Source organism: Rhincodon typus, chromosome 10, assembly GCF_021869965.1.
Source record: "Rhincodon typus isolate 14 chromosome 10, sRhiTyp1.1, whole genome shotgun sequence".
Classification (NCBI taxonomy): domain Eukaryota; kingdom Metazoa; phylum Chordata; class Chondrichthyes; order Orectolobiformes; family Rhincodontidae; genus Rhincodon; species Rhincodon typus.
Genome location: NC_063341.1, coordinates 15,306,306 through 15,378,394, shown reverse-complemented (window position 1 = coordinate 15,378,394; position 72,089 = coordinate 15,306,306). Strand labels below are relative to the sequence as shown.

Here is a 72,089-nt window from a genome sequence, read left to right as displayed (position 1 = left end):
TAAAGTTGGAACAATAGAAGCAGCCTGAGTGGGTGTAGTCAAGTTCCCACCCACAGAACCGGTTTAGCTTTCAACAGTTGTTTCTGGGGTCTCAGTAGGTTTGGAAGGCAGTGAATCTTTCCCAGCTGGTACACTCTCTCTCTCTGAGTTTTCTCTGGATGTTTTTCCACCTGGGTTACCGGAGCCACATGGTGGTCAATTCTGTTTTTGCTTTTTGCCAAGAGTGTGCTTCTGTGATTTTACTATATTGGAACAGTTATGGTTTAGTAGTAAAATAATCTATTATTTTGTTAAGTTTTCCAATAGAGTTAATTTATTTCAAGCTCCTCTTTCTTTTACTGTATTTTAACCGTAGTGTTATAATAAGTTGTGATTTGCTTAACGTTCAGTCGTTTGACCAGTCGAATTGCATCTGGAACTTAGTACCTCACATTTACCTTTAAAGTTGGAACATATTAGGGTCTAGGCTACCTTAATGTATTTTGGTCTGGTACATAATAATAACATATGGAATGATCCCCCAGCTTCAGGAGTGACTACAAAGAGTTCCATTTCTTTGGAAAAGGGAAAGTGCTTTCTACATAGCACAAAAGGCTTTCATCAACACTGAGGTCTAGGGGAAAATTCACTGAGCTCTGAGGCATATAATGGGATCATCCATCAAAGGCTTGAATTCTGGAGGTTTGGTGTATAATAAAAGAGATGGTCAGAAAGACTGAATAGGTCTGAGGTTGGTGATAGGGTGTGACAGGAAGACTGTAGTTATCTCACCATGACAACTCACACATCGTTTTCACCAAAGGCCTTCATGGGATGAGAACACACACCCAAAAGCTGGTTCAATCTTAACACCTCAGAGATACCTCAGCGACACACATAATTGAACCCTTCCTTTGTTTTTCACTTATTTTAACTCTTTGATGACATAAGACACCTTCAAGGAGTAGGCTGTGAGTTTGGCAGGACAGCAGGGAGACCATGCCTATGCTAGAGAGGAGATTGAATCTGTGCACCATCTAGTGTGGAAGCCTCCAATCTTCTACTTTCAGCAACATCTAAAGCAGCAATATATTCAAAAATTCTTGGGTGACGGTGCCTGCTCCCAACCGTGACAAAAAAATGTCAAATCCTATCCCCCGTGCCCATCTCTAGCACCACCTCAAACCACAGCTCTGAGAAGGAAGAGTCGGGACTCCTAGAGGATACACTATCAAGGCTTTCCCACCCTTCACAAGCACAGAACCATTCACTTCAGTGGGCAATCCATCTAGAGTAGACTCATGGTTTTCATTCTGATTAGCACAGCACTAAACACAGGCCCGCAGCAAGAGGAGGAAGAAACAACCGAGAACTGGAGGAATGCAGGGGCACAGGCTCCTACTGAGCCCAGTACAGACAGTGGGCCCCTTGGCTCTGCCATAATTGAGTTGATGAAGATGTTGGAAAGGCAAGCACGGGAACATCTGGCGGAGATCTCATGTAGAGACTGGAGTCAATAGAAGAATAGCCTGCCCAAGTTCTGACTGATAACAATGGCTCCAGAATGTGAGCTGCCTTTTCAGACCAAGTTGCAGCTATGACAGAGAGCCAGGTCCTGCAGAAGAATCAGTATTTGCCGGATACATGCAGGCAACCTCACTCCATATCTTGTGCCATGGACGCCTTCACTCACTGGCACCTTGGCCGCCCTCCTGATGCTCAATCCCCCTAAAGGGTGAGGTTGGTGCCATTGCACAGTCGCAGGAAGGAGAAGAGACAGCCAGGCACCCAGGGATTATCATGTCAGGACACTCCAGAGATGCTCTGCCCCTTCACTTACCCTCTGTCAAGGACGTAACAATCTCTGCTGGCACAGATCAAGCAGGTTGGACCTCTACTTGCGTCAGAGATTCCCAAGAGGCCAGAGCCCTCTAGATCCCTGACCAGCAGAGGAAACCCCGCCAATGTCAGCTGAGGCAACGAGACAAAGCATTTAAAAGGTTCTCTCAAGCTCAGCCAGTTCTCCCTAACTGTGTTTCATGCTGTTGTTTGAAGATCTCTTCACATCCACAGGTGGAACATTCTGCAGAAACATCTCTCCAGACAGTCGCTTAATTTATTTCTGCAGACATTTTGTTTTTGGCTGTGTCAGCCTTCTTTTTAAAAAAAGAAACACATTTTGGCATTCCAAATCAAAAATTTCCCCAGTACTTTGAGGTACTGACCCATGGGTCGTGACACTTGCAATGCCAACATCTGTTGTACCCATTCCTTCATGGCAATCTTTCAACTATTCAGAGTTACACATTCTTCAGTTATTTTTCATTTCTCCCCACAGTGGATTTATTTTTCTACACTCCAGAAGTGACAGGACAAGGAAAGTGAAATTTTATGAGTCGAATCGACATTAATAGTGACACAAATAGTAGTTAATCTGACAAGGCGCTTGGTTAAAAATGGTTGGGCGTGAACACAGTGTGGTCCTATAGCAGAGCTGCCGCGAGCTGAAGTAATGAGTACATCTTTTACAGTGAATTCCTTTCAAGGGAAATGGCCACCCCAAAGAAACAAATCTGATTACAAAATATGCTTGGAATCGTTCAAGATACCGCACACAAGAGAATGCAGAAAACAAAAAAAAAAGTTGAAGAACCGTGAACGCTGAAAATCAGAAACAAAAACAGAAGATGCTGGGAAAACTCAGCAGGTCTGGTAGCATCTGAACAGAAAAGAACAGAAGTAATGCCTCAGGTCTAGTGACCCTTCTTCAGAACTGAATGCAGGTATAACACGAGATTTGGAAGAAGAAACGTAGAGGAGAGAAGGTTAAGGAAGATCCAATTGCTTTCAACATTTGAGGTTGGTTTTAGAGGGTGAGCAGTGATAGGCTACTTCCGCTGCATTTTCACATCTCCATGTTGACTGCCATTTCTTCTGTCCAACTCTATTGGAAAGCCTGAATTGTTTGGCAGAAAGGAACAGGTCTTTGAGAAGTGGGTGGTCATTATAAGAAATAGTGCCCTACCATCTGGTGTGTGCATTGAAGGGTTCCTATTAGGGTTTGGGGAAGTTTAGCTAGATCAGAGCAGCCAAGACCCAAGGTTTTCTTATGGAACAGTCCTGCCTCTCCTGGCCCTCAAAGGAAAAGAAACTGGTGAAAATAATCAACTTCTTGCGTCTTATCTGGCTCCACACCCACCCGTCATGAGAAGCGAATGCCACAATGACTTTTCAAGTCCTCATACCAAAGTCTCTGTGATCTCCTCCAGCACTGCATCCCAATCCAAACACTTTAACACTGTTTAGAGCTGTCTCATTAAAACTCCCTTAAAATACTGCCTGTCTCTCCCCATTATTTTTGTCTGTCTTTTTCTGCCATCCTTCCAAGTTCCGCTATTATGACTTGGATTCCACAGTTGTGCTAGGGTCCTTTCTACAGACTGTTCTGCATACTGAAACGTTAATTCTGCTCTCTCTCCACAGATGCCAACAGACCTGCTGAGTTTTTCCAACAGGATCTATAAACACAGGTTAAAGTTGTTGGTTTCAGACTAAAAGTCCTAAGTCAACCATATTAAATAGACAGAAGTTGTGAGTTGTAGCCCAGTGATCTCTGGCTTTGCTGTGTACGGTGTACTAGAAAATTCTTGCAGGCCAAGAAATGGCCTCACAAGCCCAATCTTTCTGGCGCTGGTAGGAAGAGATGACAGAGCAATGAAAGTCTATCCTGTTGAGAGGAAGGAAAATCAGAGGCACCAACCCTGTACTCCATGCTTGAAAAAGCAATGTTTGATTGTGCTGGTGGCACTGACCATACAAAAGATTCAATGCTCGCCTCCTCAAAGTGTGAACACTAAAGCTATTACAAAAGCAGGAAATCACTGAACAAAAGTTCTTTGCAGTCTTGCAGAGAATAAACCCACCGCACAGAATTTTTACTTGACTGAATATGATGTTAGCAAGACTGATGAACAATGTTTATTGAAGTTGGAATTTATAACGAGAATATGAGGCCAAATGATGATTTGTAATTCAATAGGCATTTCTGCCTTCTGCTTGCTGAATGAGTTCCAGCTGTCTTTACTGCTGACTGGGTCAATGGACAATACTTCTGTTCTGAGCAAGATCCAGCACTTCCATTTGTCTTTCCTCAGGGTTACCCCACCAACTGGCCCACGTAAGAACTGATGAAACTCCTCCACTGTATTGTGGAAATGTGAAGGAAATTTCTTAAATGTAAGCATCATGTTGACTGGAGGTCTCTAAAAAATTACGGTTCTGGACACATTCGGTCAATAACACCACTTGCTGGATACTTGGACATTTGTTCTTCCTCATTTCCAAATGCATCCAGTTTTGTTTCCCTTCTCACCACTCATTTTACTTCTTTCTTTTCAGTCAAACCCCTCCTTTCCTCTCACCCTTAATACTGCTTTTCTGTAGCCTCTCCATTGTTTTCGGAGAACACTGCAGTAACCATGCCTTGCAGCTAAGATTGTGTTTCTCCTACAGTCTAATGGGGACTACTTGTCCCTTCAGAGATTTGAGACTCTCTTAGTTCTCTTGAGATTCTTCTGACTTGTTTCCCTGTAGATGATGGGCAAGCATCAGGGAGTTAGAAGGTCAACTAGTCAAAACAGAATTTCCAGCCTCTGCTCTTGTAGCAACAATATTTACATGGTTGCTTCAGTTATTGGTGACACTCATGAAGCTGATGTTAGAGTGAGGCCATGAATTTACAGATTTACAGATTTACAGATAGTGGTTGGACACGATGCTGCCGCTGCTGTTACTATGGCCTACTGTGCCTCATAGATGCTCTGATTTAAACTGTTAGATCTGTTTTGAATCTTCAGTATCCCATTTAATATGATGGTGAAATTACACAGCAGGAGAGACGGTGTCTTTGTGTCGACGGGAATCCATCTCCTTAAATACTGCACAGTTAAAGTTCTGATCAATTCTATCATGGACAGATACACTGATGAGGATGGCATCAAGTAGGATCTTCCCTCTTGTTGATTAGAATCATTGAATTCCTACAATGTGGAAGAAGGCCATTCAGCTCATCGAGTCTACACCGATCCTCTAAAGATCATCCCGCCCAGACCCACCCCTCCATCCTATCCTATCCCCATAACCCTGCATTTCCCATGGCTAATCTACCTAGCCTGCACAACCCTGGACACCAAGGGACAATTTAGCATGGCCAATCCACTCTAATCTGCACATCTTGGGACTGTGGGAGGAAACCGGAGCACCTGGGGGAAACTCATGCAGACACAGGGAGAACGTGCAAACTCCACAGAGACAGTCACCTGAGGATGGCATTGAACCTGGCTCCCTGGCGCTGTGAGGCAGTAGTGGCAACCAATGAGCCACCATGTTGCCCCATTTCCCTATCTATCACCTAGTCTGGAAGATAGATCTTTTGGGGGATCCAGCTGTCTTGGTGAGTAGTGGTGGCATTCCTGAGCCACTCTTGGTGATGGGCATTGAAGTCCCCTACCCAGTACACAGTCTGTATGTTCCCTCAGTTCTCCTTCGAAATGACGTTCAACATGGGGGAATACCGAATCATGGGTGATGGGTAGCAATCAGCAGGAGGTTTCCCTGCCCAGATTCGACCTGATGTCATGAAACTTCATGGGATTTGGAGTTAAAGATCCCAGATGCATTGCAATGAGTTCTTGAATTTTTATTTCAAAAGATGTCAATCTACAAATGTGAAAGCTTTGCTTTTAGAAAAGGAAGGGATACATTTTTCACACTGGCACTTGTCAAAAAAAAAACAGCTTGTTTGGCATCTTGCCCACCCTTTCTGTCCCAACAACAGCAGGATTCAAGATGAGCTGGTTATGCTTCCAAGTTACTTTATTTTGCATAAATGAATCTATTAAAAAGAGGAGTGTCACATCTTGCAGTGCCTGGAGCGATACACGCTCTTGTGTTACAAAAGATTCAACTAACACATTCAGCCGCAGTGCGAGTGTTTCTTTGTATTGCACACCAACCACTGTGATCAAATGGCGTTCAATTTATGCCTTTGTTAAATTACTTCTCCACCAGCGTTTCTCCTTTCTGATCTAACAACTCCTTCCGAGCACAAGCTCCAAAGGTATTAGCCGCTCTCTTGCACCTCATCTAAAATAGCCACTGCAGGAATTCCTGGCAGGGCCAGGCTGCCTTTTAGGGGCATGGAAATCACAGTCAGGCTCAATCCTGGAAGCTCCTGGCACTCATCCGAATGCACTTCCAGCATAGTTAGGTTGGGACAGCGCCATGAAGTGATTTAATCACAAGGATGAGATTTTCCACTCTGATGCAAAATCTTGCAGGATTTCCCCTCTCAAATACAAATGGAGTGCGGGTGAGATATGGCATCATTGCCATTACCCCAGTTGAGAGCAGTTAAGTCAGCAGAGGCTGGGTTATCAAACTTGGGGCATTTTTAAACTTGAAACTTCCTTGTCCATTTCTGACCATGCACCCCCATTGCTGGTGCTCTTGTCGACCTGTGTTTGCTCTTGATTTAGCCAATGTAAATACCTATCCTTTAATGGCAAAAGAAAAACAAAAGCCATGCATTTAAATTGCACCTTTTACTGCCTCAGGACATCTAAAAGATTACTGCCCAGCATTTGTGAAGTGCTACAATGTAGGAAACACAGCAGCCTATTTGTGAACAAAAGGACTGATGAACTGCACTGCCATAACAAAAACAAAGTTGCTGGAAAAGCTCAGCAGGTCTGGCAGCATTTGTGAAGGAAAAAACAGAGTTAACGTTTCGGGCCCGGTGACCCTTTCCTCAGAACCCGAAACGTTAACTCTGTTTTTTCCAGGGCCCGAAACGTTAACTCTGTTTTTTCCTTCTCAGATGCTGCCAGACCTGCTGAACTTTTTCAGCAACTTTGTTTTTGTTCCTGATTTACAGCATCCACAGTTCTTTCAGTTTTTAACTGCACTGCAATAATGACCAGATAGGTTTGTTTTCAAGCAATCCTGATTGATAAATATTAGCAAGGGGACCAGGGACACGTTTATGTTCTCCTTATAAATAGTGCCATGGGTTCTTTTTTGCTCACCTTACAAAGTGATGGAGCCTTGGCTTAATGCCTCATGTATCAATTGGCTCTGTCAACAGTGCAACACTCCCTCAGGACTGCACTGGAATGTCAACTTCTATGTTTGTGCTCAAATCCGTAGCTAGGCAACTAAATCTAGTGTTATAAGCCTCTGAGTATCGACTTTCACCACCTCACTCTCATAAATTTGGATGAAAGATTTGAAATGCAGAGTGACTGGAAGAGATGCCCATGACATAGATTAGCAAAGGTTCATATTAGGCACCAGGTATGATTTCCTTTGCAACAAGATGCTGATGGAATGTGTAAAGTTTGCTTCAATCCTTTGACAAAGGAATTTGACAAATTCCTAAGAGAGAAGAAAGTATGTATTAGGTTGCGTGGGCCACTTAAATGGCTGAGTAATGTGCCACGGAAATTGTTTGATTGCCTTATGGAGCCATGAAGGAATTTCCCGGAGTGGTCCTTGAAATGAGCCAGGGGTGGGGCACGGAATGCATGAAATTTTTTTTCATCCTTTTATTCACATCCTCATGTTGTGAATGCACTTCTTCTCCAGAGCCAGCAGTTGCCATTCTACCATTCACTCTCTTCCCTCACAGACTGAGACTAAAATAATCACACAATTACACTGTTTTGACTTCTGTTCCCTCCGAGATACAATGCAAGTCAAAAGTGAAAGTAACCACTTAGTTTTCAGCCACTGCTTAAATTATTTAGAGTTAGTTTTGTTCCAGCCATCATTTGATCTCAATATTTCTGGAGCCTGCTTATAAAATCTTACTTGTTAATGAACAAAGCGATCCCACAGCCAATGGATCAAATCAAAACCCTGCAAGGTTTCAACTGTTAACAATGGTGAACAATTAAATAATATCAAAGAAAGAGGCTCTGAAAATATCTCTATTCCTATTCATAGACGAGCCCTACATATCAGTGCACACGATAAAGCTTTTTTCATCATTCATGTGATCTGGGTATTACCGGCAGATCAGCATTTATTGCCCATCCATATTTGCCCTTCAGAAGGCGGTAGTCAGCAGCCTTCTTGAACCGTCCCGTAGCCCATTTGGTTTAGGTAGACCCACAATGCCGTTAGGGAGGGAATTCAAGGATTTTGAACCAATGAGACTGAAGGAACAGGGCGATATATTGCCAAGTCAGGATGGTGAGTTGCTTGGAGGAGAACTAGCAGGTGGTGGTGTTCCCATGTATCTGCTGCCCTGTCCTTGTAGACGGAAGTGATTGTAGATTTGACACGTACTGTCTAAGGATGCTTGGTGAATTTCCACAGTGCAGCTGTTACTGAGCATCAGTGGTAGAGGACGTGGATATCTGTGAATGTGTTGCCAACTCATTCAAGCAAGTGGGGTGCTTTCCATCACACTCTGGACTTGTGCCTTGTAGATGGTGGACAACTTTGTGGAGTCAGATGTGAATTACTCACTACAAGTAACTTAGTGGAGGCTGTGATGTAGTAGTAATATCAGTGGACGAGTAATCCAAAACTCCCACATTAACATTCTGCAGACGTGGGTTTGAACGCCAAGATGGCAGACAGTGAAGTTTGAATTCAATCAAAAAAATTGGAATAAAGAGTTGACTCAATGGTGGGTGACATGTAACCAGTGTCAATTGAGATAAGAATCAATCTGGATCACTAATATCCTCTACGGAAAGAAATGTGCCATCTTACCTGGTCTGGCCTACAAGTGACTCCAGACCCGGGTAAGATGGCAGATTTACTTTCATAGAGTATATTAGTGATCCGGATTGATTCTTATTTCACACAGCAATGTGGTTGACCCTTAAATGTGCTGAGTAATTGTGCTTGGGAAAAAAATGCTGGTCTAGTCAGTAACACCTACGTCCTGTGAATGAATAAAACAAAAGTCTTAGCCTTTGATTTGCTCTTGTATCCACAGTCCTAATATGACATAGTGCAGTGCAGTGCCTGGTCAATGGTAACCCCCAGGATGTTGATAGTGAGGGATTCAGTGATGGTGATACCATTTACCATCAAGTTGGTGATGGTTAGAGTGTCTTATTGGTGACAGTCATTGCCTGGTATTTGTGTGGCATGAATATTACTTGCCACATTTCAGCCTAAGCCTGGATATTGTCCAGATCTAGTCGCATTTGAACATGGACTACTTCAGTATCTGAGGATTCATATATGGTATTGAATGTTGTATTATCTTTGGTGAACATCCCGCCTTCTGATCTTATAATGGAGGGGAGGTCATGGATGAAGCAGCTGAAGATGATTGGGCCCTAAGGAACTCCTGCTGAGATGTCCTGGAGCTGAGATGATTGACCTCCAACAACCACGACCATCTTCTTACGTACCTGGTATAACTCCAACCAGTGGAGAGCTTTGCCCAACTCCTACTAACTCCAGTTTTGCTAGGGGCCTGATGCCAGATTTGGTTAGATAGTAGTGGCTACAATTTTGAAAGACATTAATGGCCTTGGTGATATGTTGCAGCACACTTTGTAGATAGTACACATTGCTACAACTGTGTCAGTAGTAGAGGCAGTAAATGTTGAAGGTGTTGGATGTGACGCCAATAAAGTGGACTGCTTTGGCCTGGATAATGTTGAGGCATTTTGAGTAATATTAGAGCTGCATTTGTCCAGGCTAGTGGAGAATATTCCAATGCATTACTTGTGCCTTCTAGATGGTGGAGGAGCTTTGGGATTCAAGAAGTGAGCTAGTCACCACTGGATTTTTAATCTCTGACGTGCTGTTGTAGCCATTATATTTATGCAGCTGGTCCAGTTCAATTTCCATTCAATGCAGTAGTAATGTCAAGAGCCAATGTTTAGGTTCTCTTTTGTTGGATGTGGTTGTGTGGTATGAACATTATTTGCCACTTGTCCAAGTCTTGCTGCATTTGGACATGGACTACTTCAGTATCTGAGGAGTCATAAACAGTGCTGAACATTGTGCAATCATCAGTGAACATCCCCACTTCTGACCTAATGATGGAAGGGAGGTCATTGAAGAAGTAGCTAAAGTTGGTTGGGCCTAGGATCCTACCCAGCGAGTGGTCATTGAGGTGTACGTTGTGAATATTTTATGGGTCTTATCAGCCCTCCAACAGCATCTATTTCATGGATTCATGTATTCCACACTGTAGGTTAAGGTCTTGACTAGGTGGGGTCTGTTTGAACTCAGTACTATGTTGTAATGACCCAGGTATCTGGGTATCTCTTGTACACAGCAATGCTGATTCACTTTCTCCAACCAGCAATAACTGGGTCTGTTAGAAATGGAGCCTGATCTTCACATCTGGGTCCTGTCTGCCATTTTGGAATCTCTGAAGAACCTCCACAATTCCACAGAAATCCAGACCAATGTGTTCATTGCACAAATTCATTTTCTGTCATATCAGCATTATTCCCACTTTAATGTGGTTGAGGCTGGTGCGTGCATACCTATGTATTTATGTATATGTGTGTGTGTGCATGTGAATGTGTGTGCATGTGTACATGAACATGTGTATGTATCTGTGTGCGTATGTGCGTGCATATAGATGTGTGTGTATTGTGTACACACACGTGTAGCATGTACATAATGTGTGCATGCTTTTATGTATGTGTGTGCGTGTGTACATGTGTGTTTAGTAAGTGTGTGTGTACATATGTGTGTGTAGTGTGTGTTTATGCAAGGTTCGTGCTGTACGTATCCAGTGACAGCCAACATAGATGTTATAATTGTTATTACAGCAGCTAAGTCAATGGAATTATAATGTCACATGTCAAATATGATACAAAGAAAAGGAAGCTATTTATGCATGTCTAACAGCAATGCTTTAATGTAATTTTCCATTTGAATCAGAAGTGAGAAATAGTTTCTATTAGCTCAGAGTTCAGTTTGAAGAATTGTATGAATTTTCCCCCTCCATTATATCTTATAAAATCATCACTTGTAAGGTATTGTATGGAGTGATAACAATTGAGCAAATTTTCCATTCACAACACCAATCTAAATTGGATTTCTGATGCTGTTCTGATCTGTGTAAAGTCACTTTCAGGATGTGTGTGTCATTGGTGAGATCTGTATTTATTATTCATCTTTAACTAGGTCACTCCAGAGGGGTGATTCAAATGTATTCCTTTGGTGCAGGAATGGAGTCACAAGTGAGTCAGACAAGGCAAGGCCAGTAGTAGCTTTTTTTTTAATGCAATAAGCCAACTACTTCACTAATATTAGATCATTTCCAAATTCTTCCAATTTTTGTGGGATTATAAATGCATTGTGTTCTGTACAAATTTACAGTGCAAAAGGGACCATTTGGCTCCGTGCATCTGTCTCACCCGTTTGTTAGAACATTTTAAAATGAATTCACTACTTTACAGTCTCCCAACAGCCCTGTATTTACCTCTGTTGCAATTAGTTATCCATCTCTCCCTTAAAAATGCAAGGTCTTTGCTTTATTGACACCACAAGCTAAAACTTTGTTTTGCTAAAGAAAATGTACCCTTACCTCAGAACACATGCTTTTTATTAACTGCCAGTGCTAATTTCCCTTTTTTTCTCAGAGAGGGCCTGCTGTCAGTGTTGAAAAGAAGCATTTTTCTGCCTTTTGCACTTATTGTCATTATCAAGCCACTCCAAAGCAGAACAGATCTGACATGGATGAAATCAGTTTCATGTTAGGAGAGCTGGATGCTGATTATGATCAGAAAAATCTTCTACTTTACTGGAGCAATTGGCCAGAACCTGCTGTCTTAATAATGGTGACAACAATGGAGAACGCACTTATTTGTGTGTAACATCAGGTGAGATGTGGATGCACAGTTAAACATCTGAGATGCATTCACTGATGTCAGCATCATAGAAATCATCATTCTTTGTCTGCTCCCCATTGAAATGCGTCATGTACCCACTTTTGTGGGTAAATAGGAACTAACCACTCTAAGCCAAACACCATCCTAACTTGGAACTACATCACTGTTCCCTCACTGTTGCTGGGTCCAAATCCTGAAACTCCTGTCTGAACTGCATTGCAAGAAGGCAGCTCATCATTATCAACGGCAGTTGAGATTGGGCAATATACCATTTTGCCAGTGACAGTCACACTGCAGAAACTCATGCAAAAAATATCAATCACAGTAGACTCACTATTTACCACGTTAGTTACTCTTCTCACCTCTTGGAGCAAAATTGACAAATCGTATTCAAAAATACAATATTCAGAATAGTGTACAGGGATGTGCAGGCTAGGTGAATGCAGGATTACAGGGATAGGGCAGGGGTTGGGTCTAGGTGGGATGCTCTTCGGAGAGGCAGTGTGAACTCGATGGAATGAATGGCCTGTTTCCACACTGCAGGGATTCTATGATTCTTTGAAATAGGTCCTCATATCCACCTAAAACTGAGATAATTTATCCAGTTTCCCAGTAGCATATTAACATCAAGGTAGCAGTCAGTAATTCACCACTTGATTGATGTTGGTGTGTGCCTCTGGTGCAGCATTTTTAAGTACAGAGGAAAATCTTTGGAACTCGTGAAGTGAGCTAAATATGAAGGCTCAGGAGGAATAAATAGCTGTATTTCTATTTACATGATGACACAGAAACAAACTGGATTGATTCGGTAAAACTTTACTCCTGTTTGAACACTTAGATTTACTCTTAAAGCAAATGATGATCCAATCAAACGTACGTAGAGCAGGCAGTTGTCATATTGACAACTGTTGGTCAGTGCAAGCTTAAATCAAGATTTCTTTAACTTGCACTTTTTTTAAAAAATTGCATGAAGGGAACAATCATACTTACCACAGCTCTGAAGAAATCTCCGAAAACTGTTTTGTTTCTTAACCTCAGTCCTGAATGTATTCTCCTTTCCCCCTTCCTTCAAATTCTGAGAGCTCAATATAACTGTTGAAAACGTGGTTCTGTGCAGACCTTGGAAGTCAAGTTATCAAGGGCGTCTTTAAAATATATTTATCTATAATTGTTTTTCTGTGTAAATGATCTAAGGAGTTGGTACAAACACTTGAACATAAACATGGAGCAGAAGTAGAACATACAGCCCCTTGAGAAAGTAAAACACTTTAGATCCTCATCCTCAAGTTTTACTTTAATAATTTCAAACTAGATTGGAGCTGGCAGATATGAAATTACTTTTTATAAATATACTTTTTCAAAGTTGTGGAAGGTATTTCAAAGAGTTTAATACTCCTTTGCAACGAGATACTAGGAAAATGCCGATTTGATTTGGGGTTACCAGTCGAGTTATTTACTTTTTTTGTTGACTGTAGGTGTAGATAACGGACATAGGTGTCTCTCAGTAATGGATTAGAGACTGAATAATGGCCTAAGAAATTTATCAATTGAAACAAATTGGGTCCAGCAGTGAATGCAGCAAAGGCAGTGAAAATGGGTATTTTGGATATGGTGCAAAACTGTTGCTGCTGTTCTTAAAGCTGCATAGTCTTTTCTCCATGGGGACATGGCTGCACACTAAAGATAGATGTGCTTAAGACAGAACACAGCAAAGATGACTATTTTAGCTTGGGAAGATAAACATTATCTGTCTTGTAAGTTGGCATGGACATGACTATTCTCACACACATGGGGTAGTTGAATGCTCTACCTTTTACATCCATATTAAAATGACTGAATTTAACTGCAACATTTATAGCAGGTGATAAAATGTCAACATGTTAGATTATTCTGCATCAATATGCTATTCAAAATGCCTCTCACTTTGTTCAACTCCAGTGAAGCTGTGGTGTGGAAATGTAACGTGGAAGCATAGAAAGTAAGAGCAAAACTTAGCCATTTGATCCCTTCAACTTACTCCACCTTCAATATGGTCAAGGCTGATCTTCTATCTCAATGCCATACTCAGTGACTTGACCTGCTCTGCTTTTTGTGATAGAGAATTCCACAGGTCTACCACACTCTGATAAAAAAGAAATTTTCCCCATTCCAGATCTAACTGGTTGGCCATATCCCGAGATCATGAGCCCTTGTTCTAGACTGGCCAACCATGGGCAGCATTATCCTTGCATCCAACCTGTCCAGCTATTTTATACATGTCAATTCAATCCCTTCTCAATCTTCGAAACCCAACCTCTCATCATATGACAATCCTGTCCTCGTGCACCAGTCACTGGCATTAAATGTAGAGGTGCAGCAGCCAAAAAGCAAGTAAACTGTATGTTGGTCTTCATAGTGAGAGGATTCAAGTAGAGGAGCAAAGATGTCTTGCTACAATTATACTGGGCATTGGTGCGGACACAGCCGTAATTTTCTGATTTGGTCTTCTTATCTGAGGAAGGATGTCCTTGCTACAGGGGGAGTGCAGTGAAGGTTTGCTAAATTGATTCCTAAAAGGCAGGACTGATGTATGAGGGGAGATTGAGTTGGTTAGGATTATATTCTGTAGAGGTTAGAAGAATGAGGGGGGAATCTTACAGAAACCTATAAAATTTTCACAGGGTTAAACAGTTTAGATGTAGGAAGGATGATCCCAGTAGTGGGGGAGTCCAGAACCAGGGGTCATAGTTTAAGAAGAAGGAGCAAACTTTTTAGGACTGAGATGTGGGAAAATCAATTCACCAAGAGAGTGGTGAGCCTGTGGAATTCATTATCGCAGAGAGTGGCTGCGGCCAAAACATGTGTGGTGTTCAAGAAGGAGGTATTATAGTTCTTGTGGCTAAAGGGGTCAAAGGTTATGGGGCAGGATGGGAATAGGCTATTGAGCTAGATAATCAGCCATGATCATTTTGAATGGCCTACTCCTGCTCCTATCTTCTATGTGTCTATGTTTCTATGTTTCTGTTTGGAATTTATTTTCTTTGGAGAAAGGGAAATGTTACGCATGTGTCACAGCAGATATACTGATGATGTCATCACCGTTTGATAGCGTGTGACCTAGCGATATGAAGCTTTCAGTCTCCACCGTACTGAGCTCTGTCCTCTTACAGCATGACATACTGAGAGAAGCATGCTCCAGTACATCTGAAATGCTTAGCTTGAGCCCAGGTAGGCAAGTGGTTATGATTGTAATGTACAAATGTATTTACCATGTGCTGGAGTAAATGTTTGTTGTATTCTTAAGTACTATATGACCCACTTCTTGTCCTTATGTGACAGGAACTGAGTATCACAACGTAATAGTGACAGGTGATCAATACATCAGCTGCTACATCACCTGACAGTGGCATATCACATGAATACTACTGGTGTAGACTCACCCATGCAGCTGCGGTAAGACATCCATGTTCCATACTCAAATCCTCTTATAGTCAAAGCCAATGTGTCATTTGCCTGCTTAAATGCTTTGGCTTGCTGAATTTAGGAAGGAGTAGCGTAAGCGTTGTACCACCATAAGAGTACAGCTCCTCCGGACTGATTTTATTCATTTAGATTTCACAGGATTGTGAAACATGGATGTGAATTTTGGCTTTTTTTGGGAATGTTTGATTTAGTAGGCATTGTCCCCTGTTCCTGAATGATGAGATCCAAAGCACCTCTTTAATATGGGACCATGGTCCTCATTTCCAACAAACCAGCAAGCTGTAAACTGTAACAGGCAGCTTGCAAGGGAAGTGTGCCCGAAGAACAGGTGACTCTGATACCAGTAACAAGATCTTGGATATGTGGCGGAAGGAGTCAGTTGGAAAATGGGGAGATTCATTGTGAAGAGGTAGTGAATATGGGAGGTAGCAACGGCCAAAGTGGATGGGGAGGAGTGGTACTGGGGGCTGTGGAGTTGGTTTTTACAGGTTGCAGGTGTTAAGTTCTGGTAATGTGTTTCAGAGAGTACTTCAGCAAATGTCTTGCCCAAGGAAGGGGTTTTGACAGTATTGAACTCTGAAAGGTTCTAAAGATGGGGAGGTGATAGCCTATTAATCTGAAGACCCAAGTAATGTTCTGGGCACCAGATTCAAATGCTGCCATGGTGGAATTTTAATTTTATTGAAAGTAAATTTGGAATTAAGAGTCTAATGATGACCTTGAAAACATTGTTGTTTGTTGGAAAAATTCTACGTCATTCACTAACATCTTTAAGGAAGGAAACTGCCATCCTTACCTAGCTGACCCACATGTGAATCCAGACCCACAGCAATTTTTTTGGCTCTTAACTGCTCTCTGGACAATTAGGGATGGGAAATAAATTCTCGCCTAGGCAGTGATTTGAACATCCCGTGAATGAGTGAGGCACAGTGGCCTCACAGTGCCAGGCACCAATGTTCGATTCCAGCCTCAGGCGAATGTCCGAATTTGCATATTCTCCCCATGTATGCCTGAGTTTCCCCCAGGTACTCCGGTTTCCTGCCACAGTCCAAAGATGAGCAGGTTAGGTGGATTGGACACGCTAAATTATCCCGTAGGGCGAGGTGGCTTAGCCATGATAAATATGGGCCTACAGGGGTGGGGGGGGGGGGGTGTGGGGGCAGGGTCTTCAGAGTGTCAGTATAGACTCGAAGGGCTGAATGGCCTCTATCTGCACTGTAGGGGTTCTATGATTGTCAGGAGACACAATTAACATCTGATTAACCAAGGTTACTTCTTGCAGAAAAAAGTTGGCCAATAATTTGAATTAAGCAATCATATTGAAAAGTAAAAAGTTACAACTGAAAAGTAAAAACCGAAAGAACTGCAGATGCTGAAAATCAGAAACAAAAACAGAAATTGCTCAAGAAGCTCAGCAAGTCTGGCAGCATCTGTGGGGAGAAATCAGAGTTAACGTTTCGGGTCCAGTGAGGTTCTGAGGAAGGGTTACTGGACCCGAAACATTAACTCTGATTTCTCTCTGCAGATGTTGCCGGACCTGTTGAGCCTTTCCAGCAATTTCTATTTTAGACGGAAGTTGCTTTTTGAATTAAGTGGAATAGAATATTGGCAAACCCATCAATTCTGGTAGTTATGTTTGGGCAGCAAGGTGAGAAGTTCATAACTGAGATGTTGAATGTAGGGTATCTGTAGCATTCTATACATAAGATTTTTTGCTGTTTCAGGATCTGTAATAGTTTGCTCAGTGCTAAATGTTCATTGCTGAACCTAGCAGGTTTGTAATAATCTTTTTGCAACAATATCTTCTAAAGCTAATAACTCAACCCCTTACTAACTGAGAGGTCGGATTAATAAATGTTGATGAATTATTTTTTAAGGGTGATGACCCATGCATGCTTTAAGAAATTGAGGCCTGCAGTTTGCAAAGAAATTCACTTTGCACATCTGTGTAGGTTTCCTTTTACTGCATTACATTACAAAACATTGGATATTGGGGTCAATCGAATGGTTCTGAATCTCAGAATCTTTGGCATAGCCTATGAAGTCAAATTGATCCCTACTGAAGTAAACAGTTTTGTCAGGTTTAAATGCATAACAAACATCAGTGGCATGTCTTTTTGAGTCTTGCCCATCTCTTCCAAATTAACATTCTGAGAAGGCTTCTGATATACTTTTTTTTTAGGTGAATATGGACGGAGAGGAGGCCAAATGGCTAACTGAAGAAAATGGAAGGAAGAGATTGATTTTAATTTATGTAATGCTTTTCATAATCTCAAGATGTTCCAAAGCCATTTACAGCCAAATAATTCAATAATTTCACTTAAATAATAGTGGTTGACTTATAGCAAGAACAACATAGTAAACTCAAGATTGCATCTAACACTTTGCTGTACTGAAGAAGTGCTGCAGTGACAAAGGTGCCATCTTTCAGGGAAAACCTTTGAGTACAGAGTAAAGATGTCTTGGTGCCATTGTGTTAGCAGTCTGGTTGAATCATTCACACTGTGCATTACTCTGTAGATGATAGAGGATTGTCTGGCTCTTGACAATGCTATAGACCTTGAAAAGCTCCTGTAGAATCTTGCTCTTTAAGTTGCACACTGATCACTATAAATCTGGCACAGGACACCAGAACCAATTATGTACTAACACCCTGACTGTAGTTGAAACATGGTGGTCGTGTGTAGGAATGGCCTGCATGAACCTAGTGTATAAGGAACTCAGGGCATAGTTGCAAAGTTTGCAGATGACACAAAGCTAGGTGGAGGGACAGGTAGTGTTGAGGAAATGGGAAGGCTGCAGAAGGATTTGGACAGGTTGGAGCGTGGTCAAAGAAGTGTCAGATATAATATAATGTGGGAAAGTGTGAGGTTATGCACTTTGGTAGGACGAATAGAGGCATAGACTATTTTCTAAATGGGCAAAGGTTTCAGAAATCTGCAGCAGAAAGGGACTTGGGAGTCCTAGTTCAGGATTCTCTTAAGGTTAACATGTAGGTTCACTTGGCGGTTAGGAAGGCAAATGCAACATTAGCATTCATTTCAAGGGGGCTAGAAGTATAGGCAAAGCCAGGGGTGTACTGCTGAGGCTGTATAAGGCTCTGGTCAGACTGCGTTTGAAATATTGTGACCAGGTTTGAACCCCATTTCTAAGGAAGGATGTGCTGGAATTGGATGGGATCCAGAGGAGGTTACAAGAATGATCCTGGGGATGAAGGACTTATCATATGAGGAGCAGTTGAGGATTCTGTGTCAGTATTCAATGGAGTTTAGAAGGATGAGGGGGAATCTTATTGGACCTTACAGCATACTGAGCAGCCTGGATAGCGTCGATGTGAAGAAGATGTTTCCACTAGTCAGAGAGACCAGGACCTGAGGGCACGACCTCAGAGTGAAGTGACAGCCTGTTACAACTGAAATGAGGAGAAATTTCTTCAGCCAGAGGTTGGTTAATCTGCAAAACTCATTGCCACAGAAAATTGTGAAGGCCGAAACATTCAGCGTACTTATGACAGAAATAAATAGGTTCTTGATTAATTGAAGAATCAAAGGTTATGGGGAGGAAGCAGAAGAATTTGGGTTGAGAAACATATCAGCTATGATCAAACGGGCCAAATGACCTGAGTCCACTCCAACATCTTATGGTCATACATCCACGTGTACAAGAACTTGCTCAGTCCCATTACTACTGGGGTCCAGGACAGTGAAACCCCTTGCAAATCCCTCTAGAGGGCTCTTGGTGACCAGAGATTCCATGCTGGGGTGACACTTTTTCTCTACTTTGGCTAAAGAACATCTCTCACAACTGTACCAGTATTTATCAACATCAGTGGCCTTCCCAGGCTTGTGGTACACCTGTCTGGACAGGGCAGTCATCTTATCTGCCACTTGGTATTCTGTTTGACCAAGAGCTACCATCAACACTTGATACTTGATATTGTCAGGCAGGATGAGTTGCTTTACCTCTCTTCATCCCCATCATGAATCACCCAGCAGCACACCCTAACATCCCAGCTCCTCCTCCAGCACCTCAATAGTTTCCATGCTGGTTTGGACCCTCCCCCACCCCACCCCATCAGTTGGTGCTGGGGTTGCCGGATACTGAGCCTTCCAATAATGGTGTAGTCTACTGATGTCCACATCAATCAGCTGAAACTCTCCAAGGTCCACTTTTCAAATGGATGGCATAAGTGAAACTACACCAGGCTCTACCTGGCTGGACCTGGTTTGAATCTCACTCTTAAATGCATCAGCCATAATCTGCAGAATCTTAGTTCAAATGTCATAGCGAATCAGGGTCGGAATGCTGTCTTTGATGTGGGCATTAGCCACAGACTCCCCCTACTAAACACAGGGTGAGCTCCCTCCAGAGGTCAGTCTTTCAACTAAGAAGATCAGCAATTGCATTACTTTTACCTGACTAGGAATCTAAACAGTGTGAGTTCAATGGCCCATTGGGGTCACTGTTGTTCCCAACTTGGCGGATGTTTGAAAATTGTCTGTAAAATTTCAAACCCTGTACCAATTAGAATGTCTCTCAACCTCTGGGAAATAAGCCACCTTAAAGCCAGCAGTTCAAATCTCACACTGGAGTAATTCTCTATGTTCCTCTGATTCAATTTGAGACTCTAATTTGGCGAAACAATAACACTCTTGGTTTGCCCTTGAAACCGTGACAGCATTGCTCCTAGGCCAAGGAAACTGGTGTTCGTTTCCAGGATGGAAGGGAATTGGAAACCTGGGTATCCAAGGACAGATGATCAGACAAGCTTCTGCCTGAAGGTACAATAGGAGACTTCACGTGCTGGAGTCCAGCTCCTTGAGGTGCCGGGTGAAATATCATGCCTTGTACATCCTTTCCCAACCACTCCTGAATCAATCTCTCATTTTCTCGGCACATTTTGGAGTGGGATGGCCAGCTGTACATAGGTTTGCACAGACCTCAGTAGTAACCAGGTAGAGAAAAGGATCCAGACAGTTCTCTCCCCATTTTTGTGGAGTTACTCCACAATGGCTTGGAATTTTTCATTGTCGGGGGCAATTTCTTCTTTGTTATTGAACTTTCCCAAGTATTATACTTTTGTCAGGAAAAGTTGACACATCTCTGCTCTGACTTCCAAGTTGAACCATCGTCACAAAATACTTGGTGGGCCAATGTTGGAGGTAAGCACCCTTTCCTGGCTAATACACTCAAAGTCCATCTTGTTCTCCTTTTCGTCGTGGGATGCGTTCGGAAATAAGGTCGTAAATACACAGACAGTGCAGAAAGAAACCTTCAGGTTCATCCCATGCCCCAGAGAAAATCACAGAATCGCAGATGTTATAGAAATGATTTGGATGTGAATATACTAGAATATAGGAGGTATGGTTAGTAAATTTGCAGATGACCCCAAAACTGGAGGTGTAGTGGACAGCCAAGAAGGTTACCTCGCAGCACAACAGGGCTTGATCAGATGGGCTGATGAGCCATGGAGTGGCAGATGGAGTTTAATCTAGATAAAGGTGAGGTGCTACATTTTGGTAGGACAAATCAGGGCAGGACTTATACACTTAATGGTAAGATCCTGGGGAAGTTACCGAACAAAGAGAGCAGGTTCATAGTTCCTTAAAAGTGGAGTCACAGGTAGAAAGGATGGCGAAGAAGGTATTTGGTACGCTTCCCTTTATTGGTCAGTGCATTGTGTATAGGAGTTGGGAGGTCATGTTGCAACTGTACAGAACATTGGTGAGGCCACTTTTGGAATACTGCATTTAATCCTGGTCTCCCTGCTACAGGAAAGATGTTGTGCAACTTGAAAGGGTTCAGAAAAGATTTACAAGGATGTTGCCAGGGTTGGAGGGTTTGAGCTTTAGGGAGAGGCCGAATAGGCTGGGGCTATCTTCTCTGGAGCATCAGAGGCTAAGGGGTGACCTTAAAGAAGTTTATAAAATCATGAGGGACAATGGATAGGGTGAATAGCCAAGGTCTTTTCCCCAGGATGGTGGAGTCCAAAACTAAAGGGCATAGGTTTAAGGTGGGAGGAGAAAGATTTATAAGAGATCTGAGGGGCAACATCTTCACACAGAGGGTGGTGCGTGTATGGAATGAACTGCCAGAGAAAGTGATGGAGGCTGGTACAATTACACCATTTAAAAGGCATCTGGATGGGTATATGGTTAGGAAGGGTTTAGAGGAATATGGACCAAAGGCTGGCAAATGGTACTAAATTAACTTACAATATCTGGTTGGCATGGATGGGTTGAGTCAAAGGATCTGTTTCAATGCTACACATCTCTATGACTCTATAAGTGTTACAGTGCAGAAGAAGCTATTCAGCTCATTATGTCTACACTAGCTCTCCATAGATTCCCCACCGTGTGGAAGCAGGCCATCGAGTCCACACTGACTCTCCAAAGAGCATCCCACCCAGGCCCCACTCCCACCCTATTCCTGTTACAATGCATTTGCCATGGCCAATCTACCCAACCTACACATCTTTGGACTGTAGAACGAAACAGAACATCCAGAGGAAACGCACACGGAAAAGGGGAGAACATGCAAACTCCACACAGTCACCCGAGGCTGGAATCAAACCCAGGTCCGTAGCACTGTGAGGCAGCAGAGTTAATCACTGAGCCACCGTGCCACCCATGCTTGTCCACATGATCATTTTGTCTTAATACCATTGTCCTGCATTTTTACCAGTAATCTTGCACATTGACTCTATTCAAATAATCATTTAATGCCACCCTGAATGTTTCAATCAAGGCAACCAAGTCAGACTAGAGATTCACAGGCTCAAAATGGGGTATGGAGGAGTACAAATGATAACAACTTACTTATAAAGAGCTTTTTTATTTTTTGACTGTACCCAATCAGCCCATACCTGTGAAACCCACAATGCAGACTCCAATATTACATGTTATTCTGCAATTGGACATTTGCTGAATAATCTCAAGTGTGCAAAGGGTTGCATGGCAACCAATTTAGGATAATCAGTTGGGCTCATGGTTTGGTTTATTTGCATGTACGGGCACTACATATACACAGGTCGCATTGTTTGCAAACAGCAAGGACGTGTCAGCACCGCACCAGTTTCAACTCAACAAAATAGCTAATAGTCATTCACTGATTCATTTCTTGGGAAAATGCCCTGACCAATTAAAGTCAACCTGCCTGATTTAAAATTTAAATAAAGTCTGACAGTTAGCTGTCAATCCTTAATAATAGTGCTTTCTCCATGGCAATGAATTTTCTATTCAGAGACTGCTTGCCAACCAATCAACAGTCTCCTCTGACTCAGTGTAAATGTTGTTTTAGCTCTTAAAATGTATTCTTGAACATTGTCCTGATGAGTGTAAGATGAGTGACTTGAATAAGATGAGACTTTTTGTAGCAATACACAAGTCATTTGTCTTAAGGGCTTCACAGTATCACTAGGTTGCCTAGGTTGCATGATCATGACAACAAACCTCATAAGGAATGTCTGAGAGCTTGATGAAAGAGGTTGATTTTAAGAAGCATCTTAAAAGAGAAAGGTAAAGAGATGGAAAGCTCAGGCAGGGAATTCCAGAGCAAATTCCACCAGCTACCATGTTGGGAATTAAACCTGCATCTCAACAGGCTCAGGCTGGACAGTTGGATTATTACATGATTCCCAGCTAGGACACCATCTCTCCCTTAAACAGAAGGGAGTAAACAGCATAGAAAAGAAAACAATACTATTCAAGTTAAACCATGGTAAGAGATTTGAGGCACATGATGCAACTGGCAAAGAGGCAAATTTAAGCCCAATTAAAGGAACTTATTCTTCACACAATTATCCTGTTGTTATGGCCCTCTTGCCTTTGAGTTAACAGTTGTGGACTGAAGCTACAATTCAATCTTAAAGTACATAATCCAAGTTTGGGCCACAATGTGGTACTGATGATGATAGAAGTTTTGATTACATGTTCAACTGAAGCCTTGCCTACCTGTTAAAGTCCAGAGGAAGATTCCATGACACTATTCAAAATAAAAAGCAGAGTGTACCAGACTCCTGGCCAACATTTAGCCCTCAACACTTAAATTAGTAATTGAGAAACAAAAATGCTGGAAGTCTTATCAGGTCAGGTGACATCAAAGGTGAGAGATAGAGTTAACATTTCTGACCAATAAGCTATCATCAGAATTGGGAAAAGTTAATTGGCTTCAGAAATTGTTGTTTTGTGCGTAAGGTTAGTGTAGCCCATCAAATCTGTACTTTGTGGAGGGTGTTGGATCGGACAGATGAGTCATTTCCAAACTGTTTGACGGAAATGTTAGATTTGTAGATAGTCTCATATATTACATGTTCCCCTGGAGCATTTCCCTGGAGCACTCCCCTGGTTTCAAATCCACCACTGGCATGGAGATGATGGGCTGGAAGATCTCCTTTTGTGTTGTATTCATTCTTTGATTCTACGATTTTTCACTCAGTTTTCAAGACTCAATTGTGAACCAACTGCAATGTAAACATAGTGGGTGGTTTTTGTACCTATTTTCTTTTCGTAGCTAGAAATTGTTTTGCATTATATCAGTTTGGGTGTGTGTTGAGATGCAGGCATGAAGGTGCAAACTTGGTTCTGTCTCCTCATTTATCTAACTATAGTATTGGTGTGAATGCAGCCCATGCAATTGGCTACTTGAGCACTCGACAAGAGCCTGACTAACATTTAGATCTGCATTTCATACCAATGGGTTAAAACTGACCTTGTGCAGTCTTGTGAAGCAACAAAACTGAATCAGTGGCTCACTTTCGTCTCTCCCTTTTTTAAAGTTAAATAAAGCGGCAATAAGTTGGGAGAGATGCAAAATGTGTTCCTAACACACCATTCAGTTTTACACTAGGAATACAATCAATCTTACCATCAAATCCCTCTCTCATTCCACCTGAAATTCCATCATAAGGAGCAGAGGATTTAGAATAGAACTTGAATAGAATATGCCGATGCAAAAACTCACCTTAATAGCATTGTCGCAAACTGTTTAATTATATTCAAATACTATTTAGTTATATTCACATTGGTATAATTTTACATATATAGGAATGCTTAACACTGTTTTAAACTAATAACAATTATAAGTCTCTATTGTACTTTTTGCTTACAAAACAAATTGAAGTTAAACGTATAATCATTAGCTGTAATAAGAACTAGGGATGCCTTCAGTTTTTGAGTTTGAACTTAGCGTACAGTTTACTGTATATGTTAACTATACAACTTACTGCCGCGGTATGATTTATTGTTCAAAATTGTTTTATTTTAACCGAGACAATTACTCGGAAAGCTGGAAGGGCTTGCCAAAATTTTAAGAATATGCAAACTCCCATAAAAGAACTTGTCAATGCATTTCTCAGCAGGAGACTGGGATTTTATCTTCAGAATCAAAATACTAAAGTAAATGTCTTCTCATGTAGACCTTTTCAATCCTTCCCCTTTCTTATCTATCAGCTACAAGCTAAACTACCTTAGCACAAGCAGAAAGCCTCCCTTCCTCCTCCTTCTTCTCCCCTTCCCCCTCCTGTGCCAGATGAATTTTGTATGTATTCTAAGGCTCCGAATGCAGTACTGACTTGAACAAGGACACAGAAGGAGCTTAGTACTGGCTGTGCCCTCAGAGACTGCAGGAGTCAATAATAGCTAGAGCTTGTTAGGATGCAAGACTGGCATACGGACTGCTTCCCCAGTGAGACTTGAGTAGAGACAGAGCAAGCAATCTGGCTTCACAAAATCTGATGTACCAAGAGATACCCGACAGTTTTATTCAAAGCATTCCTGCTCCAGTGCCGACCACCAACTGTAAGAAAAGCCATTTTAGAGCTTCAATTACCTTGTTTGCAAGTGCCAGAAAGGTAAGGGTTATGCATTAATTGCTGCCTTGCAGTCTATCAGTGTGAATTCAAATGCGATATTACTGTAGGAGATTGTCCTTTACTAAGATAATCCTTTATTAATGCAACATAAAGTATAACAACAAACCTTTGACAGATTCCAATTCTCTTGTTACACCTTGCTTGGTAAGAACAATATCGATTTATTTTTCGATCTAACATGGATGAATGTTGGAATGCTGACTTTGCTTATTTCTCTTCTTGGATTTGTTAATGTAAATATAAACCTTAAAAGCAAACTAGCTTGATGCTTGTCGGCATAGTGGATAATGGATCCTAATTAAATAGCTTTCTTTAAGTAATCAAAATAAATATTGTGTATCTCTATATATATTTTTAAAGAATCTTTTGGATTCACTTTACCTCATTCAGTACAATGGCAAAAATGCACTGAAACAGATAACCCCTACTTATTGGCCTTCTGAGAAAATAATGCAATACTGCAATATTGAAGTCAGATTACTACAATCTAAATATCCAGACAGGCATCACTCATCTGTTAACTAGAAATGAACAGCTGGACTGAATTGTGTAATGCTTCCCTACTGTTCTCTGAATGAGCAACAAACAAACTTAGTGTCAGCGTACTGTTTATCAAGACTCAATGAGACTCCCACTCAGAGATGTGTTGTCCAGGTTTGTATCAAATGTGCTTAAAATTTTGAAAAGTGGGCTTGTTTCAGGCAGTGACCAGAACCGATTCTCATTTTTATTAAGCATGCGTACACTACAGACAACGAGCTCCAGCCAAACTTCAGATCCCAGTTACACTTACCCTGTCCACCAGAGACAAATACATATGGATTTCTAGAAAGTAAAGAACTTGAATATATACAATATTTCCTGCAAGCAACTCCTTTTCAACTCTATGCACTGTTCTAACATAGGAAAAATGAAAGTCAATTTGTGAACAGCAGGGTTCTTGAGGTGACAATGCAGCAAATTTCTAGGTAATATTTTTTATTATTGAAATAACATTGACTGGGTAAAATGTATTTACATTACTATGGGGAGGATATCCTACTCTTCTTTAGATATTGGGTCTGTTACATCCAGGAGATGGAGGGAAACGGCCTTGGATTAACTTCTCTTCAAAGAGGCTTTCTCAATATTGCACTGGGGTGTTAGTTTGTATGATGCGTTTTAATTGTCTACAATGAGGCCTGAACTCATGACTTCCCTGACTCACAGGTTCAAACACTGCCAACTGAGCCAAAGCTGACATTCAGAAGGTGAAGGTGTGTAGAACTGAATAAAATACAGGTGCACATCAAAAGTGAAGCACACCTTCACCTAGGATGGCATTTAATCCTCCAGTTGCCAGACCACATCCAACAACAGTTCAGACATTTGTTAACTTCTACATAAATTCCACTGAAGTGCAGAAAGGGCAGAGCTTTGTTTTATGAAGAGTAAATGAACGGTCTTTGGCGACATAATCCTTGCTTTGGTAATGACCAAAGCCATTGGTATTTAATAATAGCACTGCATGGGAAAAATGAGAAAATTCCAACACAGTTACAAACTGTTATTTTTAACCCCCTGCCCCCTACACCAAAAAAAGTTGACAAAGTGAAATTGCTTCACAGCTAAAGCATTGCCACAACACGAGGCAAGATTATGAGGCAGTGATTTGGCAGACCAGCCGCTCTGGAATAAATTCCACCATTATAGATTTAGGGCTTTTAACGTTCTCAACTCTGACTTTCTCAAAAGGAAAACAACTTTTTTTAATTGCAAAAATATACTTTATTCATAGAAGGAAATCTTAATGTACAAACAGCATTAATGAAGTCATTCTGATCCATTGTGTCTTTACTTACAGAGAATAAAATAAACATTGGTACTCACCTTTCTCTATATTTAGAATTAACCTCTTGGCACTTACCTGATGCATCAGCAGGGTCTGGTTACTGAATGGACCCCCTGTCACCCTTTGGCAGAAGGACCTTATACAGTGGGTCTTTCCCCACTGTGCCTTGACATCAGCTGCCCCAAGCTTTATTGTGTCCCTCAGCACATAGTCTGGACCTTGGAATGTACCAGTCTGCAACACTCAGTCAGGGTCAACTCTTTTGACTGGAAGACCAGCAAGTTTTGGGCAGACCAAAAAGTGTCTTTCACCACATTGATGGTCCTCCAGGCACAGCTGATGTTTGTCTTGGTGTGCATCCCAGAGAATTGACCTTAGAGCACAGGGTCCAGCATCACTGAGCTGCTTGGGACAAATCACGACAAAAACCATTGCACTTCTCGCCAGACTTCCTTTGCATAGGCACATTCCAGAAGGAGGTGTGTGACAGTTTTACCCCCTCCGCAGCCACTTCGAGGGCAGCGCACGGTAGCACAGAGAGTCCAGGCATGCACAAAGCATCCCACAGGCAACGCTCTTCTCACCACCAGCCAAGCAATGTCCTGCACTATTATAGCTTTAGGGCTTTTAACATTCTCAGCTCTGGCTTTCTCGAAAGGAAAACAAATGGCTGAGTTTCCGAGTGATGGAGCATATCATCATTGAGACATCTGCAGAGCATTCCATTCCATAGGATTTACAAGACCTTTTTAACCCAACTCTGATTGCATTCATTGCATTTGGTCCACTGCCTGCACAATGTACTAATTCAAAGCAAAAAGGGATGATTTGATTGTGATCAGAGGCCTTCACACAGATCATTTCTGCTACTCTTTCAAGCTGTCTTACTTCTAGCAGAGGTCACTTGCATCCTTCACATGTTTCTCTCCAATGCTTGTCTTTGCTGGCAAGGTTTTCAAACGTGTTAATCTATTAATGCTTTATGCTGAAGCATGACATGGTCAAATGAATTTACTCTAGAACTTTCAACTTGATTTCCCTTTTAACTGCCTCCTCTCCCATCAAAGACCATGCTTTATTCATGATAATTTGCAAAGCCTCGATTGCTGCCTTTCACCAGTGAACTTGGTCTTTGAAACGTACACAACAGTAGCCAACAGGCTCTCTGTGTTTTGCTGTCTTGTATGTGGGAGGTATCCAGTCTCTGCTGTATGCCTCAGCTGGAAGCTGTGACAGGTAGTCACTAATCCTGAATGTCCACTGCATTGCCCAAGGGTGTACTTCATGAGGTGCAAAGCAACGTAGGTCCTCTAGAGTATGTAATACAGGAGATAACAGCATGGTTAAACCTGGACCTTTTGACATGGTGCTTAAGCAAATACATTCTCCATTTCATAAGATTGCATGAAGCCATTATATTGTTCGTTGTTAACATTAAATTTAGCTACTAATGACATCTGCACTGGCTCAGTCACTATCATCAGATGGATAACAGCCATATGTACAAAGCTCTCCTTTAAGGTCAACTGGCTACAGGATCACAGCCTGCTAAGCATCTATACCTTTGCTTCATGGACCATTGCAAGTGAGATATGAAAATACCTTACATTTCACTGACAGCAGGGAGATAGTTGTTGAAGGCTATGGCCTTTGAGGACCAACTATGTAGAAGGGTAATGGAAAAGGAGAGCAGAAACGAAAAGCCCAGCTGATTAAAAAAAGGACCCAGGCAGTGAAATCACAGGCCAGCAGATCACTATCTTCCTACTATCTTCCTCGGCATTGCAGAAATGCCAGAGATGGGCTCCTGAATTACACCAGGTGATGTTCAACACAGAAGTGACGATCATGGGACAAACCATCATCTTACAAGATGGAAACTTACTTTTTGCTTAGATGTGGAGGTGGAGGTGCCGGTGTTGGACTGAAGTAGATAAAATCAGAAGTCACATGACATCTGGTTATAATCTAACAGATTTGTTTGAAATCACAAGCTTTTGGAACGCTTTTCCTTCATTAGGTGAAGTGTTTTTGCTTAGTTAGTTGTTTTGTTGATGGCAAAACTGTCTTACCTGCAAACTAGTTCCCCTCTGGCCTCTAAAGTAGCTCAGCATGACCCTATCCAGCTCCAAAGCATTAATGAAACAGCTTGTGATTATCCCAAGCTTTAAATAAATATCAACTCATCTTGGGACTAAGTACATCACTGGCTCTTTCACTGTTGATGGTCGTCACCCCATCTGAGTGTAGTCACCAAGCATTGTGTACTTGAGTTACATGCATGATTGCATATATCTGAAATTGTTTTGTCCAATATCTTAAATAAGCCAGCCAAATGTCTTAAATGTAAATGCAAGCAGAGGAATTTCAGACAAACAAGTTAGCAAGTGCATTGTTTATATTGCACAATGAGATTTCAAATCAATTTTGTTTGTCAATACAAAAAGGTTAAATGATCCCAATAGTTATCAACTGTACAGCCAATCATGTTAAAACTTGTGGAACAAGAAATGATACAGTCAATGTAACTTCATAAATCTTAAGCATTTGCCTCATTTGCAAGGTGATCTATTCAAATCCTCGTGAGCTTCTCACATCTTTAACTTGCTGAACTTAATGTGCTTCTTCCTGAAAAGATATTGACGCACTATGAATTCATGAACAAATGAACTCATCTTTGTAATATAATGTGATATCTCACGATGTAGCGTCCTCATGTAAGTGTAACTCATTCCACACTTCATTGATGAGCTGCTGAACACCATCAAACGGTAACAACTTTCTTAACAAATCTCTTCGTACAGAATAAAAAGTGCCATACCTGTCAGATAAGCTGTGATTGAATCACATGGCGATTAAGAGACAAAATTAGATGGCTAATTTGTGACTTGTCCAAAAGTAGAAGCATTTCTCTACATCCAGCCTAAGAATTCTTTCATTATCTTAAAGTTAATCCATCAGGCTGCTCTCAGCCTTCTCATTTCCAGAAGAGAGAGACCTCAGTTGTTCTGCCTTTCCTGACAAATGTGTCCTCTTGCTTTTGATATAATTCTTGGAAATTAATTGCACAGTCTCTGGATTTCTATAAGGTAGAATGCACCATACTAGAAATATGTACCTCCCTCTTCTGGATGCACTAGCTTCCATTTCATTAGATTTCCATCGTTTCCTCACCCTTCTGTGCCTTTCTAAGGTGGGTGCTTAGAGATTCAATGAACATAAATTAGTTGCTTTGTTCATAACACCCAAAATACTTTGTTATTGTCTGAAAATGTGAAAGGTGCTGTATAAATATACATTTTCTTTGCCTTCTCTTTAAAAGCTGAACTCGTGCTTGAAGGATAATGTCATCTATCTATTTGACAGCAGGGAGTATCAAAACCCAAGCCCATTCTGTCATCAAGCTGTAGGGATACTAGTTAAGAGTCGCGATCAGAAATGCTAACTGATCTCTCTTCTCCCTGCCCTGGGGGAATTGAAATGCCAATTCTGTTATGGATGGGATCAACCAGCCTAGCACAGGCTATAGTTCAAGTGTTAGCAACCATCTGGAATTGCATCGAAAGCCTTTTATCTTTATCTGTGACCATGGACAGTGAATGTCAGTGGATTATTTAGCAATGAAGGGTATCAGAGTTAAGCTCACTTTTGTTCTCATGCATATGCACACTTGCCAGCAAGAATCACCGAATATTGACCCGAGGCTGAAATCACCCCGACCTAATGTTCAAATTTCAAAGTAACTGTAGAATTTTATACAGTTTTGAAGTAAGTAAAAAGGACTGATTTAATTGCAAAACTGTCAAAAAACTCATGAACTCAAATGACCAAATAAACACTAACTGCAGGAGCAGAATACAGAAGCTTACATCATAACTAGGTCACATTTGCATTCCAAAAGCACCACATTTTTGACACAGTGCTCATGGGACTACACATTACTTGTCATTTCTATTGCTTGTGCATTGTAAAACATTATAGACTCATCCTTCAGTGCACGGCTGAGATCTTAAGACACTGCAAGGCCTCGTGGCATAGCAATAGCATTCTCCAATTGATGTTGGAAGCAGGAGGAGAATGATGAAGAGGAAGGAAACAGAGGGAAAGTGATAACTTATAATGTTTGAGGCATTAGCCAGAATAGCTCCCCCGTTCTTCTTCAAAGTAGCGATGTTGTATCTCTTGCATCCTCAAAAACGGATGGATAAGAGATGGCACCACACCCTCAATGGTTCGAGAAGGCAACTCACAACTATCAGTTCTGAAGAAGGGTCACTGGACCCAAAACACTAACTGTTTTCTCTCCACAGATGCTGCCAGACCTACTGAGTTTCTCCAGCAATTTCTGTTTTTGTTTCACCACCATTTTCTCCAGGCCAGATGGGAAAAGCAATAAACACTGGCCCAGGCAACAACGCTCAAACACCACGAAAAAATAAAAGGAAAAGAATGCAGCACTTCCTTGGCAATATAATGATGTCAGACTTAATTTTTGTACTTGAAGCTAGAATCGTGATTGAACCAATTAAGCCATGGTTAAAAAAAAATTCTTGCGCAACTGTTCTTTTCCCATTCTCGTACTTCCAGCTGGAAAGCAGCCAAATCTATGTAGAACGATATTGCACAGGAGGAGGCTATTCAGCCCATCATGCCTGTGCCTGTTCTCAAAAAGTACTACACAATTTCTCCTACTGTTACACAGTGGAGGAAGAAAGGAATAGATAGTTGTTTTTCTTCTTGAAGTTAAACGTTTAAGTAAATATAATGGTGACAAAGCAAGGTCCTGATAGACGTGAAAAAATAGAAAGAAATTAAATCCTCGCTACTCAGTGAAAGAAATATTTAGATTCACACAAACACGCTGTCAATTTGAATAAAAAAATATAGTTTATATTGTAGCTGTTGAAGCCAGGCTGTCATCTTTTTCACAAGACAGAATGCTTAAGCTGCTTGTTTCTTTTTAAGTAGAATTTAAGGGGACTTAGATAATTGTTGGATGAGTAATGATACCAAAAAGGCTTGCACCATTGTAGACACAGTAATTCGTGACTGAGTGATCCAACCTGCAAATTGCTGCTTCACTCAGACTCAGAGAACACGGAATGATTTATGTTTAGGGAAATTTAATTGTTAACACTCAGAAACAGAGGTGGTCTTTGTGGAAAATTGCTTCAAATCCACATGATGTCAGACCATCCCCTGGCGCACTGTGTCAAAGTGACCTACATCCATCTGATTACCACTGGGGAAGTAGAAGGGAAGTAGAACGTGGGCAGCAATAAAAGATCTTCAGAAGAAGTCTGTCTAAGCAATGCCAGGGGCATCATTAGAACATCAGGGCCTAAAAGTGACTAAGATTATCTGTGCAGTTCATACTTCCAGCATTAGAAGGTCAGCTTTAATTGCTGAGGCCATGACAGTTAACCACCCTTTTTCATATAGAAAATGCAAAAGCAGTACAACTATTTATACACGTCAAAATAAATGCTGCTGTAGTCTATCAAGCTCACTGTGTTTTTCTGGGATGAGTTTGATTGCAGAATGGGTCCAGTTAAGAATTGTATTGTGCTGTGCATTCATGTTTAGTTAAAGTGATCTCACTTTCTCATTAATATCACATGCCATAAGGCAGAACTACGAAAGATTATGCAAATTTTACAATCCCCGAGGGGCTTGTTAGTGTGGCGCATCTGCATTTCGGAGCTCAACTCTCATGGGAAGATGAGTTTAATTAGTTCTGTTTAAGATTGAGCTGAACGTTTTCGATGTAAACTCAGCTTTACATGAGGCACTGCCTGTCGAACCTTCGATAAATTTAGCATTCTGACAATGATACTATAGAGGTGATGGCACATTTGGTTTGCCAAATCCATTGTCATAAGGCATAAAAACATTCTTCCTGTTCTGTTTGGCTGGTTGTGGATTGAGGCAGTTAGAACGAGGTGACAAATCACGTTTCTTTCAATCTTTATATTCCCTGCAAGTACTCCTTTGTAAAGGTGGAAACATCAATGATACTGCTCAGACTCCCAGCCATGTGCAGCACAACTCAAGAACATTGGATAAGAGGAACATTAGAACAGATCCCAAAAACCTCATCATCGCAGTAACCAACTAGAATACTGTCATTCTACAAATACTACCTGTTTCCCTCATTTTTCCCAAAGGAATACTAGATCAGGAGGAGACTTATTAGATCTGGTTCCCTTTGAACATCCAACACCAATAGTTCTCTGCCTGCTCCTGCCCCAGTGAACTCATCTCTGCCTACCTCAGCTCCGTTTTCTCCTCACTGCCCCTCATCAGTCCAGGAACACCCCATCTATGTTCGGGACACTACCCACGCCCTCCACCTCCTCCAAGACTTTCCCAGACCATCAAAAACCTCATCGTCTCAGGAGACCTCCCGCCCACAGCCTCCAACCTCATCGTTCCCCAACCCCGCACCACCCATTCCTATCTCCTTCCCAAAATCTACAAAACCTGACTGCCCCAGCTGACCCATTGTCTTTGCCTGCTGCCGCCCCACTGAACTTATCTCCGCTTATCTCAACTTTGTCTTCGCGCCCCCCCCACCCCTGCTCCAAGAACTCCCCACCTACATTCGGGTCACTACCCACACCCTCCACCTCCTCCAAGACTTTCAAGTCCCCCGCCCCCAAACCCTCATCTTCACCATGGACATCTAGTCCCTGTATACTTGCATTCCCTTTGCAGTTGGCCTAAAAGCCCTCCACTTTTTCCTCTCCCACAGGCCCAACCAGTCCCCCTCCACCAACACCCTCATCCCCTTAACGGAATTTGTCCTTACCCTCAACAACTTTTCCAAAACATCGACTCTTCTGCTCCTCTGATGCTGCCTGACCTGCTGTGTTCCTCCAGCTCCACAACGCATTGACCAGTAGTTCTGGGGCATGCAGGCAGAGCAAAAGTGGTTGCAGATGACCTACTGATCTGAACTATCCACTCTCATTTACCGCCACAAAAAAAGCTCATCACAAATTAATGGAATTTATGGAAACTGAATGTTCTGCTGCCTTTAGTGACTAAATGTGAAAAATTTATTTATATACATTTTTAAATATCATAAATTAATAATTCTTGTCAGAAACAAGTAGACACGTTCCTATTACGAGCATTAATGCTACAAGAGAACACATGCATTTCAAACTTTCTCGTATTTTCCAAATCATCTCAACGGGATGACAATCATCTGGGAAACTAACTTACATTTCTGTTGATGATGTTTGATTATGAGTGTAACTGTTGTTTGTAAAACTGCATTTTGTTTCTCAAGCTTATGACAACTTATGCTGCTGATAGGATCTGAGTCTAGTTCTGTGATATCTGCAAGTGCAGGTTTGAGGATTATGGTCTGTTCTCCTGTATGGCCTTGGCTGTGGCATTATACACTAGTGACCAGCTCCTGGACCATCTGGACTCCTGGAGGAACCTGGTAGATCACCAATGGTCCATGTATTACACTTGGAGAACCACTATCCTACAGAATCATAAAACGAGTACAGGCTTTGGCCACAAGACGAGCATTAGTTTAATCGCCTATTGAACCCAGAGCAAGGGTGGAGAGTGATCCTATTTCCTTCCATTTGTGTAGAAACAATAAGCAATAACAGTCTCATTATTTGACTGTTAGTGCGTAGAAGAATAAGTCAACACAAAAGGAGCAACTAAAAAAAGTACAGTGACTCTAAATGTCTTTGATCAACTTTGTGTATCAGGCTTTTTGTTTTGCTGCTGAGTTGCACATCACACAATACATTCATTTGTTTTGTTGGGATCAGTTGTTTTACTTTTTCAACAAATCACTGGCCTAAGACCCTACTTGAAAAGTGTTTGCTTCTAACTCTTTGTTAGAGGAGCAGTGTTGTGTTAGGACACCATTTTGGCAATGTGCCTTCTACTCTTAAACAACGAATAACTGTGCTGAGCAGTTCATGTGTGCAGATTTTGTGATTAGAAACATTCTAAAGCACATACACTCATTGAAATACTTTGTATTTCTCACTTCCATATTGAGATCATTCCAAGGATTTAATCATCAGCATCTCTAAAAATATAACCGCTTCAGCAGCAACAAACGAACTTTTGCGCAGATCAAAGCATGGCTGGCCTTTCCAAATAAAATTGTCGTTCACTTTAGATGGAGTGTCCTATTTTAGATAACATTAATTGTTTTCCCCTGTGGAGTTCAGCAAACAACACTTTCTGATTAGGTGTATATTCCCAGCACAGTCCATCATGAAATGTACACATTTGTCAGCTAATATGCACCAGCCAATTTCAGTAAGTGCATTCAGTGAGTGCTTGTAAACTCTCCACTTTGGAAATCAGGCCAGTGGCGCATGCACACACACGCTACAGTCCTGACTGATCCTTTGCAGCACATTCTTCAATATCTGCCAAGCAAATCGCTGTTTCACCTGGAAGGAGTATTTGGTGCCTAGTTGGACAACGAGAATGGAGTTGGTTCGAGGGTAGATGTTACACCTTCAATGCTTTGGAGTGAGCCAGGGTATCATGGACTGAAAAGTGCTTTTGAAATGTTGGAAGGGAAGATACGCTTGGTGATGACCTGAAGTTAGAGAGAGTGGAAATGGTGGGGATTCATCCATTGAATACAGGGGTTGGTGAGCAGAAGGTGAGGGCAAGGGGAACCCTATCGTGGTTCAGGGACGGAGGGTGGGGTAAGGGCAGAACTGCGCAAAATGAGACAGACATATGAAGATGAATTGAGGACCTTATCAACCACAGAAAAGGTTGAGTGATGTGAAGGGGGGTGGGGTGCTAATGCTTAGGTAAGGAAAAAGGAAGCTATCAAATGTGCTAGCATGGAAGGTAACGTCATCAGAACAAATGTATTGGAGATGGAGAAACTCGGAGAGTGGAATGGGATGTGAGTAAGTACTGTTAAGGTATCTGCGAGGGTTTACGGGCTTAGATTGGTTGAGAAAGCCTATTACCTTTAATGGAGATGGAAGAGGAAGAGTCAGAGATGAATAACGTGAAAGTGAAGGTGGGGGGTGGAAATTGAAAACCAAAACGTGATCACATTTTCCAATTCAGCATAAGAGCGGAGCACAACATTGACACAGACATTATTGTGCAGGAAAAATAAGTGAGGGAGGGGTCCCAAGTAAGACTGGAATGGGGAATCTCCAAAATAACTCATCAAAAGCACAATTCTAAGACACATGGCTACATACAGTAGCATATTTTATTGGTTTTGCTTTATCAGATTCTCCTTAAGTATCAGTAACACTAACTGCTGAATACAACTCCCTGGCATTAACTCAGCACAGCACCATTCCAATGCTCAACGATGTTACCTTGTCATACTGGACTAAAATGGTATAAAAGGAGAAAGCCTCTTTCTTGATGTCCATTGACTACTAGTTCATCTCTCTGCCTATAAGCTCTGTGTATGTGTGCTCTTCTCTCTCACTTCACCTGACGAAAGGGCTGCGCTTCAAAAGCTGGTGATTTCAAATAAACCTGTTGGGCTGTAACTTTGTGTCGTGAGACTTCAGACTTCACTAGTTTTTCAATCACCTTCCAGTTTTACTCCAGTCCTTTCAGGTAGCATACCTCATTTCTATTTTAATTTGTTCACATGATGTGGGTGTTGCTGGCTGGGTCAGTATTTATTTCCCAGAGTCACATTTTCCAGAGTCACATGTAGGCCAGACTGGGTGAGGAGGGCAGATTCCTTTCTCTTAATGACCCAGACAAGATTTTACCACAATTGACAGTGTTTACACGATCAATATTAGGCTAGCTTTTAATTCCAGATGTTTATTGAATTCAAATTTCACCATCTGCTGGTCATGGATACCTGCAGTGTCCTTAGCTACACAAGGCAAGAGGTCATTCTTCCAACATGAGCTAAACACTTGAGCCAGAAGGATCATCATATCCATTTCTCCACCAGCTATATCCATTGAAAGAAAGCTGCTGCATTAATGTAGCATTTATATCCCAACATCAGGCCATTCCAAAAACACCTTACCACCAATGAAGTAATTTCTGAAAGGTTGTCATTGTTGTCACATAACATTTGCCAGAAAGGAGTTACAGAATGACAAGTGGGAGTAGAAAGACTGCTAAACATTTATATATACAAACATTGGAATAATTAGGTCAATTGCTGTGTTTACTGAGTCTTACAAAACCAACACAAACCACAAATTAATCTTCTGAATCTTTCACTGTAGACCACAACAGGCAATGACTTTACTAAGTCATAGGGGAAGGAAAGAAGGAAGATTTATTTTGATTGTTCTTAAATATTGTCAGTTAGACATAGTCTGTAGGTAGATATGATGCTTCAATTAATACCATGCATGGTTTCATCAGCATTCACAAAGTCACTGGAACAAAATGTCATCATGTTACATTAAAATGTCTTTGACACGCTACCTTAAGCTATCATTTCAGTCGTGACAAAAGGTGAGGCCCCAGCAAGTGTCAACATCTCTCCTTGTATATGACTACAGTTTTATGGAGCAATTCACTAAGTGAATTTTCCATTTAAGTGCAGAACAAAAGGGCCAGAAAGATACATCACCTTGATATTGGGTGGGATAACAAGTGAAAGGTTCACACGTTCCCTTTGTATGTAGGCAATTCGATGAGACTTCTACAATGAGCTTATACACGTTTCTAAAACAAAGTAGTCAGTTAGCTCAGATGGTTGGTTTAGAATGCAGAGTGACGCCAACAGCTTGAACCAGCTGTGATTACCATGAAAGACTCTCCCCAACCCACCAGTCAGGTTCTACTGACTTCAATTGTGTACCACCTTGTCCTGAAAGATTGAAGGAATTGTGTCAGGGATTGTGGTGAAATTGTTTGGGTGACAAGTCTATCACGATTGAGTAGCTGGCAGTGTATGCAAGTGGTGAGGTGTGGGGATGAGGCTCACAGCAGTGCCACTTATGTGAGGACAAGGTGAAGAATATCAATTTTAGCATTGAATAATTTGTTGTGATCATTGATAGATGAATGATAGGGTTGAGGTGAATTGAGCAGTATCAGTCACTGGCTTTGACCACTCATGTGAGGTCACTGAGCCACAACATGGCACCTAGATCCTTGGAGTTTGACGCTTGGCATCAACTGCCACAGATATTGGTCCTCCAGCCTTTTATGTTATAATCAGATCCCAGTTTCCTAAATTATTATGGTAGCAGAGAGGATATCCAAATTTGTTCAGTTACCGGGTGAGGAGGAAGGATAAATTTAATCCCCTTCTTTATTTACCCACACCTTCAGTTGGTCACAAGAAAGTTGTCACCAAGGAACCCCTCCCTGTTGATGCCTTTCTCCATATCCAACTAATTTATGTTTTAAAAGGGGCCAATTTTAACTTGGCTTTGATGGGTTATAGAGTCATAGAGTCATACAGCACGGAAATAGGCCCTTTGGTCCAATCCATCCATGCCAACCGAGTTTCTCAAACTAAATTAGTCCAATTTGCCTGCATTTGGCCCATATCCCGCTAAGTCTTTCCTATTTATGTACTTGTCCAACTGTCTTTTAGTCTTGTAACTGTAGCTGCACCTATCACTTCCTCTGACAATTCATTCCACATACACATACATGCACCAACACCTGTGTGAAAAATTTTGCCCTCAGTTCCTCTCTCACCTTAAACCTATGACCTCTAGTTTGAACTCCCCTACCCTAGGGAAAAGATCTTGGCTTTTCGCCTTATCCATACCCCTCATGATTTTAGAAACTTCTATAAGCTCACCCCTCAACCTCCTACACTCCTGGGGAAAAACATCCCAGCCTATCATTCTACCTCAAACCCTCTCATCGCTGCAACATGATTGTAAACCTTTTCAATTTAATAACATCCTGCCTGAAAAAAAATGAAGTGACTTATGTAGCGACTTAACATCAGAAAAAACAATGATGCCACACACAAATACACAGATTAGAAGTGAGAAATGAATCTAAAAAAGGATATAAGTTAAATTGTATGCAGAACAGTCTTTGGGTCTTTTGTGAAGTGTAGGTAGTGGAAAGTGTGGTTGGGAAGTTGGTTTCAGGATTCTTGGTTTGCTAGGTTAGTTCTAATTGTGTTGTCCTGGTTTCTTTTGATGGTGATTTGCTGGCAGCGCTCAGAATTAGAGAATGGTTCGATTATCTTGTTCTCATTTGACTGTTTTTTTTGCCTAGCTGACTTATAGCTGTCAGTCTTTTACCTCATGAAAGGAATGACTAGAGGGCAGTTCTTCACTTGTGACCTTCACAGCACAATAATTCACAAACCCAAGCTAATACACAAGGTCCTTAGACCACTGGTACACACAAACACCTCAGCTCACTAGCACATCTAGTGAATTTTGAAGACTGATTTTATGTATTCTTGAAACAGGAAGATACAAAAAATATCTCTGCAGTCTTTTCTCCCACCATGTTCACAATTTGAGACACCTACCAGGAGATTGTTGATCAATTTGTAGTGCTTTTCTCCCCCATTTAAGTTCATCCCTTTGAAGCTTCCTTGACAACTCATCAGGTGTGTCATTCCAGAGTCTTTCTCTCTCTCTCCAGACTGTCGCTGAATTTACAATCACAGCTACTTTGACTGTATTCATCCTCTTTTAAAAACACATGGTGGAATTAACGTTTAATAAATCTATAAGTGATCCAGGGTTATGATCCATCGTCATGACATTCTGAATGTGCACCGTGCCCTGTCGCTGTGAGATACTTCTCCCATTCTGGATCTCCTCAGCCTCCAGTACAGTTTTGGAAAATATTGAATCACACTATTTTCCATGTTGTTCCAATTTTGTGCCTTTCCTAGGCCAGAATTAGTGGTAGATTCACTTTCAGTCATAACGCACCCTTCCTTTAGGAGGCAGTCAATGTAATCAGCCATAGTCGACAAAAGAACATAAGCATCACTGTCCACTAAAAAGATGCAATGATTATGTAGTTTGAGGGGTGGCATTCTGTGTCAAGAGTAGAGTAAAACAAGAAAGCAGACCTCTTACCAAAGCCAATACAGGGACTGAACCTGAGCTGTTGGTGAGCTGCCAGAAATCATTGTCCATATTGGTACTAATGACATGGGCGGGAAGAAAGATGAGGTCCTGCGAAGGAAATTTAATGAGTTAAGTAGGATGTTGAAAGGTAGGATCTCAAGGGTTGTAAACTTGGGATTAGTCCCTGTGTTATGTGCTACTGAGGTTAGAAATAGGAAGATAATTCTGTGTAGCTAAAGAGCTGGTGTTGGATGGCTGCAGATATTTGGATCATTGGGATCTCTACCAGGGCCAGGAGGGACCCGTACAAGAACGATGGGTGCACTTAACTGGAAGGGCACCAATATTCTTGCAGGGAGATTTGCCAGTGCCACTTGGGTGGGTTTAACCAAGTGTGGCAAGGGGGTGGGAACCAGAGCAGTAGGTCAGCAAATGGAGTGATTGAGTAGAAGGTAGAGGTTAAGTCTAGTGAGTCTAGTTGGAAGAACTGGCAGGACCAGGTTAATGAACACAGCAGGACTGCTGGTCTGAAGTGTATTTATTTTAATGCAAGGAGTATAACAGGTAAGGCAGCTGAGCTTAGAGCCAGGATTAGTACATAAGACTACGATGTGGTAGCCATTACAGAAACTTAGTTGACAGAAGGGCAGGATTGGCAGCTCAGTGTTCCAGGATTTTGATGTTTCAGGCATGATACAGAGTGATGTGAAAGGAAAGGGGGGAAGTAGCATCAAAAGCAGATGTTGCTTTTGCATTCGCACTTCTATCGTTTTTTTATGGGGGAAGTAGCATTGCATTACTAAGGAGAATGTCACAGCTGCACTAAGACAGAACACCTTGGAGGGCTTATCCAGCCAGACCATATGGGTAGAACACAGGAGTAAGAAAGGTGAGGTCACTGTGATGGGGTTATATTATAGGCCTCCTAGTGGGAATTTAAAGAACAGATATGTAAGCAGATTGTGGAAAGATGTAAGAACAACAGGGTTGTTGTAGGTGGATGATTTTAACTTCCACAATATTGACTGGGACTCCCTTAATGCCAAGGGCTTAGATGAGGCAGAATTTGTTAGGTGCATCCAGGAGAGTTTCTTGAAACAATATGTAGATAGCCCAACTAGGGAAAGGGGCCATACTAGACCTTGTATTGAGGAATGAGCCTGGCCAGGCGATCAAGTTTTCAGTGGGCAACCATTTTGGGAACCGAGATCATAATTCCATAAGTTTTAAGATAGTTATGGATGACATGAAAATTGGTGGAGTTGTGGATAGAGAGGGAGGTTGTCAAAGAACACAGCAGGATATAGATCAGTTAGAAAGTTGGGCGGAGAAATGGCAGATGGAATTTAATCTGGACAAGTGTGATGTGATGCATTTTGGGAGATAAATACAAGAGGAAAGTATACCATAAATGGCAAGACCATTAGGAGCTTGTGGTGCAAGTCCATAACTCCCCAAAAATGGTAACACAAGTGGATAAGGTGGTAAAGAAGGCACATGGCTTGCTGGCCTTCATAAGTTGGGACATGGAGTACGAAAGTTGGCAAGTCATGTTCCAGCTGTACAAAATTGCAGTTAGGTCACATTTGGAGTATTATATGCAGTTCTGGTCACCACACTATTGGAAGGATGTGGAGGCTTTGAAGAGGGTGCGAAAGAAGTTTACCATGATGTTGCCTGGATTGATGTGTATTAGCTATAAGGAAAGGTTGGCCAAACTTGGATTGTTTTCACTAGAGCGTTGAAGGCTGAGGGGCAACCTGGTAGAAGTATGTAAATTATGAGAGGCATGGATAGGTCAGTAGTCGGTGTCTTTTTCCCAGGGTGGAAATGTCAAGTACATGGGGGAGTAGGTTTATGCGGAAGGGGGAAAGTTTAAAGAAGATGTGCAAAGCAAGTTTTTTATGCAGGGGGTGGCCGGTTCCAGAGGTGGTGATAGAAGCAGGTAAAATAGCGATATTTAGGAGGCATTTAGGTAGACGTATGAACAGGCAGGGAATAGAGGGATGCTGATCAAGTGCAGGCAAATGGGATTATTTCAGGATAGTATCATAGTTGGCACAGACATGGTGGGCTGAAGGGCCTTTTCCTGTGCTGTACTGTTCGATATTCTATGTTCTATAACCTGTGTTCTAAAAGAGATCAGAATACCCAACCACCTCAATTATAATTCAGCTACTTTGTGCCCCACAACCATATAGTATCATTCAGCAAAGGGTTTTCCATAGTTTATGTGAAATAAGTTGCCTCAAATAGAAAACATCCTTACGTGGCTATCTGGTGCGTGACTTTAACATGGAATAGCAGTTTTAACATTAATACTTTCTTCAGCATAGCAAATCTCTTGTGTTGTCTGATTGTAATAAACCCTGCACAGCCCATTTCTTGCTATCCTTAAAGTCCCCAAGATGCCAATAGCATTTGCAGCTAATCGCAAAATGCTTGTAGCTGATGCCCTTGAGTGCTAGCTTCAAGCCATTTTCCATCAAATCTTTCATGTGTTCATTATGAATCTCTCTCTCTCTTTGCAGTTGAGTTTGGAATCTGGGCTATATTTAGCCGTGTTTTTATCTCAGCATTTTAGCCTTAAGGGAACAGTGATGTGACGGTTGACTTTTGCTTAATTAAGAATCTTCTCCCACTTAGTGAGCAACTGTCAGCATTACTCCAAACTTGTTCTGCACAGTATTACTGTCTACTGTTCATTTTGCTGATGAAATTCTACAATATAGCAGCATTATTTGCATTGGTATAAATTCCAACAAAGGGCATAATGGCTTCAAAATAATAAGGCTATTTTTTTATTTCTGCAGCAGAACACAGAATATTCTTGCTTTGAATACCATAAGATGCTAAACTATCTATTTTGGTTAGGGTGTGTTGCAGTCTGGGGAGAAAAAACACAAATTATTCAGCATTCAAGTTCAACGCAATTCATCCAGAGAACACTGATGAAAACAAATTGTTCCTATTCTCGCTTCTGTCTATATAGCTGACAACATCCAATCAATTTCAGCAACAGTAAAGGCACAGAATAAGTAAAAGATGATGCACCCTGATAGGATGAGCTGCACTTGGATCCCACCAGCTGAAAACAAAAATACACACAGTGGTTGGAATGGGTGTTGGGGGTTGACAAATTTTATTGTGTTCAAGACAACAGAGCGCCTTCCTTTCAACAGTTGACATTCCTGTCGAGCGAAAAGTGCTTCAGAGAAAACATTGCGCTCAAAATCGCAGGCCGACGGGCGAGTTGGTGAGAGAGAAATCACACATCCTGCTTCTCATATCTCCACAGCTCAGCTTGTCGCAGCTTCACACAGACAGCTTGCCCGACTGCAGAGTTCACAAAGAGAAGACTGTCGACAAAAGGAACAGCGCTAAACAGTGAGTCTGTTTTATTTTGTTCGCAGCTGACCTTTCCGAATATGAAAGGTCACATATTCATATGTGCGGGCACAGGCGTTGCTTTGGCTGCATCTGTTGCCCCCATTTCAATCGATTATCCCTGAGCCAGGACAGCTTGGAGCTGGCATCGATCTGACTGGTTAAGTGGAATTCTACATTTGACCAGATTCCAGCTTTGCCACTGTGTGAGCATCAGGCATTCTGTGGGAGATTATTCCTCAATCTGGTTTCTTCCAAAGCTCGGTGAAAGATTTGGTGCCAAAAAGGCCAGACAGCCCTGATTATTTAATGCTCACGCCGTGTCTTAACCAGGGGAATTTATTTTTAAAAATGCATAAACCAATTAAGTTTTATTTTACATGCATCTGCCAAAGTCATTGTGACTGCATCATATGGCAAAGGAAGGCTTGATTTGCAGTTTGATCTAATCACAACTAGGGAGATAGTCTGGGCATGTCACTTGCCTGAGCACTTTGGGACTGGGGGCAGCAATGGACATAGATAACCAAACCCAGTTGTGATCTAGGGACACTTGCTGGCCCATCATGTAGGGAGAACAGAATTTGACTCAGTCACGCCCACTTTAGGTCAAGTACTTGCTGGCACACAATATGGAGATTGATGCATGAAGAATGGTCAGTTCAAAATTATGTTGGACAACAGATAATATCATGTGCCCTCCTAAGAATTAACACTGAGGAAAGATTATTAAAGCTGATGAAGAGGTACAGAATGTGAAGAAAATAGCCAATGAATGAAAAACAAGTTACATGTGAGCAGAACGCCAGAATTAGGGACAATTTCGCAGTGATTGACCCATGCTGTGACTGTTTGTGTTCACACTGGGAAGCAAGGATTCAGATACTGGCTGATGAGGTTTCCCAATTTGTAAGTGGTACCAAAATTGGACAGTGGCTAATTAATTCTGAGATCCAAAGAAAATTATTTTCAGCTAGTGATAAAATAACAAATGGCGAAAACACATACAGCAGACAGAATCCACGTCAGTCAATTTGAGATAGCAAAATTAGTAATGTTTGCACCTACAATGCAGAATACCGTGTGAAATGAAGACAACAGTGTTGAAAGAATTTAGGTTCATAAGATATTAAAAATGGCACCTGAATGTATGAGGCCTAAAAAGAAGATCATGGAATATTGGGTTTATGGCAAGAAGTGTAGAATGTGAAATCTCAAATGTAATGGTGAATTTATATTAAATCTTAGTATGATCACATGAGGAGTGTTGTATTCAAGTTTAGAACCCATGGTACAGAGAGGATGCTGAGAAAATAAGTAGAGGATATAGGGTTGATTCAATATGCTACTATGAGGAAGTAAAAGTACAAAGAACAACTGAAATTATTGTAGCCGTTTTCATAAAAACGGAGGAGATCAAGGGATGACTCAATAAGAAGGCATTAGCAAATGGGAAGGGAAATTAAGAAGGAATGCTTTCTCACAGAATGTAAGCACAGGTCATATTGGATCATTTAAAAAGGACACGTTGTAGTGAGAGTAACAAGGTCAACCAGGTGGACCTCACAGGATATGAGTTCCCTGATTGGGGCTGTTAATCTGGTGCAGTCCGGGAGCCCTGGCGGACAGATATAAACAGGAGGGTCAGAAGTTCTGGTCACTCTAAGACCTGGCTCTGAAGGAACTGGATCAGTGTCAAGGACTCACCACATGTAAATAGAGGGTGACTTGGCGACAGGATACTGGCGTCTGTGGAGTTATTTCATGAGTAATTGAAAAAGAAAGTGTATGGAAAAAGAGCAGGGAAATGAGATTAAGGATCTGCAATGCTTGGTCTGGAACAATGCTGTGCTACTAGATCCAGTACATTCCTGCCCTCGGTTTTATACAAAAATATTGAAGTGTTAGAATGGAGTAGGATTCAATGATAGAGTTATTGTTACTTTTATAAAGATTTTCTAGGCTAATTCCCTAGGCTACAAGTCAGCAACCAGTCAGGTAGTGAGCTGGGATTGTAGGTGCTCTGGGGAGGGAGTGGGCATTTCGCAATGGGATGCCACATCCATGGGATACAGATAGTGGAAGGCAGAGTCTGCAAGTTGAGGGAAATGGGAAGGTGTGCTTAGAGATGGGGAGAGGCTGGGGCTGATGATGTCTAAGGATTTCTTAGGGTCTCAGGGGTGGGTGGCAAATGTCTGCACCAAGGAGCTCACAGAGAACATATTTTAAAGACTGACACCAGCCTGTTTTTGTTAGTTGACATCTTGACAGTTCAAGACCACCCTTAACTTTAACTTCATATGACAAAGTTAGACTGCAAGGTTTGAATGTTAAATAGATTTCCAACTGTATGAAACAGGAGGCCTGATTACAAGTTTGGTGGATTGGAGCCTGAAAGCTGTTTTCAGATTTTAAAAGCACATACACACATACGTATATGCACTCATAATTATATATATACACACGCACGCGCATGCACGTGCACACATACACACACACACCCACACACACACACACACACATACACACACAAAAATTCACAAACATATGCCCATGTGTACACACATACACAAGGTTTGCTTCAAAAAAATAAATCTGATTCTCTGACAGCAAAAACAAGAGTGTTTATCATCAATGATAACAGTTAGTTCTTTGAGGATGAAAGCTGCTTTTCCCCCTCGACATTATCTTGCTTCACTTTCTTAATGAAAAGCTTTGTTGAAGCTGACTTGGTCTGGTCCTTTGAGAGTGGTCTTGGAGGTGAGGGAGGGAAAGCCAGGCAAATAGGGCTGAGCCAAATAGAGATGGTCACCAACACATTCCTGCCACTGGGGGCAGGACTGGTGCAAGTGTATTAGCACCCTAGGTGACCATTGATTAAAGTACAAGTTGATAAATAACAGTAGATCCAAGTTTTGCATTCCCACCACTGAAATCAGTTTGTTTACTCAGTTAGTTTCTTGAATAGTTCATTTAGTTCCCCAGTGGTTCCACTGGCCCTAGCTGGAAACTTGCTCAGAGGTGGACTGCAAGTGGCATCACCTGCCCAATCCTCAGAAGTAGACTACTACTGCAAGCGTTTCAGGCCTCTGACTTGGAGTGAATAAATGAATACCATATCCACACAGCACCCCCAGCCACCCCCATTCCTGCAACAGCCTGTGGTCAGTCATCAGCCATCCTGCTCCATGTCCAAAAGAAGGGCCCACAATCTGCAAGGCCACTCCCAATTGATTCACCCCGAGGGGATTCCGCTCCTAACCTTTATGCCCCTTGTTATTTTACAGCATAAAGGTATGCTTCCAAATGCATCTGTATTTCAAGGAGGCCATCACAGTTCTCAATCTGTCTCAGCGGTGCCTATCTCTACTTGTGGAGTAGCCAAGGCTGCAGAGCCTCCTGCCCGCTGAAGGGGCCTACCAATTTGGAGGACACTTCCAGGAAGATTGTGAAGCTGTTCTGTCAGCCAGCAAGCGTGGGGAAAAAGCTAGTCACTTCATCAGGGCTCTGACGTTGTGGGAAAATCTGGTGCTCAATCTATTTCTAACAAGAGAATTGTGTTTCAGTCAAAATTCTGAGTACCTGCTAGTCACTGCACCTCAAAGCCACAACTCTGAGGTACTCAGAGGTGCAGCGACTAGCACCCTGCCTCTGAGTACAAGTTCCAGCTCGTCACCCCAGCACTTGATCGTAGAGGTATGTATGTTCATAATGAAGCAAACAGGTTTATATTTCTTCCTAAACCTCACTGTTGTCTCTTCATTTAAAGCAATCTTTCAAACATTACTTTTTCCAAGATTTTAAGCGCCTGTCCTAATATCTCTTTATTTGATCCCTAACCCTAACGCAGTGTTGAAATTTAATTCAAAATGCTTCTATGAAATGCCTTGGGATTTTTTTTTATTTAAGGCACTGTATACATTGTATTTGTAGTAGTAAGAAAATGGCCTGTTCGATGAGAATCATTTATCTTGAGAGAAATTATCACCCTGACAAGAAATGTTGGAGGAGTGAGAGAGAGAACCAAAAACCACTTTCATTGCAATCTGATTCTTTTAGCTAATTACTGGATAGTCCAAACAGTTTAGTCTATATACTATTTGAACATAACATGCAACTACAAGGTTATTTGAACTGGTGTGTTCGTCTCTAGTAAAACTTGTTGTTTGGCCACCAGAGTGTCAGACACATTCAGAAATTTATCGCCGTACCACCTCTACAAATCGAGTTATCCAGAAATCTGCACCAGTAGTCGATTGGTTAACTTGCTTCCCCCACTTCACAGTTAAGTGCCTAATTTACTCCAAACCACAGATTTTATGTGCAGGTTAGCAAGGACCCATACCTATAAGTTCCCATTGGGGTTTACAACTGAAAAGCAAGTAAGTGCAATGGTAGCGTTTACCAACATGGCATAGGTCACTCTTCACAGCTTCTCTGGCTACACTGAACATTCCTGTGAGGACATTGAAACCAGAACCAAGTGGTGATGCTGCTGCTACACTTATGATACTCTATTACTAGGCAGTCTGAAGGCAGTTCAGAATCAACTGCTGCATTACGCAGTAAGAGATTGAGCACTTTGACACCCTGCCTCGTATCATTGCATTAACCACCACAACTTGCATTATTATACAATGATATCGAATAATTGGTGGCCTTGATGGCCAAATTCTACCACAGCCCAGGTCAAGGCTTTCTGTCTTTCCTTTCCCTCTCTCTCTCTCTACTGGACGAATTCAGTATCCCAGGCTACTCGGTGTTATAACTATAACGTAGCCTGTGGGATGATAATAACCCAGGATCTACTGAAATGTCAGTTTTAAAGTCATTACCAATTTCATCAGGTTCCAGAATTGCACGTTTGGTTAAAATTAACTCCTTGGTGTCTGCCAAGGGATTATGTTCTCCATCTCCCTTCTTTGTTCATCTCCTGAGTTTTGCTCTTTGATTGCGATGAAAGCCGTTCACTCACAGTTTTTCATTTGATCTTTTTGCTTTTGTATTTTGTTATCCTTCTTCACTCGTGCTGTCACCTCTGTAATTTAGTTTGGTGTTCTTACTTGCTGTGGTTTGCCAAGTCATTTCTTCTGCGCTCCTCTTTTTCTCACAGCTGGGCAGATCGATTGTTTCAAACTGTATGCCGGAAATGTATGGAGAATATATTGCCCCGAAGCACTACAGCAATGCCTTGCTCAGGCCTTGGGGTTCTGACAATCAAAGACCCAGTCACAAGCCGCATCTGAGGTGCTGAGATCAAGACTTCTTTCAAGTTCTTGTCAAAGACCTCTTGAAAAAAGCAGTATTATCAGATGGCTGGGAGTTTCCTGATTGGGAAATGTGGATGTTAAATAGGGAAAAAGGTGGGAAAAGCCAGAAGGGAGGAAATGGTGCATCATTAAGAAAGTAACAAAAACACCCATAGAACCAGTTTTCCAACACAGAGATGGTGGTATGAAATATTGTCGCTACTGTTTTATTAATTGCTAAGAGGAAATGATATGTAACATAAGGCATGACAGGATGCACACAACATGAAACAGATTAATGAAAGGAACTGAGGCCCAACATGTGCCAAGTTCACTAAAAAAGGGAATGTAAAGTGAATTCAACCTGCAGCATAAACAGTGCTTCATTGTTCAGCTGTCTCCAGACCTGTTCCAAAGATTTGTTTTCACATTATATAATCACACTTGTCACTAGCTTCAGCAATTACCATTATTTTTAATGCAAATGTTCAGCCACTTTCATTCCAAGCTGGTGGGTTAGGACTAAGAAAGTACATAGAGTTCACAATAAGGCCAGTCATTAGCAATTTAAAAATGATGAAAACAAGATATAATCCTTCATATACTTGCCATTTTCACCCTTCCCAGTAACTAAGTGAGGTATAGGAAATACGAAAATACAACTTTCATCCACATTACTACGCCACTGACACTTCAATATATAATTAATGACCAGTTCTTTTGTATTACATCCCATGTGCAGTTCATTCGTCTTCTAGTATTCACATTTCTTATTCACATCAAACATCTACTCAGCCACTTAAAGGAGTTGCAATGGAAATCAGACACTGGGTCATGGGTTGGGTCCACAAACATTCTCAAGAAGTTGGCTATCACTAGAATGCTGAAAAGGATGGACTCTACACTCTGTGCAAAGCCCTGTGCCTAGTTAGTGCCACAATCCTTTCTGTTCCTCAGTATTTCATTTGCTTTGCTACCAAGCCTGCCGATGCACCAGGCATACCCAGCAGCCTTGTTTAATAGCCTGTCCCATCATAGTGATCACCTGACTTCCCTGAATCGGAACTCCAATGCACCCCTTGAGAGTTGGCACTTTCCAAATCTTTGTTCTTTAGTTTTAGCTGACTTCAGTTTTAGCTATCTCATTGCCTCAGATTGCACTTATATACTGTCATCTAAAGCACATGCAGTCCTGATATCTGAGATATAGGTTGAGTGTGGGCTTGAATGGCCATGTTACGTCATCAGGCATTTTATTCTCATGGCACACTGTCCAGGTGGTGGCAGCTAAACAGAGAAAGGCAGAAGGTTGGGTTTGCATTTGGGGAAGAGGAGGCAAGAGGTACATGCCATAGCTTGTAAATCAGGGGAGACTGTGCACTGGGGGGAGGTGGGAAGTGAAAATGTGGAGTGGGTAGGAACACATCAATATGTTCACTGGTATTGTTACCAGTAGCAGCCTTTGGCTAGGCCACTCCAATGATGGTCATGCTGTACCCTCCACTAGGCTTTCGGCATTCGTATGACAAAGACTGTCAGCAAGTGTGGTGCTACGTGACTGGGTAAATTGGCTATCATGTTTTTTTTAATTCATTCAGAGGATGTGGGCTTTGCTGGCTTGGCGAGCATTTATTGCCCATCCCCAGTTGCCTTTGAGAACGTGGTGGTGAGATGTCTCCTTGAACTGCAGCTGTCCATTGGGTGCAGGGAAACCCCCAGTGCTGTTAGGGAGGCAGCTCCAGGAATTTCACCCAGTGTCGTTGAAGAAACAGCAATGTATTATCCAGTTAAACAGTATGTGGCTTGGAGAGGAACTTGCAGGTAGTGGTGTTCCCTGCCCCTATCCTTCTCGATGGTAGTGCTTTGTGGTTTGCCAGGTGCTGTCTAAGCTGACTTGGTGAATTTCTGCTGATAATCGATAGCACACACTATTGCTACTAAGCATCGGTGGTGGAGGGGTTAGATATTTGTGAATGTTATACCAGTTGAACAGACTGCTTTGTCCTGGATGGTGTCCAGCTTCTTGAGTGTTGGTGGAGCTACACCCATCCAGGAAAGTGGGGAGTATTCCATCACATTCCCGACTTGAGCCCTGTAGATGGCAGACAGGCGTTGGAGAGTGAAGAGGCGAGTTACTTCCGCAGTATTCCTAGCTTCTGACTGCTCTTGTAACAATAGTATTTATATAGCCAACCCAGCTGAATTTCTGGTCAATAGTAACCTCCAGGATGTTCATTGTGTGGTTCAGTGATGAAAGTGCCATTGAATGTCAAAGGGTCATGGTTAGATTCTCTCTTGTTGTAGACGGTTGTTGCTTTGCACTTGTGTGACCTAAACGTTACTTGTCACATATTAATGTTCTCTGGATGGGGGACTTCATTTAAATTAGCAGGCAGCACCATATTTCATATGCACACTGCGTCTGCATCAGAAGGAACCAACACACATCAATCATATCCCTGCATCCAATGTTTGGCACTGTTCAATTTTGCCCTCCTTAGCAGTATTAGCAAATTTAATTATTTTCAATATTGGACAAATAGCTAAATAAGCTTTTTTAAAAAAATGCATTTGTGTCAGAACAGATCTCTCATCATTTTCAAGCTCATCAATTAATGGATCATCAAGTTCTTTTCTATAATTTATATAAAGTTGTAACTAAGATATGTGATTTCACAGTAGCAATTTTGGTTTAATTGGTGGTTTAAACTGGTACAATGAATAGCCGCAGATGAACCATTTTTTTGTGCATATTACTGCCCATGTAATCCTTCATAGTGAATATATTGTCATATATCTCTTCAGAACAGTATATGTACTTTTATTTATTTAAATTAAACTTACTTCGATTTAGCCCTCAGAGGCTAATTGCTGAAAAGATGCTGTCAAAAATTACCCAGCGCCTTGTTACTTCCCCAACACAATTTTAACAGAGGTTGTTCCTGTGAGAATCACAAAATTCAGAGACATAGAAACATAGAAACATAGAAGATAGGAGCAGGAGGAGGCCATTCAGATGATCATGGCTGATTGTACAACTCAATAGCCTAATCCTGCTTTCTCCCCATAACCTTTGATCCCATTTGTCCAAGTGCTATATCTAATCGCCTCTTGAATACATTCAATGTTTTGGCATCAACTACTTCCTGTAGTAATGAATTCCACAGGCTCACCACTCTTTGGGTGAGTAAATGTTTCCTCATCTCTGTCCTAAATCATCTACCCAGAATCCTTATACTGTGACCCCCGGTTCTGGGCACACCCACCATAGAACATAGAACATTACAGCGCAGTACAGGCCCTCGATGTTACACCGACCTGTGAAACCAATCTGAAGCCCATCTAACCTACACTATTCCATTATCATCCATATGTTTATCCAATGACCATTTAAATGCCCTTAAAGTTGGCGAGTCTACTACTGTTGCAGGCAGGGCTTTCCAAGCCCTTACTACTCTGAGTAAAATCGGGATCATCCTCCCTGCATCTACCCTGTCCAGTCCCGTTAGAATTATACCCCACTGTGAAACGTAATGAAATGAGCTGATGCATATTTATCACTCAATTAAGTGATGTGGAGCATGAGATAAAATAAGCAAATTCAGTACAAAACACTTAAATGTGGTTTCATGTACAGCACAACGCAATGGGCACAGGTCACTATATAGAACAATGATCTGCAACAAAGGACTTCAATAAGAAAGGCCACGGTCTAAAGCCTTAATATGCCAAAGGGCTGTTAACTGATAGAACTTGTGGTAACTTGTATTGGAATGTAAATAGTTTTTGTCATATTTAATAACGTTCCTATTTTTGCATTGGATGGAGATGTCCAAGAGAGCAATGCTCAAATGAGAAATTTGATACTGTTATTGTTTTTGCTGTAATGTCCAACTTGAACCATTTTGCCATGCAATGTCTGTATATTTTTGAATATGAGGGACGGAAAATCTTTTTATAATTATTGTATTGATTTGATTTATGAATCCATTTGGTAAAGTCTACTGCCTAGCGTGCAGTAATAAACCAACAGGCGGTCTATACTTATCTCTCTAGGAATAATAACACATATTTAACTATGACTTTTATCTTTGCATTCAAATCATGTTTACGAATGTTGTTATAGCAATAGATTTTAGATAATAATTCTTCTGTACATATTGTATCTGGTTGTTCTTTTGCTGATTTGAATGCTATTTCTGGCTAATTTAAGCGGATATAGATGATGACTTTGCAGAATAACATAAAATGCCCGCCTGTTTTACATTTCTTCCCATTTGTATGCAAAAATGTAAAATAAGCTGCCATCTGGCTCTGTCCTGTTTTATACAATGGGAAAAAATCAAAATCTACCCCAGGCACATTAATGACTTTATCATATTTCAGGAACATTGAAGCGAACCTTATCAATCTTATTTGCTCGTGAAAGCTATTATGTTGTAATTCATTGGGAACGCCTTTCAAAGGTGGATTGTTGCTGTGTCTTTCCACAGGGCCAGAGCAATGAAAACCCGTCTGGGCTGCTTATCACAGAAATCTGACTCCTACAGCGATTTCAGCTCTTTTCTGCCCAATAAGCACGAGAAGCCAATTAGATGTATGAAGTGAGTGATTTTGTTTTTAAAATTCAGGATGGCGCAGGGAATGGGAGAATAAATCAACGGTTCTAACTGTACAAAGAGGCTTTTGGCATTCCTGGGAAATTCACTTTGTCGAACGGCAGGGAGCAGTGAGCATCATTTTCAATGCAACATTGTGTTCTAATGCTGACAGGACATCGTCCAACCAGTTTGCACCAGTGCACCAATCATTGGGGAGGTGATGGCCTGGTGGTATTATCGCTAGATTGTTAATTCAGAGACCCTGATAACATTCTGGGGATCTGGGGTTTGAATTCCGCCACGGCAGATGGTGGGATTTGAATTCAATAAAAATATCTGGAATTAAGAATCTAATGATGACCATGAATCCATTGCCGATTGTCGGAAAAACCCATTTGGTTCATTAATGTCTTTTAGGGAAGGAAATTGCCATCCTTACCTGGTCTGGCCTACATGTGACTCCAGACCCACAGCAATGTGGTTGACTCTCAGCTGCCCTCTGGCCAATTAGGGATGGGCAATAAATGCTGCCTAGCCAGTGACGCCCTCATCCCGTTAACGAATAAAGGGGGAATTGTTTGTAAACAGAATGAGGAAAGGCTTGCCAGGCCATAACACAGTGCCTCCTTAGAAGTGACTCATTCTCAGTAATTCATCACCATTCATTAACTACTTGTAATTTATATCTGTAAAGCTGGTCTCTTCACTTCAATCAAAAGCTCGTCACTTTATTTTAACATTAAAACCGCTCAGTCGGGGAAATCCAGAATCTGCTGCTAATTTTGAGTCAATTGACGTTCCTCAAGTCAGGAATTGAAAACTATTTGTTATCTAGTGATCTCAGGGATTATGGATCCAAGGCAAATGAGGGAAATTGAGGTGACCTGATTAAATGGTTGCAGAGGCTTGATGGGCTGAAAGGAGTACTCCTGTTTCTAACTTTTCATTTTCCTTTTGAGTGCAGAACTCAACTTTTCTTAAACGACACGGATTGACAAGTTAACAAAGCAGCCAGGGAAACAAATTCTGGAAAATTCTGAGTGCTGTTGAATCTGAAACTTCAGAATGGATGTTTTCTCTGCCCCATCAAACATTCCTGTCTGTGATGAAAGGCAGAGCTGCACAAAGTTAGTAAAATAGGTGTCACTTTTCCTTAAGCGATCAGAAGCAGATGTACAGACTGAGATATACAATAATTCTCAATCATTTGTCCTTTCAGCAGCAACAGAAAATGGAAAGCTCTGTCTGACAGATCATCAAATTATAATGTTATGGTTGAGAGATAGTAGATTACCAGGTTCAATGTTACCATGGAAGCAGTAATAGCGGAGCAGAGCAATGCAGAGGCAAGTCTGCATGGACTGGTGGGAGTTGCAGTTGGGTCAGCTGACCCAGGGAAAGTTTTGGGAGCAGCTACTGCTCAGGCTGAGTTAAAATAAAAACACAAAGACCATCCAGCACTCACCCCTCCTCCAGTCCCACCCATGCCACCTAATGCTCCCCAAACAACCCCTACGGCTCCTCATGCCTCTCACACCAGTGATGCCCTCCCACGCATTTATCATTGCCCTTCATGCTACCTCTGCCAGGCTATGGCACTCACAAGCGCATTCACCCACTACACCCTGTTTAGAAGCTGTTGTGTTGCCATAGTCTTACCAGACCATACGGCTGCCCTCCCATTAGAAATAGATGACTGGTGGCAATTTAACCTGAGGGCCACCATACCTCAGGTGAGGGGACAGGTTGAGAAGGAGAGTCCTTCATGGTAACCTCAGATGTTGTGGGAATTACGCCTATGCAGTTGGCATCACATTGCTTTGCAAACCAGCCATCCAGCCAATGGTAGAGTGACAGTAAACTGCAGAGTGACAGTTGGATTTGTAAAGTAAAGTTCATTATTTTATGAAAGTTGTTATATGCACAATAATGTCAACAAACCCCTTTTCAATGTAGCTTAATAAAAATGTCAATCATCTAGATGCTTTAAAGTTTCAATAGCTGAAACTGCAAGCACTTGATACCTCTTAACCTTGTGAAAATAAACTTTGTGCAATTGCTAGTAGAGATCAGATAGCCAAAGCAGTCACTCAAGCAGGGTCTCAGGTGTTTCAAAAGAATGATCTGTAGGTGGCCTCTCGGCCTTGACTACATAATGAGGCATTGCAGGATAAGCATTCATAGAGTGTGGAGGCACATAGTCTCGTATGAAGAGACATGAGGGTGGATGGAGAGGCAAAGCCTGGCAGGGGAATCATAACTTTCCATCAGTAGATGGGAAGTATTCAGCCTAGAGCTCGGTGACCAGTGGTGTGCCGCAGGGATCTGTTCTGGAACCTCTGCTTTGAAATCTTTATAAATGACTTGGAGGAGGAAGTGGAAGGATGGGTTAGTAAGTTTTCTTATGACATGAAGGTTGGTGGAGTTGTGGATAGTGTGGAGGGCTATTGTAGGTTGCAACGGGGCATTGACAAGATGCAGAGCTGGGCACAGAAGTGGCAGATGGAATTCAACCTGGAAAAGTGTGAAGTGATTCATTTTGGAAGGTCGAATTTGAATGCAGAATATAGGGTTATTGGCAGGATTCTTGGCAGTGTGGAAGAACAGAGGGATCTTGGAGTCCACATCCATAGATCCCTCAAAGTTGCTACCCAAGTTGATAGGGTTGTTAAGAAGGCATATGGTGTGTTAGCTTTCATTGGCAGGGGAATTGAGTTTAAGAGCCGCGAGGTTATGCTGCAGCTCTATAAAACCCTGGTTAGACCACACTTGGAATGTTGTGTTCAGTTCTGGTCGCCTCATTATAGGAAAGATGTCGAAGCTTTAGAGAGGGTGCAGAGGAGATTTACCAGGATGCTGCCTGGACTGGAGGGCAGGTTTTATGAGGAAAGGTTGAGGGAGCTAGGGCTTTTCTCATTGGAGCGAAGAAGGATGAGAGGTGATTTGATAGAGCTGTACAAGATGATGAGAGGCAGAGGTAGAGTGGATAGCCAGAGACTTTTTCCCAGGGCAGAAATGACTATTACGAGAGGGCGTAATTTTAAGGTGATTGGAGGAAGGTATAGGGAGATGTCAGAGGTAGGTTCTTCACACAGAGAGTGGTGGGTGCGTGGAATGCGCTGCCAGCAGTGGTAGTGGAGTCAGATATATTAGGAACATTTAAGCGACTCTTGGATAGGCACATGGATGATAGTAAAATGTAGGGTATGCAGGGTAGATTGATCTTAGAGTAGGATAATAGGTCGGCACAACATCGTGGGCCGAAGGGCCTGTACTGTGCTATATTGTTCTATGTTCTATGATCTATAAGGGACCATGGGATGGTGGGGAGGGGACTAGCCTGGCAATGAGGAGGACCTTCTGAAATTACCTTCCAAAAGGTTTGCTCATGCAGACAGTGGTCCACAACAACTCAGAGGTGCTGTGAACCATGGCTCTTTAAGTAGTCATCCTGAGTCCATGGAAATCAATGGTGGAAGGCCATGTTTACTTCTCTATTGGAGCTGGCCAGTGCTAGCTGCAGATTCATGACCCAAACCAGCCTACACCCTTAAAGGACCCAAAAAAAATGGGAAAGCTCAGGAATGGTACGGACAATGCTGGAATTAGGATCTTCCCACCATCCTTACGATGTCCTGAAGCTATCCCAAATTCAGACCTCAACTCCTGACTCCTTTTCATTCCTAACAGTGCCCATGCCACCCTCATGAAGTCTGTGGGAGACTAAGAACCAGGAATAGGCACTTTCTGTCTTTGAGCCGATTCTACCATTTAATGAGGTCATGGCTGATCCACAAGGTAACATCAGGTACCCACCTTTGACCTGTACTCCATAATGACTTTGGATAACAAAAACTTTTAACAAAATTTTAAAATTAACAATTGACCAGGCATCAACTGCCATTTTCAGAAGAGAATACCAAACTTCTACCACAGTTTAGCTGTGTAAAAGTGTTTCCTATTTCATGCCTGAAAGGCCTGGTCTAAGTCACAGGATATATCCTGGAGACTAGTCCTGGTCTCCACAAGCAGTAGAAAGAGTTCACACAATCCACTTGCCCAATTCCCCTTAACATCTTGAAAATTTCAATCAAATTATTCCATATCTCCAAATTACTCCGCTCCTAGGGGACGTAGGTTTAAGGTAAAAGGGGGTAAGTTTAAAGGAGGTGTGAGAGGCATTTTTTTTTACACAGAGGGTGGTAATGCACTGCCAGAGGTGGTGGAGGTGGATGTAATAGCAACACTTAAGAGACATCCTGATAGATATATGAATTCGCAGGGAACAGAGGGATACAGAGGCATAGAGGCAAAAAGGTTTTTAGTTTAGAAAGGCATCACGTGTCGGCACAGGCTTGTTCCTGTGCTGTCCTGGTCTTTGTTCTTGGTATAACTTTCTAAATTCCAAAGCATTCAATCCTAGTTAGTGCCATCTCAAAATTTTACCCTTGGTGTTCAGGTATAATTTCAGGAAATCTGCACTGTAGTCCATCCTTGTCCAGCTACTATCCAAATAGGAGTAGAAGTGATATAATATTAATCAGAAGTTGCAGATTCAGGGACTCCACAAAGCCAGAAATTAAAACAATGCTACCAGGTATATTAGAAGCCTAAGTAATGCTGGTGTAACAAGGTCAGAAAGTTAGGGACCCTTTCTGAGGAAGGGTCACTCGACCTGAAACATTAACTTTGATTTCTTTCCACAGATGCTGAGCATTTCCAGCTATTTCTGTTTTTGTTTCTGATTTACAGCATCCACAGTTCTTTCATTTGTTTTGTTCAGAAAGTTAGGGAGAATGTTTTCATGCTGCAGAAAAAGGTGAGAGATACTACACAAGAACATGATAAAGCAATAAAATAGGAATCATTTGCTTAAACTATGAAGAAAGGGAATCATTCAGTAAAACAAATTAAAGTGCAAATAATTTATTAAAGTTACAAAAATCAGGGCCAAAGAGCAAAGCCACAAAACGGCAGGAATTCCCTGTTTCATCGATGAGACAGGCATGCTCTATTTCACCCTCGAAGGGCAGGAATCCCCCATTTTCAGATGAAAAAGTTTTGCTTTTTTAATTGCAAAATTATAGGATTCTTCTACTTCAGTCACAAAACACGGGGAAACTATCTCTACAGCAAAAACTACAACAGACTGGCTATTACTGCAAAATAAAAGTGTTTTAAGCAAACAAAATTAATAATTGGATTAGGAAGACTTTTTTTATTCATTTTGTGGGATGTGGGCGTCGCTAGCTAGCCAGCATTTTTTACCCATCCCTAATTGCCCTTGAGAAGGTGGTGGTGAGCTGCCTTCTTGAACCATTGCATTCCTTCTGCTGTGGGTTGACCCACAATGCTATTAGGGAGGGAATTCCAGGATTTTCACATGGCATCAGAAATATTATCTGGAAGACTTACATTCAGAGATGGACCAAATAGAATGGAGGATTGGACATAATGGAGAAAACAATTTCTGAGATTAAAAATAGCCTCCAAAGTAGATACTAAGTCGGAAGCTGAGAAGGGAAATGCATTTTTATATACAATTGGGAAAATTGCTGACTAAGGTACACCAAGGGGTAAAACTTCTTTGAAGTTTTTGAAAATTACTTTGTCGGAACAAATTAACTTCTTCAAAGAATACAATTTAATAGCCAAGAGTTCAACATCCAAGTAAAACCGAGTAAAATAGATTATTCCACTAGTCATCTTTACAGATTAGTGGAGCAATGCAGTATGGTGACTTCAAGTCAGAATTCATTAGAGAGAGAATTATTGTCTTATTTGCTGATGAATCTGTCAGATTTATTGCAATCTAAAGAAGACTTGACTATAGAGAAAGCCACCCATATGCTGAGTGAAGCAGAGATCTGGGAGCAATATAAATCAATTCTAAGGAGAGTAGATCAACAGAATAAAACTCTTATGACTCAAAACCACAAAAAATACAAATAAGAAACCATTACAGTGATTAGGGCAGGCACTGGAAATGAAAAGTCATTATTGCTGTCAAAGCATAGGCCACTTTTAGAAAATGTGCAAAATGGAAATACAGTTTCACAGAAGCAAGAAATCACGTAGCTACTCACACAAAAAATATGTTAATGAGGTAGAACAGTCTACATTAGAAGAAAAGCATAATGTATTCCTAGGTGAATTAATTGATCCAGGCCTAATATCTTAGCAAGGCAACATTTACATCAATGGCCATGTGACAAATTTCAAGTTAGACACGAGGAAGTGTGTCATTATATTGTCATGACCATGGAGGATAATCCCTGATGACCTACAGACATGTTGAACTTTTAATAACAGTGTGTTTTTAAGAAGGACATACAGCCAAAAGATCACTGTGAAAATAAATTCCGTGGTAAATTTACGATAGGAATAAAACAACAAATGTACAATATTACTAATGAGATAAGAGCTTGGGGGAAAGTGTATCCGATTCTGAAAGGGTAATTCTGAGGTCTAGCATTAAATACCACCCACTATCATGACCATTGAATGTATGAGATCTAATATCTGAAAGCCTCTGAAACACTCTCTATTATAACAATATGACAAGCAACTGATTCATAACAAGCAGCAAACCGTATTATGTAAACTACAAAAGAATCTTCGAGGAAGTGCTTTTATTTCGGACAACTTAGATCAAATAGATCCTGTAGTTGAATAGTGGTAGTTACCTTCATCATGAGCAGTGTGGCGAGCTGGCATGCACACACAACATGGCTTGTGGCAGAGTGTGTGAAATGTGAAATGTAAAAGATGCACAGAATGTATATGAACAGGGAAGGTTTTTTTTACAATGTCAGAAATGAAGTCAAATACTTAAAAATAATAAAGAATACACTTACAGACCTGCACAATACACACCACAGTTCTGAGAATGCATTGTAATTATTAGAATTGGAAACCATTGTCACAACATACTATTAACTGTGCAACAAAGGTAACAAATGCTTTACGTAGATATGTCTTTTTTCTCCTCACAATCAATGTAACTTAACACAATGCTCAGTAAGTGCTTGAGGGAAATAAGAATAGAAAAACTTATTGATGAAGTAGGATGTGAGGAGACTAGCATGAAGAGTTAATACTGGCTCAGAGCAGTTTCAGTGCTGTAGAATTCTGTGCAACATCTGGAGTTAAGGAAAGCGTACTCACTGGACGCTGCAAGGAAATTACAGAACATTTCAGCACAGGAATTATGCTTGCTGAAAAACTGGTGCCTTTAAAAATTAAACTAATTAAAATTCTTGGATAAAAATAATTATTATTCTTTGGATTTTCCAAGGCTATCCACAGAAGAAGCTGTGCAATGGACCGAATCATTCAGTCTCCTTCTGGCTAATAAGTGTAAGTACAATAATGCACTATTTGGAACGAAAGTACAAAGACAGTAATGAGGTATTGAAGCATCATTCCAGAACTGATCATAGCAATGTAATGAAAAAAGAATGAGTCCAAATGAGATGAAATCACTCCCAAACGCACTTATAATTTTAACTGCACTTTTCTGATTAAAATTACGTTGTATATACTTTTATGTTTTAAAAGTGTTTTTGCCAGTTTTTTAATACAATGCGGAGCACTGTTCGGAATGAATACTGATGCCTGGAATGAATGGGAGGGACATTTAAATCTGAATGCAGACAGCAAAGCATCACAAATGCACCCATTTCTTGTTCAAACAGTGTGCAAGTAGGTATTGGACTAGTATTTAAGAGCCATGTCTGGAATTTAAAAATGTGTTTGGGGCTGACAGTTTAGGAATATAGAAAATAGGAGCAGGAATAGGGACTTATGGCCTGCTATTCAGTATGATCATGGTTACTCATCCAACTCAGTACCCCGTTCCCACTTTCTCCCGTGCTCTTTGATCCCATTAGCCCTAAGACCTATGTCAAAAGTCTTCTTGAAAACTTTCAATGTTTTGGCCTCAACCACTTTCAGTAGCAGAGAATTCCCTAAACTCACAACCTACTGGACGAAGAAATTTCTCCTCATCTCAGTCCTAAAAGGCCTATCTGTAAACTTAAACATGAACTCTAGTTCTGGATTCCTGAATCTACCCTGTCCAGTCCTGTCAGAATTTTATAGGTTTCTTCAAGACCTCCGTCCCCATTCTTCAAAATGCCAATGAATATAGCCCTAACTGATCCAGTCTCTCTTCATACATCAGTCCTGCCATCCCAGGAATCAGGCTGGTAAACCTTCATCGCACTCCCTCCACAACCAGAAAATCCTTCCTCAGGAAAGAAGACTAAAACTGCATACAATACTCCAGGTATCTTTACATTTTTTAAAATTATCATTATTATTATTACATGGGTCAGAAATGGTTAATTGTGGCTTCAAGACTGGATTCTACCTCCTAGGGCATTAACTCTAACAGTTTAGCGGCCATATGAATTTGATGGCTGCAAAATGGGTTTCCAGGGCTAGGGAGCTGAAGACTCTTTTCCATGACTCCTCCTCGAGGGATCTCAGATCACACCCTCCCAACCACGATTGGGCTGGATACTCCCAGTCTCCCACCTCAGGGCAAGTGCCTCTGCCGATGTGGTCACCAGGTTGGCCACCCTCTATCCATGCTTACCCACCCTTTTATCTCTCTGATGAACACCCCTCCACCCACAATCTGCAGCCTGACCCACAATGCCACCCTTACCCTCCCCATACATATTCTCACCCAAAAGGAGTTGAGGAGGTAAATCACACCAAACAAATTTGCATTTGGAGATTATGCAACTGAGAGACAAAAGGAAATTATACAAATATAAGCCTTTGCAGTATACAAACAGATTATGCAAAAAATATAACATAGTTCGATGTGACTAAAATACAGACGGATCCAATTTTTGTCTGTAGGTAAATAGCAGTCCCACAGAGAATATGTTTTCATGTTCCAGTGTGAATTGCCCTGCATTTTCCACTTTAACTACACCTGAAAAATTACACACAACTCCACGGACTAGGCTCACACAGTTACAGGACTGAAACCAGCAGGTAGGAAAATTAGAGACAAAAAATACTGCAGGTGCTGGAATCCAAGGTAGGCAAACAGGAGGCTGGAAGAACATGAGATAACAAGGTGGAGAGCTGGATGAACACAACAGGCCAAGCAGCATCAGAGGAGCAGGAAAGTTGACGTTTCGGGTCTAGACCCTTCTTTAGAAATGGGGGAGGGGAAGGGATTCCGAAATAAATAGGGAGGCGGATAGAAGATGGATAAAGGAGAAGATAGGTGGAGAGGAGACAGACAGGTCAAAGAGGTGGGTGTGGAGCCAGTAAAGGTGAGTGTAGGTGGGGAGTTAGGGGGGCATAGGTCAGTCCGGGGAGGCTGGAAGAACACAGCAGGCCAGGCAGCTTCTGGAGGAAAGGAGCAGTCAACGTTTTGGGTATTACTCTTCTTCAGGATTCAATGCTGCCTGGCTTGCTGTGTTCTTCCAGCCTCCTGTTTGTCTCGGTAGAAAAATTAGTTGTGAGTGAAATTTAAAAGTGATGGGGACAATTAAAGGAGAACGTCACAATCTGAGCAGCAGTTTCTGGAGAGTTCAAAAAGGCATTTCATAATTCTTTGACAGCCTTTGCCAAACCTGAAGAAGTGGAATTAAAAAGTGGTAGATCAAAGAAAAGAGGATACCATGGTACAGCCCAAAGTCTATGGACAAATGGTACAGCAGCTCAACAACTGATATCCTCTTTCCCCAGTTTGCTGACCACAGAGTTCATGTATCAGTCCATGAACTGTGCTCCTCTAATGTGTCATTGCATGTATCCGTGCTGCATTAAGAGGTAGAGCCCAGTCTTAGGCCCACATTTGACCATCCCTGACCCACGCATGTGCAAGCTCTCTGCTGCAGGATTGCCGCAGGTGTACTCCTGCAGCTCTCGTGCCACAAGAAGTCCTGGAAAAGGCATTTACATTGGAGAATGAACAGTGCTAGCTTCCCTTTAACTACTAACTAACTTAGAGTCATAAAGCACGGAAACAAAACCTTTGGCCCAACTCGACCATGCTGACCAGGTTTCCTAAACTGCACTAGTCCCATTTGCCTGCATGTAGCCCATTTCTATTCATGTGCCTGTTCAAAAGACTTTTACATGTTGTAATTGTACTTGCCTCTATCACTTCCCAATACTTGGAAACCACACAGCAACAACAGGCAACCAACACTGGACCTCAGCATAACTTACTTTTCTGACTCTTCTCAATGTCCCTTGTGATGCTGTTCCTTGTGGTGCCTACATGCAAAAGTGATGATGTCTGTTTTTGAGAGGTGAGAACCCTCTTTTGTAACCCCTTGCCTTCTCTTTCTGGTAGTTATGCAATTTTCATTCCCCCAAAACCCACTCCCCCCCATTTTCTTTTAGAATTCAAAATTTACTCCTGAAATCCTCATTTGGTCTCTACACAATCTTCTTCACTAAGGCCTTTCTCTTCTCCTCAGTGTGATTGGCTTTTTTTGCCTCCACACAACCTAGCCCACACGGTTATCATTGCACTTATAACCAGTTTCTTGGTGAAAGTTTGGCTATGGAGTGCTGAACTTGCCCTATTGCTGTTCCATGGCTGATGCTGGTCATTTGTCAGTTTTCATATTTTAGCTACTGTCTGACTGTCTTCTGAACGTGGTAAAGCTCTTAAAGTGGTACATTTGCTGTTCTTCAAAAAAAATTCTTCTTCTTTCTTCAGCAACAAATAGATTCTGTCTGCCCATCACCAATCACCGTCCCATTTGGTTCAACTAAATAGATCCCAATCTGCACCACTGCTCACCATGTCATATTTTCAGGCATCACCGTTACCAGTATATAGTATTCTGGTTTAGATAGTCCGCTGCCAACAATCTTCTTTTCTCTATGTTGAGTCTAGGGCTTGGCTAATTATCAGTGGTAGAGAATGGGCCATTGGTAAGTTAAAATACCAGAGGCACTTGTTTTACGAAAAAAGGCAGTCTGTTGCATAATGGTAATAGTCACAGTTTACATTACCAGTCAAGCATTCATATTAAGGACTTGTGGGAGCTGTGCAAAATACAGCTCTGTGTATTTGTTCAGGATTCAACTGTGTCCAGCCAAAGATTATCTAACATCACCATCAACTAGTGGGAGCTCAATGTAACGTGAAACTGCACAGAACAATAAGGCAATTGGCAACATACAAAACATTACTGAATTCCAAAGATACTGTTTCCTGAGAGGAAAATCTGTGTTTTCTCAAACAAAACTATCAAGGATTCAATGCAATCATAACCATAGTCATATAGCACAGAAACAGACCCTTCGGTCCAACCAGTACATGCCGAACATAATCCCAAACTAGACTAGACTATCCTGTCTGCTCCTGGCTCATAACCTTCCAAATCTTTCCTATTCATGTCCTTATCCAAATGTCTTTTAAACATTGTAATTGTACCCACATCCACCATTTCCTCAAGAAGTTCGTTCCATATGTGAACCACCCTCTGTGTAAAAAATTTGCCTCTTATGTCTTTTTTAAATCTCTCTCCTCTCCCCTAAAAACACGCCCCCTAGACTTGAAATCCTAACAATGCACAGATTTTTATCCAGAAACAGCTTAACAAGTCAGAAGTGTTGTGAAAATATGTAGAAATTTCCCTTCTTTACTGACTACTGCGGTGATCAAGGGAAAAAAAATGTAGACTATATTAAAAGTTCAAGTCTGTCCAAAGATTGGCTTACTGTACAAGATCTTGATGTGAAAATGTATTACAGTAGAACATGTGGCCAAGCCCTAAAAAAAATTATTTTGTTCATGTCCAAATATTTTGAAGCCAGCTGGATAATGTAAACAGAAGCGCAGTTACAGCGAGATTGCGAAAGATGGAGATGTGATTGGAGCCTGTCCCATTGCCCAAGAATCCCAGAGTATGGCTTAGATAGAGGGTCAATCCAAGGTTGTGTTACCAGGATTAGTCCATGGGAAAAGTGCTTTTATCATGTGCTCAGTTACGTTTCGCATGAGAGCAACTTCTCATGCATCTTAAAAAATTACCGTGCAATCATAATTTGAAGGTGGTTTTTGAAAACTTACCCCTGTAGAGTATCAAACTTTAAAGCTGGAACTTTGTGCATGTACAAATTTGATCTTTTGAATTTAGTGAGGGTTACAAGTAGAAGATAGCTATACAAAGCTATTGGCCTAGATATTTAGTAATCATTTTAAATCTATCTGTAATAATGCCCTTCTATGCCTCCAATATGGCAAGCAAGAAATAGTTGCCTCATCATGTTGCTGTATTATTCCTATATTGGTGTCTATGTCTGTAACCAATTTTAGATTATCTGAATGCACACAGGTTGGTTTTTTTTTGGTGGAGGGGGAATGCGCTACCTCCTGTTCTGCAAAATTGATTTGGCCGGAGTCCCTTGCTGCACTGAGGAAAATCAGGACAGATATAGCCAAACAGGGGATGGGTCTGGGTGGGACGCTCTGAGGGTCGGTGTGGACATGTTGGGCCAAAGGGCCTGTTTCCACATTGTAGGGATTCTATGATTCTATGATAGCCAAACAGGCAGGTTTGCTCTTCACTAGCTCATGTCCAACTAATGTGAACTGATTTTAGTTCTCTCCTCCTCCCCCAGGCCCTCGATTGCCACTTTCACCGCAAAATCCCTCCATCATAATGATCTCCCTGACCTAATTGTCTCTATTCCCAATTCTGCCTCAACACTGAGCACTATCCTATACCTGTCACTAAATCGACATTACCAAGGAAGGTGCAGGAATCAATTTATAGATTTCAGAGGAATTAATAAGTTATTCAATCTAAGCAACATAATTGTGTGTATAATCATTCTGACACATTGAAGCTTTTGATTTTACTTGCTTACAAACATGATGGGAGGTATAATCAATAGTGCTACTGAGCAATGCCTGCTCAGCAATAATCATAGAATCCCTACAGTGTGGAAGCAGGCCATTTGGCCCATCGTGTTCCACAGTGTCCCAGTGGGACAGTGGTTCAGTGGTTCAGTGGTTAGCACTGCTGCCTCACAGCGCCAGGGACTGGGATTTGATTACAACCCCGGGTGACTATCTGGGTGGCCTTTGCACATTCTCCCCGTGACTGCGTGGGTTTCCTCCTGCAGTCCAAAAATGTGCAGGTTAAATGGATTGGCTATGCTAATTTACCCATACTCTTCAGAGGGTCAGTGTGGACCCGATGAGCCGAATGGCCTGCATCCACTCTGAAGGGATTCTATGATTCTATGACCCTCTGAAGAGCATCGCACCCAGACCCAATCCCCTACCCTCACCCTGTAGCCCTGCATTTCCCATGCCGAATCCACGAAGCCTGCACATCCTTGCACACTAAGGGCAACTAGGGTTGGGCAATAAACCCTGGCCAGCCAGCGATGCATATCTACTACAGATGAATAAAACAAAAAGCAAACCCCAAGTTTAAAAACTAAAATGCAGGGAGAGTTTCCAATGGATTGAAGGAGTGATTGGACATTTCCAAAATACTGAGAGCTAACGAAAATGTGTCCTTTTCCAGGAATTCAAACAAAATGCTGTCTTAAAATTGATCAACTCATAGTCATGACATTTTTATTGTAGACGGCATAAAGACACAAGAGCAAGCATTTAAAATTTACATTAATGAGATGCAGGCTATACCCCAAACCTGCATTGGATCAAAACTCCTACCAATCAATTTTGACTCATTTAAGATTTGGAAAATGGTTTTGGCATCTCTAATCCTATCTGAGGGAAAAGGTCACAAAAATGATCACATTAACAAACTAACAGAGTTCTTATGCAGCGATTAGACTCTCTACATTCCATTGTCAACATTCAGTGCATGAGAATGAAATTCCAGAAGGATTTGCCCCTTTAAAATGCCATTGCATGCAGAAATTTATATTTGCAATTTGTTATTGGAGAATTTTTTGACATGACATGTTTAAATAATATTGATCCTAGCGACAGAATCACCAAGTCGAAAAATGTTTAAACTATGATAACCACTTGGTACGATTTTCCCTCACCAGATGGTCTGTCTGCCTTCAGAGCATTCCTCCGCTTGGAATACAGTGAGGAGAACATTGAATTTTGGCTGGCCTGTGAGGACTACAAAAAAACCAAGTCTCCTGCAAAACTCACTTCGAAAGCGAAGAAGATCTATTCCGAGTTTATAGATGTTCAAGCTCCAAAAGAAGCAAGTATTTGATGCTTTTAAAAAAAAGAACACGCAGTGAGATAAAGGTCATAAAATATAGCAACAGAATTAGGCCATTCAGCCCATCAAGTCTGCTGCATCATTCAATCATGGCTGATGTTTCTCAACCCCATTGTCCCGCCTTCTCTCCATAACCTTTGATCCCCTTAATAATCAAGAACTTATCCATCTCAGTCTTAAATACACTCAGTGAGTTGGCCTTCACTGCTTTCTGTGGCAATGAATTCCACAGATTCACCACCCTCTGGCTGAAGAAATGCCTCATCTCAGTTTAAAAGTTTGTCTTTTCATTCTGAGGCTGTGTCCCAGGGTCTTGGTCTCTCCTACTAGTGGAAACATCTCCTTATCCACTCTATCCAGGCCTTTCAGTGCCCCGTAAATTTCATTCAGATCACCCCTCATCTTTTTAAACTCCACTGAGTATGGACCAAAGGTCCTCATCCCCACCTCATATTGACAAGCCCCTCAACCCCAAGACCATTCTTGTAAACCTTCCTTGGACCCCCTCTAATACCAGCACATTCTTCCTTAGATATGGGGTGGAAAACTGCTCACAATATTCCAAATGCAATCTACCAAAGCCTTATACAGCTTCAACTGTACATTTCTGCTCTTGTATTCTAGCGCTCCTAAAATGAATGATCAGATTGTATTTGCCTTGCCAAATGCTAACAGAAACTGCATGTTAACCTTAAGAGAATCCTGAACTAGGATTCCCTAGTCCCTTTGTGCTTCAGATTTCTGAAGCCTTTTGCTTAGAAAATAATCTATGCTTCTATTCTTCCTAACAAATTCTATAGCTCACACTTTCCCACATGTATTCCATCTGCCACTTCTTTGTCCACTCTCCTAGCCTGTCCAAATCTTTTTGAAGCCTCCCCGTTTCCTCAACACTACCTGTTCCTCTACATAACTTTATGTCATCTGCAGACTTAGCAACAATGCCCTCAGTAGCTTCGTCCAGATCTCCCCACTCTCTGCCTTCTGCCAGTCAGCCAATCCTCGATCCACGCCAGTATCTTGCCCTTAACCACATGGGCTCTTGTCTTATTCAGCAGCCTCCTGTGTGGCACCTTGTCAAAGGCCTTCTGGAAATCCAAGTAGATCACGTCCACTGGCTCTCCTTTGTCTAGCTTGCTCATTACATCCTCAAAGAATTCTAACAGATTTGCCAGGCATGACCTCTCCTTGACAAACACATGTGGACACAGCCCAACTTTTTCATGCACTTCTCTGCAATCTCACCCTTAGTAATGGACTCTAAAATCTTACCAACAATTGAGGCTATATCAACAGCCTATAGTTTCCTGTCTTATGCTTCTGTCCCTTCTTAAATAGGGGTGTTACTTTAGCCATTTTCCAGTCCTCTGGGACCCTCCTTGAGTCCAGTGATTCCTGAAAGTTCATCACCAATGCTTCCACAATCTCCTCAGCTATCTCCTTCAGAGCCCTGGGGTGTAGTTCATTCGGTCCGGGTGTTTTATCCAGCTTCAGACTTTTTACCTTCCCCAGCACCTTCTCCTTAGTGAGGGCCACTACATTTCCTGACTTGCTTGAAGTTCCACCATGCTGCTGGTGTCTTCCGCTGTGAAGACTGATACCAAGTACTTATTCAGTTCCTCTGCTGTTTCTTTATTCCCCATTTCTACTTCTCCAGCTTCATTTAACTGCAGTCCAATGTTCACTCTTGCCTCTCTCTTCCCTTCTATATGACTAAAAACAAAACCCTTGTAATCTTCTCTTATGTTACTAGCTAGTTTACGTTCATGATGCCTCATCCTCCCCTTAATATGTTTCTTCTTCCTTGGGATGAATTTCTGCCGTGCCTCCCAGATTACCCCCAGAAACTCCTGCCATTGCTACTTCACTGTCTGCCCTGCTCGGTTCCCCTTCCAATCAACTCTGACTAGCTCTTCCCTCATGTCTTTGTAGTTGCCTTTCCTCAGTTGTAATACTGTTACATCTGATTCCCGTTTCTCCGTCTCAAACTGCAAGGAGAATTCTATCATATTATGGTCGCTGCTAGGGGTTCCTTCATCTTAAGCTCCCTAATCAAGTTTGCCTCATTTCACACATTACACACAGGCATTTAAATTTTTCATACTGACTACAAATGATGTTCACCCGAACTAAAGGAGTTGCAAGTTTTTGTGTACTATACACATTTCCCATTAAAATCCCTGAAAACAGACAGAACGGTGCTGAAATATGTAATTCTGAGGCAATTATTTTATAGCTACATGCTTATTACCCGGAATGAGCTTAAAAATGTGATTGCTTGCACATTACAATGGCTCAAAAGAAAATTGTCAGCTCATTTCTAGTTTACTTTGATGTCATGAACTTCATGATAATGTATCCTGGTAGAGGCCACTCAGCCCATCATATCAGTGCAGGCTGATAAGTAGCCATCCAACCTAATCCAACTTTCCAGGTCTTGGTATGCAGCCTTTCTCTGTTACGGCACTTCAATGGCAGATCTAGAAACCTCAATCAAAAAAATCAAATGCCATTTTCTGCCATTTCTAGACTTTAAGGCAGTGAGTTTCTGATCCATGCTACCCCCAGGGTGAATGGATTTCCTCTCGAATCCCCCCTAAGTTTTCACCTCCTACTCTAAATCTGCGTCCTAAGTTCATGGACCCCTCAACCAAGGGTAATAGATGGATACGAAAATCTACCTGGACTCTTTACAATTTTATACATTTTAATTACATCTCCCCACATCATCCTCGATTCCAAAGAAAACAATCTTAGTCTATCCAATCTTTTCTCATAAACAAAATTCTCCAACCCAGGTAACCTTCTCAAAAGCTTCTTCTGTGTCCTCTCTCATACGACACATCCTCGCAATAATGAGATGACCAGAACTGAATACAGTTGTCCAACTGGAGGCATCTCACGCTGACAAAGCCCACACAGAAAGTCCTGAATTTATATTTGCCCTCTGACAGCATCTAAAAGTGTTCTATTTTTTTACAGCCAATATGATGCATGGCTCTCCCAACTCCCCCATCCCCCCCCGCGAACGGTGAGTGAAGACAAAATCTGTCTCCAGCAGAAATGTGGCTCCCTTGACTGCGCATTACCCGATGTCAGTACACAGCGGTTAACGCCGATCTCTCTTCCACAGGTAAACCTCGATTTTCAAACTCGGGAGCTGACCAGGAAGAACCTTCTGGAGCCAGCCCAAAGCTGCTTTAACGACGCACAGAAAAGAATCTACAGCCTGATGGAAAGAGACTCTTATCCCAGGTTCCTGAGATCAAAGGTTTACTTGGATGTGCTAAACCAGACACAAAGTAATAGCCAGACACAACGGAGGTTCAGCTGAGGAAGGCTAATCAGAACAAAGTGTACAGGGAGAGTTCTCTCCTACTCCATTTTCTGTGCCATCCCACTCATGAATTTTACTCTGCTGTTGCATATTAGTGTTGCAGTGAAAATGGGATAGATGAAAAACTTTCCGTGGTGGTATTCCCTTGTTCTTAATTTTCAACCGTTACATGGAATGCAGCTTCTTTTGACAGCAAGTCTTCACCCAAATGGATTTATCCCAGTGCCAGTCACCTAAACCCCAACTTATCTTTGCCACAAAGTTACTTGATGACATTCGGATAACACTTCTGTTTCTTTTAATCTGAGGCTTGTTGAAACAGCTTTTCCTACCCTTACATCGTTGAGATGTAAAGGCGGTATCAGATCAAATAAATGTTCTAGTGCACATGCATTTAAGTGTTTGAAGTGAAAACAGTTGTTTTAAATCTAGTGTTTGTAATGCAATAGATATTTGTTGATTGAACACACACTGTGTTTGTGAAAAATGTTTTTTTCTTAAATGCAATTCCATTTGTATATTTATCATCCCTGTCCCCTTCAGTCTGAGTGTATTTATTAAATGAGATATCAAATAAAATGTGTTTGTGAGGAATCATTGGGCTTAATCTCACCATATTTTGGCAAATTCTTTTTCGTCGAGTTTGATGGAAGATTTCTCTCCTCAAGGCCCAGTGAGGTTTCTCATGCTATTAACCCAAGCTTACCTTATTAACTACCTTTCATGCCCTTCTCGCCTGATGCTGTCTTGATTCTCCTGCTCAGCATTGTAAAGCGTACCTACCAACGCCAGGATATGCTGGCATCCCTGCCGGTGCCCTCTCTTAGGACACCAGACATGCACCCTGTCAAGTATTTGCTGCCCAGAGTTACCTTTCAACGTCAATGTAGTGGCCCAGCAATGTTTTGCGTGGCACAGAGAAAGTATGACTAACTTTCCCTGCACTTACAATTGCACAATCCTAGACCCATCACTGTTTTTAAGCTCCAAGACACACAGCTTACCTGACCCGAACCACATCCCATTTACAACTCTCTCCAAATCACTGCTACTCTTTCTGCAGCTGTCAGCATCTTGTCATTGTTCAATAGGGTGCCATCACATGCAGGGAACTCTTCAGTCATCTCAATTAAAAAGCACTTTTATTTATAAACACCAAAAAGAAACAGAAGTCGTTCAAACAGAAGCTGCATTTGCCTCCGAAAACAGAAACTGCTTGCACACAGAGCAGCAAACTACAGCCAATTTGTGCTCA

General features: G+C 41.6%; 1 protein-coding gene across 3 annotated transcripts; it reads left to right on the top strand.

Annotated features, from left to right (window-relative positions):
* The first annotated feature begins 24,883 nt into the window (after nt 1–24,883).
* LOC109912093 (regulator of G-protein signaling 8-like) lies at nt 24,884–71,428 on the top strand. Of its 3 annotated transcripts, XM_020511471.2 has the most exons (6): nt 24,884–25,173; nt 43,343–43,431; nt 53,174–53,284; nt 60,579–60,640; nt 67,310–67,476; nt 70,631–71,428. In XM_020511471.2, the coding sequence occupies exons 1-6, from the start codon at nt 25,057–25,059 to the stop codon at nt 70,829–70,831; spliced, it is 747 nt and encodes a 248-aa protein (XP_020367060.1). In that variant the 5' UTR covers nt 24,884–25,056; the 3' UTR covers nt 70,832–71,428. The 3 variants fall into 3 exon arrangements, with proteins under 3 accessions (XP_020367060.1, XP_048457820.1, XP_048457821.1); XM_048601863.1 differs by lacking the exon at nt 53,174–53,284; XM_048601864.1 differs by lacking the exons at nt 24,884–25,173; nt 43,343–43,431 and adding an exon at nt 54,246–54,408 and having other exon boundaries at nt 53,180–53,284.
* Nucleotides 71,429–72,089: the final 661 nt, after the last annotated feature.

Coding starts and splice junctions, on each gene's coding strand:
- LOC109912093 (XM_020511471.2), top strand. CDS start 25,057: ATGTACCAAGAGATACCCGACAGTTTTATTCAAAGCATTCCTGCTCCA. Junction 60,641..67,309: donor TCTCCTTCTGGCTAATAAGT/GTAAGTACAATA, acceptor TTCCCTCACCAG/ATGGTCTGTCTGCCTTCAGA. Junction 67,477..70,630: donor ATGTTCAAGCTCCAAAAGAA/GCAAGTATTTGA, acceptor TCTCTTCCACAG/GTAAACCTCGATTTTCAAAC.